Source organism: Lissotriton helveticus, chromosome 9, assembly GCF_964261635.1.
Source record: "Lissotriton helveticus chromosome 9, aLisHel1.1, whole genome shotgun sequence".
Lineage (NCBI taxonomy): Eukaryota > Metazoa > Chordata > Amphibia > Caudata > Salamandridae > Lissotriton > Lissotriton helveticus.
Window position 1 is genome coordinate 897,970,130 of NC_136070.1, and position 72,089 is coordinate 898,042,218.

The 72,089-nt window shown below is 43.6% G+C and overlaps 1 protein-coding gene across 1 annotated transcript; it reads left to right on the forward strand.

Annotated features, from left to right (window-relative positions):
* The first annotated feature begins 2,171 nt into the window (after positions 1-2,171).
* TMEM91 (transmembrane protein 91) lies at positions 2,172-44,706 on the forward strand. The gene is made up of 3 exons (XM_078662219.1): positions 2,172-2,729; positions 29,665-29,808; positions 44,442-44,706. Exons 1-3 carry the CDS (start codon positions 2,283-2,285, stop codon positions 44,598-44,600), a joined length of 750 nt encoding a protein of 249 aa, XP_078518345.1. The 5' UTR covers positions 2,172-2,282; the 3' UTR covers positions 44,601-44,706.
* Positions 44,707-72,089: the final 27,383 nt, after the last annotated feature.

Genomic DNA, 72,089 nt, shown 5'->3' on the forward strand with positions numbered 1-72,089 from the left:
AGGAGGACTCAAAAAGAGCATGTGTTGTCCCTTTTTACCGACACACCAATGACGAAGAGGCTTACAACTAGAGGCACGTAAGCCCGACATTGATAGCAGAGATTTGAAATAAAATGTTCATGCAAGAAGTAGTGATGGAATAAGTTCTAAAGCAGAAGGATCAAGGCTTGGTGGCAGCATACTTTCCAAAGGGGAAGCTGGTGTCAGTCAAAACTGACAGGTTCCTTGATTAGATAAGTGTGATCTTGGATCAAGGAAGAATCATGAGGCAAGGTTACTTGTATTTCAACAAGGGCTTCTGGGCTGTTCCGCACAGGTCCTTACGCAAACAAAGCAACCTCAGTGTGGGTCATAGGGAGGTGAACTTGATGAGTGGTCAGAAAGGTGGAACTTAAGACTTAAGGCAGGTATGTTTAAGGTCTTACCTGTAGTAGGAGTGTCTGGAAGCAGTACAACCTTTGTGAGAGGGGCTAGGAGCCAGCAAATTAGACATGGTTAGGCAAATTGCAAAATGCTTTTCGTTTTGAGTAAACAATCCGTATTAATTAAAATACATTTCTGCATAAAAATTAGAAGCAAGGGCGTGATTCACATGCAAAAATCACATGCAACATCAATCGGAGACTGGTTCAAACAGAAAGTTTCTCACAGTATACATAATTTTCACAGTTCCTGGGAGGCATTTTTGTCTTGGACCAGCTTCCAGCCAGCAAAATGTACACAGAAAAGTGGAACCAAAAGGAAAACAAACATGACACGAAACATTCAAACCCCTTCAACGAGGCCCTATGCAGGATACTGCTTACAAATAAATAGTGTAGGCCATTTAATTTGGTTATTTTATCAAAAGACCTCAATTTCCAAACACTACAATACATCAGTGTCAAAAATCAGGAAAGAAATAGGGCACAGAGGCAGACTTTTTACTATCTTAAAGAAAAAAAGTTATGTTACTGTTGTATACATCATCAGTAAGGCTTCCTCTGGTGCATTGGGCAAATTCTACAGGCCACATTTCCAACTGATTGAAGTACAATATAGATAGACCAAAGTAGGACTAGATAATTATGGCCTGATTACAATTCTGGCAGTCAGAGGACCGCTAGACTCATGGTGGAGCGGTGGTAGTGGTCCAGCCACTGCTGCAATGGCGGTCTGACAGCCCGATTTGGGAACCGCCATTCAGTGGAGGTGGCATGGATGTCAGGAGGCCGCAATATGCTTAGCTCTACCAACGCGGTCTCACCATGCATATTATGAGTTTCTTCTCCTCCATGGTTTTCATGGAAGATCCTCCTCCATGTAAACCTTGAAGGAGAGGAAACAAAGGAGGCCTGACAGGGCCCCATGTGCCGCCCCCACTTGTGCATGCACAAATGTTCCTGCACGGCATGGACTTTCAAATCCATGCCATGCAGGAATCTTGTGAGGCATTCCCATAGCTGTGTCTTTTTAAAAGGCACCAGGGCCTTTGAAAGGGTCACCGTCTTGGGAACACCACGCCACCCGCCCGCCAGACTACAAATAATTTGTAATATGGCGGGTGTCGGTGAGTCTCTGCTTTTCGGGGGTGCGGCGATGGAGTACCGCCGAAACTCGTAATAGGGTAATTTCTGTTCTGAAAATCAGTAGATCGATAAAAGGAGTCAATCCATGTAGTCTCAAGGAAAGATCTGAGTGGAGAAAATGGCAGAAACAGTGAGAAATAAGCATTTTCCTGCAGAAATGTGGCTCAAGAATAATGAATGTAAATAAAAAATGTATTTGGTTTGAGGCTGAAGTGTAAGAGCTGAACTTTCTTTAAGGGAAGGGAGGTAAATGCTTAAAGCTGTCATCCAGTAAAAGTGAGGGTGACAGAAATTGAAACAAAAGATGAAAAGATATAAGAAAAATAATGATGAACGTGTAAGACCAAAAATAGACATGAAGACCAAGTCGAGTTTATAATGTTCCAGAAGAAAGAGAGATGGCCGGTGTGTGGGGGATTGCTGGTGTGCTCTTAAATTCATTGTGTGTATACATCAACGGTTTACTGTATTGATAAACATTATAGTGATAACCTGAATCACAGAAGAAGAAAGATGATGTACCAAAGTGTCTTATTATGGTAAAAATGGTAAAACATGATTCCACACAGTATTAACGTTTGGTTTTTATTTCAATCCACAGATGAGGCGTGTGGTTGTCAACGTTAGAGCAGAGGGCCTCCATTGGCAAGTGGTTGGCACAGTTGATTCTCCGTAAGGCATTTGGCACAGATCTGGTTCTGTCCTGGTCCCGTAATGGAAAGCATCCATGAACTTCAGCACCCCCTGCTGGATAAGAAAAGCAACTCCACAGGGTCGAAGGCCCTGTTGATCCAGGAGAGTGACTCGTTCCCAGACAAGGCAGGCTTTTTGTCAGGGCATGTCTGGAAATACTTCCCGCACACGGCCTACACCGGTGCTGAGCTCAACGGCAAACTGACCCAGCAACTGCTGGACGCAGGTACCTTGCAGAGGACAGTGGAGCCCTACTGCTCTCCTGAACCGGGGCTCTACCCCGATTTAGCACTCTGGAAGTCTGGGGAGCCCCAGAACTGGAAGAAGAAAGACTATATTGAAACCACATTTGTGGACACGGACAGCGGGGTAGTGGAAAACGGGGACCTCTCCAAAAAACTGTTGGCAGATAAGGACATTCACACAGTCTCCTACGACGTGGGGGACACGGACCTCCCGGAATTAGAGGTAGGTGATCTGAGGCGGGCATTGGTTCACATGGGGGGAGAAGTGTTGTATTTGTAATTGCATTCATATAGCGCTTACTACCCCTGACGAGGAGCGCTTTTTCAGTGAGTAGCAGGCTACTCCGGAACCCAAAAAGGATTACTGGTGAATTAGTGTAGTGAAATAAAAAACTAATTTGAGCGGTAGACATGTCAGTCTGTTATTTGAATTGAAAAGGATAGTGGAGGGATAGAAGAGGGAAGAGTTTGCATTTATATACCGTGAATCAAGCGGGCTTTTAAAGACAGTTGGTAAGTGGCGTCCGAACTTTGAGTTCAATCACTGTGAATCTTGGTTAACACCGTAGTTAATTGAACATTACACATAATGTAGATTTGTTTTAAAAAAACACTTCATTTACTGTGTATCGTAAGACATTTACTTAAAAAATCAACTTCTGTACAGGGTATATAGGCACCTAATTGATTTTGGTGAGCAGTCAGCTATCTCACTGGTTGTGCTGCAAGGTGTTACAGTGCTAAAAGCTACTCGAAACAGTTAGATGTCTATCCTGTTGTTTCATGTCTGGGTGTCTGTCTACTACTTCCAGGGCAGGACTGGCTATTCCATCATTTCGCATTTTCCCAGAAGGCTGCAAGCTAGGAATCTGCTTTCACAGCAGGTGTGCTTACTGTAAGCAACCATGCCCCTTTGCTCCCTTTTAGTTATGACAACCTGCAGAGTGGGGCAGGTTTAAACATTTTGCCAGGGATGATTTTACTTCCAAATCTGGCCCTGAATTTGTTAAGCGACAGCAGCAACCCATCAGAGATGAGATACTACCAACACGCTTGCTCTGCAATAGTACACCGAGGTATCTGGAAGTCCGAATATTGTACAAGGTACTGACTGAAAGGGTCCAATATTTATCCTCCTTTGGTGACCAAGGTGGGAAACCAGAGCCCCCAAAAAATTAGACACTTTTCAAATTCTCAAAAGCTCCCCCAACTAAGAAGTTTGCATTGTCTTCTTGGTGTCGAGCACTCCTAACCTTTGGAGCCAGGAGTCGTAAGCCACATCAGTTTGAACCAGTTAAGTTGATGGGTGTTCTTAGTAGAGCCTACCCCAGGTCACCATTGCTAGAGCGACAACAGTGGCTAGGGGAGATGATCAGGTGCACAACTTTCACTCCATTCCACTGCTTCCTGATATTTTCGGTCCAAATCTTGCAGCAACAAAAACTCCTGAAATACTGAGGTTGATAACGAGCCAAGAATCAGTAATATTCATCAGAAACTATTGAGGTAACAATGCTTTTCCCAATCATTCCCTATTTCTCAGGGCCCATCTTGTAATGGCATCTAATTATGTATCACAGAGTTACTCATGACTCGATATTGATAATTCCAGGTGTAAAATTACCACATCAGTAAACCTGACACTTTTATACCCAGGGCTTCAGTTTTGCATTTTCATTAAATACTAGAGGTGAGGAGAACAGAGCCAGAATTACAAAGACTTACATGGGTTTAATTTGGTAATGGTGGTGGGTGCAAATTTGGTAAAGGTGAGGCTGGATAGCTACATGCAAGTTGGCCTGGAGCCAATGAGTGCTCTTTTGAAAAAATGTAGGACTCTTCTTCAGCCCCAATGTTTTTAGGGCTCACCTGGGGATCAACATAGTTGGTGTCCTGGTGATCCCAAGTGAACAGTGGCCACCAGATAGATTTAAAACAGAGGAACTCAAATGGAAAAGGTGAAACCGCTGCAACATACAATTGTGATTTATGTCAAAACAGCCTGGAAATGGGAGGTGTTGTCACTAAACTTCAAAAGAAATACTTCTGAATATAGAATTTCTCTATTCATAGGTGTAGAAACAAATGCTTTGGAAAAGGAACACTTCCTAGAGTTTGTGTTCAATTAATTAAAGGTATTTGGGTTATGGGTGGGTTTTTTAGGTTTATGGGTGTGTGGTTTAATGTATAGGGTTAAGGGTTTGAGGAATAGAGGTTAAGGGCTATGAGTTAAGAGTTAATTGCGGGGATATTGAGTTAAGGGTAAAGGGTGTAAATATATGAGGTTAATGGATAAGGATTTAAGGTTAAAGGTATAGAGTAAGAGATTTGGGCTATAGGTTTAAGGTTTTGAGGTACAGGATCAATAGTATAATATATAGGGGTTGAGTATAGGGGCTTGGGATTTAGAGGTATGGGAGTCATAAGTATTGAGTTAGTTGCAAAGGGTATAAGATTAAGAGTTTGGAATATAAGGTTAGAACTTTGCAAGTAGGATTTGTGGGTTTAGGAAACAGGGTTAACAGTATGCACTGTAGGAATTAGGGGTTTAAGGGTTATGAGTATAAAGTGAAGGGTATGGGGTAGAACTTGCGGTTAAGGGTACACTTTTAAGGACTTGGAGAATGAGGTTTAAGAGCATATAGGATAAGTATAGAGGGATAAAGAAAACAGTTAAGAGTACAGAGTTAAGGGTATGTGGTAAAGGGCTAAAGATATAGTGATAAAGGGTTTGGGTTGTACTGTGATATGGTTTGATTGTTGAGGTTAGTATATTGGGATAAGGGGTTGGAGTATAGAGTTAACAGTACAGGGCTAACCCATATTAAATTTGTTTACTGTCACATTTTTAAATGTGTTTAATTTAAGGTGTATTAAGGAGTATTAGAATTATTTTTATGTGATATGAGAAAAAATCAAAGTGTTGCTTTGCACAGTAAAACTACACTTAGTTCCTTTCAAGGGAGCACACTTCAGTTACCAAGTGATGACATTTTTAAGTTTGATGTTCATTTGCTGTGAAAAAATAGAATTAACAAAGTACAACCAAATGGGAGAAATCAAGTGCCACATTCTGCCTTCCTGCTTTATAAAATATATAAGATAAAGCAACAGCCCACCCATTTTCCTGGTTACCTGGTGATCATAAGGATGGGGGGTCTATTGCATAGCCTTTTGGCCTAATCACTGGCTTTACTGACTTTGATGGAGAAGTAGTTAGCAACCTTTAGGATTTAAATGATGGTCAAATTTGCCCCCACTGTACTCAACACTTTCTCAACTTTATTGCTTCTGGATATTATCCAACTGAAAGTCTTGATTTTTAAATGTTTAATTTGAGCGTTATCAATAATTGACCAATTGACTTGATTACATATCTTGAAAAAGCAGCATTCTGTGCTACGAAACACATGTCAACTATTAGTAAACATGCTGGCTGTTTGACATAACACCTTGTGAATTTTTATATGTATTGATGAGATATATTGGATGAGTCTTTTGTAAATTATTGATGATGAACCTATATAATCTTTATAAAAAGGAACGCTGAATTTAGAAGAAAGCCTCCATCTTTGGACTACATCCCCTAGCAGTCTATAGTGCTGGGCCATTTTTACCTGGATTACCCAAGTTCTGTATTTTACTTTATAAAAATAGGATATTGAGTGTTTTGAAGACTACAACAAGACGACCACACGTTGTCGAAAAAGAAATTGAAGGATTATCAATAGAAATGTAGATGTTAAGGTAGTTTTGGGGCTCAGACAGAGCTCAAGGGAATTTGAATAATGAAATAATATATCCTAGATCACTTCTAGGTGCTTCCATGCAGAACAGAGCCTCAGCTTTTACAGTGCTTAGAATGTTTCTTTACTCTCTGCCTGAGCGTTGCTCTTGTACATTTGGGACTAATAAAACAGGTTTCTAAGTTAATAGTCAGCAGAGACCATACTATAGACCGATCAACACTGCGCGGATGCCGGACCCAAGGCAGCACTTGTGAGAGCAGGTGAAGTGTCAGGACCGAGTTACTCTTGGAACCATACACCATCACCCTATGTAGACTCTAGTCTGCACAGGATACGATACTCATTTTTTATCTTTTACTTTTTGTACATAGCGCTAACTTGGTTCAGGGGCATTTGAGAGCTTTACATGAGCCCCAGATAGCATTAAATAAGGTCAGAATCACTTTTTTTTAAATAATTGTAGGCACAAGGGGATTAAGGGGCATATATTCATTAAAGAGTTGTGCTGCCCTTGCGCAACACAATGGGGCAGAGGAGCAAGGTAAATCTTAAGTTAAATTAAACAAGCCACACAAGGCCACCTTGCGTGAGCCTGCGTGGCTAGATAAATCTAGAGTAACACAATACAGCGCAAATTGTTACGTTACTCTGCCCCAGGGTGGTGTTTCATGGGAGGAGCATGTTTCATGGGAGGAGCATGGGTGTTCCCATGCAACCACCCATGGATTTTGCAGCATTTCTAGATTTATAATTACTGGTGGACCTGGGAATGCGTCAAAATGCTACGCCTCCCTAGGGGAGGTGTAACGATTAGGAATATCTTTATTTCTCCTAGTTACTTCCTCTTTCGATGTAAGCTGTATTCAGCAGCATACATAGAAAGAGAAAAATGACTCATGAGATTGTGTGCAGCGAGGTATCCCTTCCGGCTTAAACGAACGTACTCTTGCACCACAATGCAAGGGTGCCTGAATTGGCACTAGGCAGCACATTGTGTCCCAGTGCTGGGAAAAGACATAAAGGCACCAAGTAATGTTAGATATGGTGCATTCCTGCCCTTTCCCTATCACGCAGCACAGCAAGGTGAGTTGCTGTGTGATTTTTTAATAAATATGCCCCTAGGTGATTTGCTCAGAGTCACAGAATGCTGAGTCGACGTCGGTACTCGAATCTGGTCCCCAAGTTCCAAAGCCGGCAGCTGTGGGCGTTATGCCACATTATAATAATTCATGCTATTTATACAAATACTGAGAATTCAGAAGACTTGTTTGTGAGAACGATACATTTTGTGATTGGCTGCTCTTGCAGTCTGTAATGGGAGCTGCCATTTATTTAATTCACAGTAATGAACAAGGCACTCAAGGCAAACATTAATTTGCAAACAAGATGAACATTGTGCCATGCTCGCCCAAACATTCACAAGGATGTGGACGCACTCTTTAATCAGCAGACAAAAACGTTCAGCATGCTGTACATGCTTCCCCTAACACCTGCTTTTGTAACAGCAATGCTGTCCCTAGAGAAAATAAATGTGTCTCTACAAAACAATACCTATGCGATCCTTTCAGACAAGCATGTGGGAGGAGCCACGGGGCATATTACCAACGTTAAGCGATATTTATCGCTAACGATGCTTAGCAACGACTTTTTTAACGCTAAGCATCGTCAGAAATTATTGCAGATAAACCTTGCTATTATCAAGGTTTATCGCAAATGCGATAAAAAACGGCCGCAATGCATGAATATCGCTGAAAAGTCAGTGATATTCATGCATTACCGAGCTAATGCTCTTAGCCATGTTATCCACCTCCCATTGGATAACATGGCTAAGAACTGCTCAGGGCAGGTGTTAGTTTTTGGAGATATTCGCGCTTAGCGCGAATATCTCCAAAAGTTGGTAATAGGAGATAGCGATGTTAGCGACTGTTTCCAGTCGCTAACATCTTGGCACACCCACTTTGCATGTCATTAGTGATAAATATCACTGACATGCAAAGTGGGGCCCAAGATGGTCGCTATCTCCTACTAGCTGTCGCTAACTGGTGTTAGCGACAGCTAGGTAATAGGGAGATAATTTTATCTCCGCTTTCTTGGCTTTTAAAGCCAAAAAAGCAGAGATAAACCCCCTTGATAATATGCCCCCACATGCCTTAACAACCTTGGTCATAAGAGTTCCTGCACTGTGTGGTATCATGGGTGGAGCCACTAAAATGATGTGGTAAGGAGCACCAAATTATATTAAAAACGCCTTTATATAGCGCCTACTATCCCAGACAAGGCGTTGACGTGTAGTACAGTGAATAGCACGTTGCCCGGGAGCCCAAAGTTAGTAGTCAATCCATTAGTTATTGGGGTTACTTTTGCATGCTCATTCATGCACTCCTCCAGTTTCTTTGTCATACATTATCAACATAGATAAGATCATTAGAGGGAGCTAAGTGAGAAGCAATTGCTTGCTGGAAATTATAGTTATTGTTATGGTTTCCAAAAAGAGCTTAAAATGGATAGCCGTGAGATTTAGAGGTATTTATATACAGAAGTAGTAGGCAGAAGGTAGAAGAAGAGGTGTATTTAAAAAATAAAGAGTTTAAGTAAGTTTCACTGAAGGTCAGTTTTTCATGAACAATGAGATTTTTCACATGCAATTTATGGATGTAAACCTGTTGAAAGAAACTTTCGAATTATGCTCCTAATGGATGTAGCTTAAACAATACTTTTAGAGGCACATAAGAGATGATACAGATACTTCACACAGTGAAAAAAGAAGCCCAGTGCTTGTCGACCCCTTTGCTATCAAGCAGTGTGACACATAAGCACATTCCACTACCCACAATTACATAATTTGCGAACACCCCGCAGAGACCCCACCTATATACCTACTACAGCAGTGTATTCAGAACTATAAAGTATTGTTAGTTTATGCAAATGATATGCACCATACATTAACTATACGATTAATAAACACATTGCAGCAATCATTAGCATATTAGTAAATTACGTGGCAGGGTTGACTAAATTATGTGGAAAGAAAAGTCAAATTATGCAGCATAATACGGCACATACTTGAGAGGCGTGGTTTGTCGCCGACCGGGATGGCAGCATGAGCGATCGGCTCCGCGCCAGATCCCGCTATTACTCCTGAGATACACGCGATCGGTGCTCCCTGAGGCGCGGCTCCCCGCACGAAGCACAGCGGAAGCGGAAGTGAGCAGCTGGGTGCCTCCTGGGTACCGAGAGCTGCGCTGAGGACGGAACCCAGATATCGGACGGGCTGGACTGGCACAAAGGAAGATGGCGGCGCCAGGGAGATAAGGGGCCGGCTGGTGATATGAGGAGAAGCCCGATCGGAGCCGGACTGCGGAGGTCTACTGCACACGGCGAGTAAAGCAGGGGCTCAACGGGAGGACTTTCAGCGCACGGCGGGAGATGCGAGCGTTTATCACCGCCCGAGGGAAGAACGAGCGCGGTGCCCATCCCCCCCGCCCTCCTACAATGGTGGCCGAAAGCGGAGCAGTGTGACCTAGGACCCGACGCCTCCATCGGGCGGCGGACGGGGCCGTTGCAGACGCGACCGGAGACCTCCTTAGGGAAAACGGAGCGAGAATAAGGATCCAGCAGCTAGCGTAGGGAACGCTGGACAATAGCCCTGGTCCCACATGCAACTGTAGACACGGACCCGGATTGAGAGCAGGCCCGGGCTCTATCTGCTGACAGACAATGGCTGCTGCCGTATGTAGGGAGGAACCCTGCTAATCCAACGTAAAATACAGGCAGTGGCTGTGGGGAGATGGTTTTGGGCGGCGAGTTCGGATGCACTGCTGGCCTCTCTATATGGTGGTAACGCCGATTGCATATGTACGGCGCAATACACGCGGGCGGGCAGCCCAACCGACCAGAGAAGACACTCCTCTACATTGTTGAGAGCACATAGTTGGTTGCCTATATATCAGCTGAACGCCTGCTGGAACTTGGTGGAAGGGTATGATATATCCACACTGTAGACGGCCAGACACTATGGGGAACCCCTGAATCAGAAGCGCTCAGAGGACGCATGAGAAGGGATGAAGCCCGATAGACGATCTTTGGCATCGCAAGCGGAACCTTGAGCTGACCGCGACGGGGCCCCGCCGAGAGCAATCAGCAAGCAGTGTTCCTGCACCGGGAGACCAGCATACCCCCTTTGAGGCTACCCTGGGGCGGCGCTTGAGGGATCCATAATGGCCGCTATTGGTGGCGAATCCGGTATGTCACGAGGCCGTGAAGAAGCGACCACCCTGATTCAAGATGGCGGGGCTCATATCCCTTCGGACACATCAACACAGGAGCAGAGGCTGAATCAGCGACTAGATAGCATATTGGAAGCGATAACTGCGGCGAAGGACTCGCTGCACCAGGACATAGCGCAGGTCGCTACAGGGCTGGGTCTCCTAAAGGCGGACCATGCCAAGCTCTCAGACAGAGTAAAGGATAACGAGCAACTACTGCGGGAGCTGAAGCCGGCGGTGGTCACCGCAGAACATAAACTGACCGATATCCTGGGCCGTTTGGTTACACTAGAGAGACGTGCGGAGGATGCCGAAAGTCACAATCGGAGGAATAACGTGAGAGTAGTGGGCCTTCAGGAGAAAATTGAAGGAGAAGACGCTGTGGCCTACATGGAGAACTGGTTTAAAACGGTTGTAGCACCGGAGGACCTCTCCCCCTTCTTCTCCCTAGAACGAGCGCATAGGGTCCCGGCCCATCCACCCCAATTGGGTCGACCACCTAGACCAATGGTGATAAGACTGTTGCACTATAAAGATCGCGACCTCCTGATTCAGAGGGCACGCTCCCAAGGCCCATTCCAGGTGGACAATAATAAGGTTACGATCTTCCCAGATTATACACAGGAGGTCCAGAGAAATAGGGCGTCCTTCCTGGCCGTGAAAAAGGAACTGAGGGAAGAAGGAATTCAATACTCGTTGCTCTTCCCATCCAGGCTAAGAGTGATCATGGACGGGACAACGCAATTCTTCCAAACTCCGGATGAAGCTTGGTCATGGCTCGAGCTTTACCGTGCTGGTACGGACCGCGTTGACAAACGCGGAAGAGACACGCAGAAACCGCCCCAGATCAGAAAATCACAGCGCATCCGTAAACGGGATAAACTCAAGAAAGCGATGAGGGAAGCACAAATGGCAGCGGACAGGAAGGGCGCACTAGCAGCAACGGCGATCATCACGGGATCACAACAAGAGAAGACTCCAGAAGGATCGGACTCTGACGAAGAGGGATTGAAAACGGGAGGGGACGAGTCGGAAGCTGAGAGCTCGAAGGGACCAGCGGTAACCCCACAGACTTCGGATGGACTATTTAACGAATGATCTCTTAGAGACATGACCACCTCTGACGTTTGTAATGGGGCAGTCTCTCCAGATGCTGAACGTGCAGTCAGGTATGGGGCTGCGGCTGCTGTATGGGATCGAGGGCGCAGGGTGGGAGCTCTGCTGACCCTGGATCGGCGCTAATTCACCCTCTTGTGGCCCTTAAGGCCTTCTGTGGTAGATACCACAGATTAGTGTAATGTGTGTTGTGTTACGAGTTTGGAACGGGGCTGAAGCTGGGTTATTAAGTCCTGTCCTGGGGAGAGGGGTTTGGGGAGTTTTCTGGGGAGTTCGGGAGGGAATACACAACTGCTGCGATGTGAGGGGTGATGGGTTGTTGCTGATACTATACGGAGACGACTTCTATGGGGACGTTACCTAATTTGAAATGCATCTCATGGAATGTCCGTGGACTTCGAACGATGGTAAGACATCACAAAGTGCATGCCCACTTGGTGAGGCGGGGCATTCAGATTGCAATGCTACAAGAAACTCATTTGACCGATAAGGAATGCACTGCGCTACAGAACAGGTGGCGTGGGCAGGTGTTTGGTACCACATATTCAGCGTTTGCCAGAGGGGTGTTGATCTGGATAAGGGCGGGGCTACCGTTTCAGGTCGTGAACCAGCGGGTAGACCCTGAGGGTAGATACGTGGTGATAGAGGGGAGGCTGTACGGTCGAGAGGTAACATTATGTAGTGTGTATGCCCCCAACACTGATCAGGCCCTTTTTTTTGATAAACTAACGAGCTCGCTGGCCCACTTCCTGGCAGGCCCCATCATTCTGGGAGGAGACTTTAATTCGATAACTAATGTGGAACTTGATAGGTCACACCCACCATAGGCCGACTCCACGGTGTGCAGATTGGCCACGCAGAGGAAAGACTGCCAGGAGAGGTGGGGATTAATAGATGTGTGGAGAGAACAACATCCTGAAATGAGGGATTACTCCTTTTTCTCAGCATTACACGCATTGCACGTCAGAATAGACTCGATCCTCTGCAGTGGCCCTTTAGCTGCCATGGTACTTCACACGGAATATTTGACTAGAACAATATCAGATCATAATCCTTTATTGGCATCAGTGCAGTGGCAACAGGTGAGATCAGCGGTCCCCACATGGAGGCTACAGCCTTACACACTAGAGGATCCGGTGTTTAGTGACGCGGTCCAGCTGGGCATTGAACAATATTTTGGGGAAAATGAGGGCTCAGCGGCTACGAGATCGGTAGAATGGGATGCGATGAAAGTGGTGGTGAGAGGCGTATGTATGGGCAGGTTCTCAAATGTAAGGACATCGCTCTTGAATGATCTGGTAAAGGCTGAAGATGTGCTGAGGGGATTAGAGCAGCGTAGACCTGAACGGCCAGAGCTACAGGAGCAGTTGCTTGAGGCTAAAGAAATAGTGGCGAGGGAAACTGAGCGGCTGCGATGTTATGATTATAAGTTGTACACTATCAAGGTACATGTGGAAAGGGATAAAGTGGGTACTCTCCTTGCCAAGCTCGCCAACCCAGAACCTAGGGGGTGCCCGATCATGAGTATAAGGACAGATACAGGAGACATAGTTTACTCGCAATTAGCGGTCCTGACGCGCTTTACGTCTTACTACACGGATCTCTATGAATGCCAGTTGGAGGTGGAGGCTTCTGAGATAGGTGATTATTTGGAATCTGTCCCTTTGCCGGTACTGGACGTCAAAGATGCAGAGGATATAGGGGGTCCCATAACGCTGTCAGAAATTAAAATGGCCATTAAACAGATGGCCAGAAATAAAACGCCGGGGGTGGATGGCCTGCCTATTGAATTTTATGTAAAATGTATCGATATATTGGCACCCAGGCTGTTGGTAGTGTATTCGGAAGCGGGACAGAAGGGATATTTGCCCGAAACAATGAGGGAAGCGCTGGTGGTCCCACTGCTGAAACCGGGCAGAGAGGCATTGGACGTGACATCCTATCGACCCCTGTCCATGCTGACGGTGGATTATAAGATCTTGAGCCGTATCCTGGCCACCAGACTCCTACCGTATATGACAAGATTAGTTCATAGGGACCAAGCAGGGTTTATCCCTACCAGGAACACATCCATGAATATACGCCGCCTGATCCAGATTCTAGACAGTGCCAGGGACTCGCCTCATGACCCGGTGGTGTTGTCAGTTGACATCGAAAAGGCTTTTGATAGCCTGGAGTGGCAATACCTGGATGAGGTGCTGCTGAAATTCGGCATAGGTGAAGGTTTCAGGAAGTGGACAAGGGTTCTATACTCCTCTGCTACAGCGAGGGTACGACTGGGGCAGATAATATCTTCAGCTTACTCTGTACGTAGAGGGACGAGGCAGGGGTGCTCGCTCTCACCCTTGTTGTTTGCACTGTCGATGGAACCTTTGGCAGCACTGGCAAGATCGGGCGCAATGTATCATGGGGTGACGCAGGGAGCGACGTCGCATTACATATCGCTGTATGCGGATTACCTGTTACTGTACTTAGCCGACTCCGGTCGAGCTCTGGAGGGTGCAGTGGACATGCTATCTAGATTTGGTAAGATGTCGGGCCTCAGGGTAAACTGGTCCAAGACTTGTGTTTTTCCATTGCAGGAGGGCACAACATGCCCCCCCCCCCCCCTCGCGCTAGAAGTGGTCTGGGAGCCCTCCTGTTTTACTTACTTGGGCGTCCGCATATATCACGAAACCGCGAACCTATTAGAAGGTAATGTGGGGCGGTGCATGCGCGCGCTAAGGGGCTGCATGACGTTTTGGGCATCCCTCCCCTTGTCTGTGCTGGGCCGAATAGCGCTATTGAAAATGGTGGCACTTCCGAGGCTACTTTACTATTTTAGGACATTGCCGGTATGGATCCCGCAGCGCGTTTTCAAAGACCTACAGGTGATGGTGACTAGCTTCCTGTGGGGCCACGGACGGCGCAGGGTAGCGTTGAGAACCCTGACTAGACCCAAGCTCGAAGGGGGGATGGCAGTCCCCGACTTCGAATTATACTATCTGCCAGCTCAACTGCAGATATTGACGCAGCATGTGGCCAGGGAATTCAGGGGTCCGGACCTCGACCGAGGGATCGGTATCCAGCGCCATGTCTTGGCCTACATAATCATGCAACAGAAAATAGATATGAGGGACCTTACGATGGAGGAAAGGACACTCAGACTTTGCTGGATCAGGAGCCTGAAGAGAGCGAACAGAACCCGTTCATATGCACCAGAGATCCCAATAGGGATGCTGACTGCACTGCCGCATGGGGGCGATTAGTCCCCATTATCAGAGTGGGAGGAACTGGGGCTACAGATGGTGGGAGACCTATACCTTGAGGGAACACTGGCCCCCTTCCAGACGTTGCAGGAACAGTTTGGCCTACCGGACGGGAACTTTCTGCTGCACGCAGCTGTGATTACAGCGATGCAAAAGCACTGGAAGGAAGGGCTGGCGGAACCTGAGACGACTATGGCGTGCCAGTACGTGGTCATGGCTGCGGGCACCACCAAGGCGGTGACCTGCCTCCATACTAGAATGCTACACGAGGGACTGAAACCGCTAGTGGCGCTGAAGGCAAGATGGGAGGATAGTATAGGCAAGCCCATACCGGACATGACATGGGGACATATTTTGAGACGAACATGGAAGGGTACAAGGAATGCCAGATTCCAGCAAGTACACTTCTTCATTATACATAGAGCTTACCTGACCCCGGAGAGGATTATGTGGTACTTTCGGGTCCAGGATGCCATGTGCCCGAGGTGTCTGGCACCGGAGGTGGACTTGGACCACTTGTTGTGGGGATGCCCGCGGCTGGAGACGTACTGGCCTGAAGTAGGGGAACTCCTGAACATGGTTACGGACAGGGAGATAGACTTTGATATGGCGGCGTGTCTGCTGCTCTGGTTCCCTCACACAAAAACGACGAAAATTACAAGCAAATTTATCGATTTGGGACTTATGTTGGCTCAGAGAGAGATTACCTGGCATTGGAAATCTAAAGAAGGCCCCTCAGTGAGGAGATGGATGAATGAGCTGTTGAAATGGGCCGGCGGTGAAAGTATTCTTAGGATGCGACAGGCTGGCAAGACTGATAATGATAAGAGCTTAGACATGGCGAGAGCATGGGAAAGGGTAGTTCAAGCATTGCGTGATTACATGGTAGAGGATGGGGATGAAGCGCAATAACTGACAAGGGCTCCATGAGGCATACATGAACAGTAGCTATTCCCGATTAGTAGCGTAATCAGGTTCTGCTGCATCTCAAATACACCCGCATCAGCAGCAGATGGGGAGGGGGGAGGGGGGAGGGCAGGGTTAATTAGGGGTAGTTAGCCACACCGACACGGTTGCGGAGGGAACCGGGAGATGGGATCTGGAGAGAGATCACAGTGCAAGGGCCCCGGAGGTCTCAGGCAGAACCCGTGGGACGAATATAGTGTAACTCCAGGCTGACCACTACTAGAAGAAATGGTGGGACCACACTGCAATAGGGACTACTCACTGAAACAGACTCCGCAAGCTGTTTGGTTGTGATTGATGTTGTAAGGAAAGTTGGATTGGGGGGGTAAAAAGCGGAAACTGAATAGTGTTGGTAACCAACCACCCACGCTGGGTGAGCACTGTGACATCTTCTTATAAATATAACCTGACACGCCGCCCGACCTCCGGGATGTGGGCTGAATGGCTGTGTACGATTTCCCTGTCAACTATATGTTTGGTGACGTCATAAGTGTACTGGTGGACCTGGTCTGAGGTCTTGTTTCTAATTCCGCAATAAAAACGTTTTAAAAAAAATAAAATAAAATAATACGGCACATACTTTTGTAGCATTAGTTCATTTTTTTTGCTATTTTTATGCATAGTACTATTGTCTGGGTAAATGGCACCTCATTCGTACCAGTTCAAAAGCAAATATAGAAATAAGCAACCGAAAGAAGACCAGTTAACCTAGGCAAACATCCTTCCAGTGCACATGAACACATGCCTTTGTAGCAACTTATGATCTGTATTAGGTAGAACACATTTTTTGTTACATTCTGCGGATTATGTGGCAAATGAGGCAACCCCATAATTATGCGTAAAAAACAAGGCTGCAGAATCACATAATTCCAGTGGCCATAATTATAGGGTCCTGGTGTTGGTTTCACTCCATCTCTGTTTCTCCAAGATGTGACTGCATACAGAACAATTTTGGTCATAATAGAGGTTTTGAGTGCTCCTTTTTAAGTCTGACTTGACAGCACAGCCAATTCTTTAAATTATACACAGAATTGGCTTTGGCTCAGAAAAGGGGAGTATTTCTTTTACGCCTCATGCTATTCTGCCTCATCTGGAGTGCTTGGATTGAAATGCACCAGGGACTATTAAACATCTCAAAAGTTCACTCAGAGTTCTTTATCTAATAGAAATGTTATGTACATAAGAAGTTATTTTTGTTGTTTCTCTTTTTACTCACAAAGATATTTTCTATTGTTTTAGTCAGTAGTCAAAACACACCCCAGGCGTACTGGCTTTGCCATTGCTTGTTTTGTCAAGTGATACTGCAGTGAGTTGGTGCTTGTCAAGTTTTGAACTTCATTTGATTTGCTTTTTTTGTCTTAAACAATATTTGTAGTGTGTGTTTGGGGAGTGTAGAGTTATTTTGTTGAAAGTGAAGTTGTACAGTAGTTCTATCTTGGGTCAATTTGAAGTGTTGGGGTAACATTCTGTCTTGCAGGGAATTGTTGGTTACAGTCATGTGGAATTTTAAGAAGTTCCCACAAGAGAGGACATTTTGCAGTGAGCTACAGGGTGTTGTTTTGTGGCCTTAGGACGCTGTTGGTGGTTGCTTCTGTTTCATGGTCGATTGTCTAAATGAGGTTCTTTCTTTTGTCTACATTTGAAATGAAGATTTACCTTTTTCTGGGGCATGCTATTCAATTGGAACATGGTGCCGCTGTGGGAGGCTGCTTGTTTTGACCACGTGGACTTGTGTTCCCTAACAGGGCTTAAGACGAGCATAACCATACACTGAGTGTTCGACCTGGCACCTTGGCGTTGGTCTCCCTTCCACTTTTTACTTTTGCCTCATGTGTTTTTGCTGGTTATAGATGCTTTAGGCACTGTGCCACTGCTGTCCAGTGCCACAGTGCAAGTGCTCCCTATGATAAATTGATGTATGGGTTAGTGACTCCATGATTGGCTGGTTTAGTTTACTTGTCAGACCCTATTACAGTGCACTGAGTGTGCCCAGGGCTTGTAAACCAAATGCTGCTGGTTGGCTTGCAGCACTGGTTGTGCCACCCACAGAATCAGCCTGTAAAAGTGTGTCTCAGGTCTGCCATTGCAGAGCCTGTGGGCAGCCTGGTACTGCCATGCTGACTGGGCAAGTGCACCCACTTGCCGATCTCCTAACCTTCCCTTGTCTACATATTAGTCACCCCTATGGTAGACCCAAGGGCAGGGTGCATTGTAGGTAAAAGGAAGGGCATGCCCCGATGTCTGCGGCATTTCTTAATAGTGAATTAGAGCCATTTTCGTTTTTCACTATAGCAAGGCTACCTGTTCCCCATAGGCCAGAATGGACAGTTTGAATATTACATCTTATAAACCTAACTGACTCAGGGAACTAGGTAAAATCTCAAGTTTAGTATGCCTGAACCCAGAATGATAAAAAAACATCTTTTAGTGTAGTTGGTTTTAACATTCTGTGTTTGAAAATACCACTTTTAGAAAGTAGGTCTTTTCTTGTCTAACCATCCAAGCCTGCCTCTGCTAGGTTGTGTATTCCTTGTCTGGAGTGTGAGTGACAGGGGCTGGGAGATTCCAGGAGACAGGATGAGTTAGAACAGGGCTGAATAGAGAGATCTGCATGCAGATGGGAGGGAGGAGTTGCACCTGAGGCCTGAATATGACTGTGCCTTCCCTCCACAATGCTTGCTCCACCTCCTATGGTGCGTCTGAGGTCCCTGGCCCATGCTGTGAAAGGAAAAAAGGAGTCTTGTCAACAAAGTGCTCCAGGACTGACCAGAACTGGTTTGGACTAGGTAACGGCCTCTCTGCCTTCAGAGAACAAAGAGAAAATTAGTATAAAAGTGGGGACCTAGACCCCAGAACTTTAGATCACTTTTGGGAAACAAGAAGAAACCTTTGCTGAGGAGAGGAACCAGAGAAACTGAGGAGAGACTATCCCTAAGCGTGAGGGATTGGCCTGCAGTGGTTGCCTGACTGCCAAAGAGAGGAGAAAGGACTTTGTGCTATTTTCATTCAACTTGTGAAGTATCTCCGAGGGCTTGAGATAGAGCTTGCCTCCTGCTGAAGTCTCAGGGACAACAGGCTTCACCCACCAGCTCCCCAAAAGTTCTTTGTAAGTGCCTGCAGTTGTATTGGGCTTTCTGAGGGACTGCATGTCACAAGGAGCTGGAAGCACGACTCACAAAGAAGAAGCATGTCACCGCCGCTGCCGCTTTCGCTTCACAACGCAAAAGCACCCCGCATCACTGGAAAAGAGGATCGACGTCGCAGCAGACACCGCCACATCATCGGAGAAGCGTATCGCTGCTGCAGCCGCCATTTTTTCATCGCTAGGAAAGCGTGCCGCCGCTGTTGCCTCATTGAGGAAGCACATCGCATCACCGGAGGAGAGGATCAACGTCGCATCAGAAGCCGCCGCATCACCGGGAAGCATGTTGCAGGGCCTGTCGTGGCTCAGAAGAATTGCTGAGTCGCCGTAAGGCCATCGTGCGTGCACACATCATGTCGCATCAAGGAGAAGATGCCATTTTTGTTTCATTGCACCAGATCTTCATCGCATCACGGCGTTGCAGGCCGCATCGCCACGGAAGCGCAGTAAGAAACCGACGCATCACTTCCCCACGCCGAGAAGAACCGACGCATCCCCTACACATCAGTAGGGACCCGACACATCACCGTTCTTGCGTGTAAGGAACCAACGCATCATCTTCCCTGCAACACTTTTGTTATATAGCATTACGCATCCAAAGGTACATTGAAATTAAAGTGTCGCATTTTACATCTAAAGAGAACTAAGCTAATTCCACCATTTTTAAAGTACAGTATTGTGGATTTTTGTCGTTTGTAGTGTTGTGTTAAGTCTATATAAAAGTAGTTACTTTTATACTACAACTTGTGTGGTGTCCATCTGTAGTGTTGTCACTGGGTTACTGTATGTGTTCACAAATGCTTTACACACTGCCTCTGAGATAAGCCTGTCTGCTCGTGCCAAGCTACCAAGAGGGTGAGCAGGGGTTATTTTAGGAGTGTACCCCCTTACCCTGACTAGACGCAAGGGTCCCTATTTGGTCAAAGGTACCTACCTCTGCCAACTAAAGACCCCCAAATCTAACACTGAGGTTAACTGAAAGGAGACAATTGGTAAATGAGGGCCTAATTAGTAAAAAAGTTAATTTGTTCATGTTGCTAGTTTGTACAGGGAACCGCTTTTGAACACTTTTAACATTGTCAGACAGTCTTTTACCTTTTTATTGTGATCTCCTCATTACTCATAGCCCGCACTCCGGTCCACCACAGCCCTTCCTTGGGCCGACTGAGTGGAGAGATTCTGGCTTGCCTTCCTTGGGCCGACTGAGTGGGGAGATTCTGGCTTGGTGGAGGCTGGCTGGGACGTCGGCGGCCGTCATCTTGAGTGGTTGACGTTCTAGTCCTCCCCCACTACTCGTGTTACCAGACTCTGGCATAGCAATTTAAGCCAGGGCCTGAGGCGAACGGGCAGCCTTACAGGGTTTTAGACGAGCATAACCATACACTCAGGTTAGCTGAATTGAGCCAATTGGTAAATTAAAGCCGAGTTAGTAAAATGTAAGTTAATTTGTTCATGTTGCTAGTTTGTACGGGGACCGGTTTTAAACACTTTTAACATTGTCAGCCAGTCTTTTATCTTTTTATTGTGATCTCCTCATTACTCGTAGCCCGGTCTCCGGTTCACCACTCTGCAAGCTCTGGGGTTTATCCAGAAACCATGATCTCCTTTTCACTAAGCAAGCTACTTGAGCTATTTAATATTAGCTTGTGCTGTTCTGGTCCTGTTCTTAATTGTAACAGCGCTGGGACACAGAGTTGCCCCGTTTGTGAACTTATGCTTATAGATGTGAACATAATATTTATCGTCAAAACTTGGGCAGATGACTCCTCTGGCCCCGACCTGATGGTGGCCATCCCGTCAGGTTTTTCCGTTGTTAGGAAAGATTGTATAGAAAAAAAAGGGGGAGGACTAGCCATAGTCTATCGGGACTATCTGAAAGCATTATTTAGAGGGATCTCTAAAGGTTTTGACTGTGAAGTACTATCCTTCAAGATTGCTATTAATCACACCTATTCCTTCAATGGTCTTCTTGTTTATCGGCCTCCCAGTCCAAGGACTAATTTTATACATACTATGGGGCAGCTACTTGAACATAAAGTAAACTCTCAGGACTACACCATTCTCAATTATCTTAATTTTCACCTTGAGAATTATCAAAACAAAGATTCTAGCGCCCTTGTGGATCTGTTGACCAGTGTAGGTTTAGAACAGATTACTGGAGGCCCCACTCATAGAGCTACTCTTCATATACACTGGTCGGACCATTCAGCAGTTACGCTAACTCTTACAATGCCTTTTATTGCTGGCAATAGCATTTTTCCAGTAAAAAGGCAGAGGCTTCATCAATGGCATCGCTTAGATAGAACTTTGTTCAATACCCAACTGGTCAATAGCAGGCCCCCTTTTATCTCAAGACCCAGAGACAGCATCACCAGATTATCACACCTGAATTGTGTCATCGGTACAAGCAACAATCCCCCAGAAAGCATGGAAAATCAGCAGAACATCTCCTACAGAGCCATGGCTCTTGGGGAGCTAAGGCTTTTTGAAAGGCGATGTTGTAGACAAGAGAGGCGTTGGAGGCATCCTATGATACCATGGAGAAATACATATATATGTAATTACTAACACAATACAAAGAAATGATTAATAAAACTAAAATCGACTATTTCTCTGAGAAAAATAAAGCAGCTAAGAACAATACTAAAGAACTGTTTGTTATGGTCCAGAAACTTAGCTGTACCCGGGAGTCTTGGAATACTGCAGTAGACCAAGCATTTTTTAACACCCTAGCATCTTCCTTCTGTGGAAAGGTATCCAGCATTTATGATGCGTTTGCTCTGCGGCCCCTATAGGATGTAAGCACTCCCCTTATACAAAGTGAGGTAGAGATAGCAGAACCAAAAGCTTCCAACATTCTCCCAGTTTCCGATCTTCCCCAATTATCAGACTTCCCACCTATGTGTTGGCAACCGTTTATGTGTAAACTTGTTCTGATTACTGTGTCAGAAAAAATTAGACGCTCAGTAGACAATATAGGTATGGCCGCCTTGATTCTTTTGGATCTCTTGGTGGTGTTCGGTACTGTAGATCACAGCCTCCGGATAAATCGCCTCCAAGAAATAGGCATAGCAGGTGTAGCTCTCTCACTTTTCAAATCTTTTCTGACAGATCGAGAGCAAGTAGTGGAATTGGATGGCTCTGTGTCACACACCAACCAGCTCCTATTCGCGGTCCCACAGGTCCCTTCTTTGAGTCCCACCCTTTTTAACGTGTATGTTAGCTCCCTGGCCAGACTGAATAAATCATACAGCTTTGCTATGGTATCATATGCCGATGATACACAGATCATTGTCTCCATTTCAAATAATATCTAGGACACTGCCCATAACTTTCAAGCTTGCATGCATCCAATGAGCAGATGGATGCTAGAGAACTGCCTCAAGTTAAACCCAAATAGAACTGAAGTTTTACTTTTTGGCAGAGATACGTCCTTTTGGGTCTCTGATTGGTGGCCTCAGGAATTAGGTCCCCTTCCCACTCCAGCCACTAAGGCAAAAGAATTGGGAGTCATTTTTGATACAACTCTGTCTTTTTCCCATGATGTGAAGGTGATCACATCATCTACGTTTTCCACACTGAAAATTTTGAGACAATGGTGGTTTAGGCACTTGTTTTGTCCAGGTTGGACTATTGTAACATCCTTCTGGTCGGTATACATAAGGGACTCCTTGCCAAGCTGCAGGTTCTTCAAAATTCTGCAGCTCGTCTGCTTTTTGGCATTCTTAAATTTTCTTCAGCTAAGCAGGCCCTTTAGGATTTGCACTGCCTACCTGTGGAAAAACGTATCAATTTCAAGACACTATGCATTGCCTTCAAAGCCCTTCATAAACATGTGCCATACTAACTAATTAATCGATTTTGCTGGTATGTCCCTTCCAGAAATCTTCAGTCTTCATCACACAAGCTTGTGGAGGTGTTCAACCCCCGACTCTCAAACTGGGGTGTTAAAAGCTTTGTAAACATCACAGCCAGATTGTGTAACCGGTTTCCTGTTAAGCTTAAAAATTCGCCAGGTCTGCTTTCTTTTTAGGAAAGGTCTAAATACTTGGTTATTTACCTTATAGCTTCTCTTATTTCAGGTCTTAAGTTTCCCAGTGTTATCTCAGTGTTATCATGTGGTTTGATGCCAAGCGCCTAGACGTCCTAGGGAATTAGTTGCGCTATACAAATAAAAAATAAAAAATGGCGTGAATACAATGGCAGGCAGGTAGGAGTGTGTAGAAACACTGAACATAGTCCGACATGTAAGGGTGTGCAATATTTTCCCTAGACAAAGCTGGGGTCTCTATAAAAAAGAATTGAGTGCTTCAATTAATCTTAGCCACTGGCCATCACTGAGGCTGCATTTTAGTTCACCGTTTTTCACTCACAGTACCACAGAGTCAAGCCATTTGCAAATCAGTTTTAGTCCTGCTTCTTTAAAGATCCTGTAGGGCCAGACAATATTCAGATGATCCAGGAATAAGAAGACCACCTATTTTTTGAGTTCTACCTGGAGACAGACCACCAGCTCTTGCTCAAAGAGACTGCATATCAGAAGGAGCTGTAGTGAATAAATCAAACGTGATTTCCTAGGAGCTTCACTCAAATAAATGAAATAAGTAGTACAGTTTTATCAACAGGTATATAACAATATCTGATTTTCTTTCAAGTGTAGCATCTAATCCTTGCAAACTGTGAATTTGTTGGGAGATGTGCGTCACTTGTGAGGCTATGACATGGCTACCGGCCAAGTAAAATATGACATTGGCTGATATCCTGATGAGAACATACAGATGCTGGTGCAGCAGTGATACCTAGTGGTACTTGCTGAAATCCTCAAGGGGGCCTTGGGCAAGGTTCCAGCAGTGACACCTTGTGGAAAGTCAAAGTATGGCATTGTCTGAGGTTATGTTTCAATGTCTCCTGCAATATCACAGAATGGTGATTGCATAGTCAGCTGCAAGGTGGAAGTTTGACATGTAGTCAGCACAGAGTGACAGCTTTCTGTAAATATCATGGACCTAATTCTAAACTAAAAAATAAATCATACCTGGCAGTTATGACCTCCCAAGGGTCTATTGACTCATCTTGACCATTTTCTAAGATTTCCAAGATTACACCTGGAAACCTGCTGCCTGGTTTCAAGGATATATTACTGTATACAAATTGTGAATTTGCAATTCCAACTACACATAGGAATTTCCCATATGCACAGTTGTACACAGTGCCTAAATGTATGTGGGGAAAATCAGTCGTGCTATGTCATGTTTGCTTCATGTGCAAAATGTTTTTCCCTGGGAGGAAGCGCCTTCACCTACCTGCCCAACAACTTTTTGAGTGTTCCCTCCACTCCCTTCTGGAAAGTGATTTACTCCTGGCACAGGCAGGTGTGAATCTCTGACCCCCACCTCCTTCAGCAACCATCACATTTTCTCATATAGGCTTCTCACTTCAACTCCATATGAGTCCACGGCAGAGAAAAGTTTGAGAATACCATACTTGCTAACTCACACGGTGCCACCATGTGTCACACAATTTCGGCTCCCTTCACACAGTCACCCGGTGAGGAGCTGAAATCACATGATGGCAGGCAAGGTAAGCTGGAACCACTGCTGAGAGTGGATTTCTAGTTCGTGTTTTGAGGCTGCAAGCAGGCAATGTCTATGCAAAACACCCCAGGACAGCCCCAGGAGCCTCAACAACCTTTTGATCTTGTTGTTTTTGGTGGAAGGATGAGGTGGATGGGGGCAGGGGACAGAGGCAAAAAGCCCTCTGAAGAAGTTAGGGCATAAAGCCCCGCCCCTTCAAAGCCACGCCCCCTCATCACACAGCTAATTTTGTTCTCAAGTTGGCAGGTCTGGACTACCCTGGGTATATGGGAATACACAAACTTTCAAAGGAAACCCAGCCATGGAATGCTCATAATCCCTCATTCCCCCTGGAGCCTTAAATGCGATTTACTCACTTACAGTATTACACCATCGTGACATAATATTCTTCATAAGCAAACAAATTATATTGAGTTCTTTGCATATATAGGTTGGGCGGACCCACCAAAATGGCTTTTTGTGGGTTAGGGCTCGTATCCTGAACCCACAATATATGCCAGAGTGCCCAGCTGGTGCTAATTGTGTACGAGGCTGCAGGGGTTGGACACGGTACCCTAGGAGCCTGCGGAAGGATACAAAAAAATGTAGAAAAATATGAGCAACAAGATCTATTCCATCACTTTCTCAAAAACGTGCGGAAGACACGTTTCGGCAATCAGCAACCATTTCAGCATCTTCAATATCCCATTGAACGTCAATCCCACAAAGTGCTCTGCACCTGCTGCTATTGCAGCACGTGCAGAATCAAAAGCCGTCTGTAATGCTGGGGAAAACGAGCCCAGAATATAAAGTCTCCTTGGGAATGGCACAGGAAGGAAAGTAACTGCACTGAAGTGTGGAGGAGGCGAAAACCATAACAACAATGCATCTGCGAGACACACCCGCAGGTGAGCAGGATCACCACATCAGTGTTTTTTAATTTTTAAAATAAGTGCAGCAGCCCAAAGTACTTCTTAAGAGCCCACCTCCAGTGCTGACAAATACTAGAGTTGCCTAATACTAGGGATGCATATTTTTTTTTCTCTAGCTCCTGGCCATTTTGATCCACCACCCTACATTTCCTATCTCTTTATTCCAGATTTGAAGGATCTTTTTATCTCTTATTTCTTTCTTTGTCACTGTTTTCCTATCCATCTAACCCTCCTTCTTACTCCCCTTTCTTCCTTCGTTTCTTTGACTGGAAGTCTAATGATGAAAAATAAGTGCCATTCCCCCAAAACGAGGGCTGGCTCCTGCCACTTGCAACCACTGGCATAAATGAAGCACTGGGTGGCTGAGTGGGCTAAAGAATGGTGATGGATTAAACCCAGATCAGTTGACTGGGGATGAGTGTTTGATTTGCTCAAACGCTCCGTCCATCATCCCCTTTTGTATCACTTTGTTCGCCCTAAGTGTGGCAGGGTATGCTCAGACGTGAGTCCCTTGCTCACTTGGCCACTGGATTCAAGATAGCCTGGCTGATGAGGATTATGAATCCGAAACCAGTCCCAGGATGCTTGTTTCCGGTCCAGGGAAGACATGGCTTGGCAGTTCGGGCTGGACTGTTTCCATGAGGCACAGGGTCAGACTGATTTGCATATGGCCATGTCTGAACTGGGGTGGCTGAGTGGGCTAAAGAATGGTGATGGATTAAACCCAGATCAGTTGACTGGGGGTGAGTGTTTGATTTGCTCAAACGCTCCGTCCATCATCCCCTTTTGTATCGCCCTAAATGAAGCACTGCCCACAGAGCCCCCAACTATTTCAGCAGGTTGATGAGATGACACCGGGTGACATGGAGCAGCAAGCCATTTAATAACAAAATGTGTTCTGGGACGTGAAGTCTTTTTAAACTTCTGTAGACCAACATGGACCAAGAATGTCCATTGATGGTCCCACAATAACTGGCCAGGACATTTCATACACCAAAATCAGCATAAGTCTCACCTAGATGGACCCCACTTGCTCCCAATGACTTATTTACATACAATGGTTCGAGATGAAAATCAATGAAATAGTCAGAGGCGATTTTAAAGATCTGATATGATCCAGACCTCGTGGACTGCCTTCAACTAAAGCGCAAGATTGTAAATGGAAGACCAGGCCCATGAAGTGATTTGGTAATCATATTACCATAAGGCTGGCCACAATGTCACAGCTCCTGCTCTCAATATCAGACAGCTAACCACAATGCAACGACTTGACAAGCCTTTGCTAACCAGAAAACTGCACCTCCTACGTGCAAAAACGCGACTCTAACTGTAGCACCAGCGTTCTACTACCAACTTTGGAAATGGGGAACAAGGTTCGAGTCCCGGCGTTGGCTGAATATCCTGCGATTTTGGGCAAATCACTTAATCACCCCATGCTGAAAAATAAATTAACCTGACCTGGTGCAGTGTAACTGGTACTCACGTAAAGTGCTGTAATGCACTTTGTCCGGCTTCATGCTTTATAAAAACTGCAAAAAACAAAAGCAGAACTACCACCAACGATGATAGGACTGCTACATATACTGCCACCTCTGTGGTGCAGAATAAAATAACCCGCCTTCACCCTAAGACGAAACCCTTAATCACAATGCAACACCATCTACCCATAGGCCAATTCCATCAGACAAAGTGGACACCTGTTACCCACAATGGCACACCAATCACCAGTGCTCTCACAAATTGTACCCACAAGCAGCCCAGCCCGTTCAGATCGGAGCAGTGGGGTGATGAGACGGGGTGGGGGGTATTTCAACAGATGACGGGGAGGGAAAATTAATTATTTTCCTTCATGGTCCTCTGCCGAGTCGTCCCCCCCCCCCATCACGGCCCCACCGCTCTTAACTGCACATGCTGCTCCTGCCCACAAGGCTTTACTTCGTCCAGCAATGATCTGTATACTACCCACAAGATTACTCCTGCAATCTACAATGCTGTACCATCCACCCACAGTTTGTACCTTCTGCTGAGAATACCTTGCCTGCTACCCATGACAACTGATACCTACCGTAATGGCCCACCTACTGACACACCTGCTGCTCACAATGCAACTCTTGATGTCCACAATGCCACATCTGATACCCCCAATACCACCACTGCTGCTAGCAATTGTGTACCCGTTATCCACAATGGAACACTGACTGCCCAGAATGCCACACTGTGTCCTATGTATCAAATGTTAAATCAGCCGAAGCAATAGAACCAGCTCTCTCCATTGATAATGCCTTACTTACCTGGATATTGTTATGAAAACAAACTGTTTCTAAGAGAATAAGTTTGTGTGTGTGTGTAAGTATACTGTGGAAATACATACTTATTTTGCCTTATATTTGAGCTGTAGAAGCTGACAAAGTTTTCAGAAGACGCCCAGTCAGCGGCGGCTCCTCCGCTATGGCAGACGAGCTACGCCCCCTGCCAGCAGCTTCAAAAGTTGAAAAATGAAACAATAATAAAACAAGTTTATTATTGTTTTATTTTTCAACTTCTACATGCTTTATCCTGGAGGGCAGGCCATCGTGGGGCAGTCAGGAGAGGGAGTGGTGGGCAGCACTGCTATCAGTGCTCATGTGGGTTTGGCCGGCCGTCTCAGGCTCACCAAACACACATGCGCACTGAGCTGGCTCCAACTCAGCTGCATTGCTGGGTTGGAGACAACAGGCAGAGGCTCCCGGTCTCACTGGGAGCGCAAATCATCGACGCTCAGGCCAATCCTGAAGCTGCTCTCATGCATGAAAGCAGCTTTAGGATTGGCCGCAAGGAGGCTGCTATCCTCTGCCTGCAGTGGAGCCATTAGAGGAGCAGAAAACTGGTGATGCAGAGGGCTGCAGTCGGCAGGCAAGTTCTTTTTTTCTCTTCTTTCTTTCTAGCCCCCACCCCTGCTCTCAACCCGCCCGCCACTCATCCCTAAAACGCCCACTACTGCGAAGAGCCAGCTTGAAATGATCCTCCCAGAGAAAAAGTCTAGTCATTTGCATCAAAGCAATGTTGGCCAACCCCCTTAAGATATTTCCTTGGGTACCACACTGTAAGTACTGGTACAATCAGAGACAAATCAGCGTGACTGAATATTCCCAGGTAATAATTAGATATGCCTAACACAGCTGGAAGTTATTAGCTACAAGAAATTCGGTTTACCCTCTCAAAGTCCGAATCAGCTGGTGTAATGTAGAACATGTTGTATATGTTAGGCAATCACCCATGTAACGAAGAATTGCAGAGCCAAGCCTGGGCGATAGAGATTACTAAAACTCGCCAGAGGGAAATAGCATAAAGGTATTCCTGTTATCTAGATCTGAGGTATATTGAGATAAAATACTTCTTGCTGCTCTGAGCCATCGTAAGACTAGGAGGTGTATGAGCTCCTCCTAAATAATAGATTCCAAATCCTCATGTCAGCTGGCACATTTTCCAAATGAGGTAGGGTATTTCTCTTAAAGGATCCGTCCAGTACAGGGAAAAATATCAATTTCTTTGCTTAGTCCTGCATCACTAGCAGTCACCAACAGTAGTTGTTCTAAAATGTTCAGTTCTTGGATGTTGTAAGCTAGGATTTTGAGATCTTTTGTGACACCATTCACCAGATGACCCTTTAAATCCAGTAGAGCACCATAGCAGAGACTGATAACTTTACATGGAACATTCAAACGTGGTACGGGGTGGTGAATAAGGATGCGTACTTTGCTGATTTGCCCTTGTACTCCTGACTTTTAGTTTGTTGCTGTAAATGGGCACATCACTATCACTTCTACAAAATCCGAGAAAAGCAATTGGAAAGGAGAAATGCTGAAAGTAAGCAAAGTTGTGTTTGATGTGTACCTTTAGGAGAGCCCCCAGAAAAGTCAGAAAGTAGTAATTGTTAAATATGGAATTGTAAAGCATGCCAGAAAACAGGCTACCTTTAAATATGTGTTTCCGCGTTTATACCCAGAAATGTACACGTTTTGTATAGAGAACAGTTGGATCAGCCATTCTCTGTTTGAAAACCGAGTTTTTGTTCTGAATAAAAAGAGGAGCTCCTTAGTGTCATGAAAGAACATTGTTATGATACGTTATTGAATAACTTGTGCCTTTTTCCCTTTTTCTATGGTTCCTCGTGCCTCCGCATCCCAGAACGACTCATCGAGCGAGAGTGACACCGACAGCGAGAGCAATTTTTCTATGATAATCCCTCAGGATTACCTGGGATTGTCTGTCTTCTCCATGCTCTGCTGCTTCTGGCCCTTAGGAATTGCTGCATTTTACCTTTCCCAGAAGGTAAGTAACAATGAAATAAAAAATAATCGAGGCAATCACAGGGGTGGAGATGACTTTGAGAGAGTCCTGTTGTATCATCTTTCTGTATCCCTACAAGCGGAACCTAGGCCGGGCTCAGTGCAAGGGGTGGAAAGAGCTGTTAGGCAGGTGCCAACGAAGAATTGATCTACTTTTGTGTTGTGTTAAAACTCCTTCATCAAAGGCAGTCTCTGAGGAAGCAACACTTTCTTGAAATTGAAACGTCATCATTCAGCTTGGAGTAAGCAGTTGGATGCATCAATCGCGTCCACATCATTCCCCCAACCTATCCGCGATGTAGATGCAGCCTTAAATGGACTATCAATAGAATTAAGGGGGAAGGAAATTGGACAGTGAGAAGATTATTTACTGGCCTGTTGTGGGATTTTGACTGCAGAACATCTGTGTGACTGATAAAACTTGCATGAATGATGAATTTTTCACAACTGCTGTTGAGGCATTTACGACAATATTTGAGCAGAAGTTGCAGGACACATTGTTATTATTGTTTACAATATTTACCATTTTAGAAAACTTTCTGATGTTACCACTTTGCAGAAAGCTTTGCAGCAGGTGTCACTAGCAATTCCAACCATTTTGCCTTTTAGCACACATTATGAAACCTTTGCAAGTCCACAAAATTACTGTTTTCAATTTTACAGACTATTCCCTATAGGAACAAATTGGCTAATCTCTGCGGATAATGGGACAACCAATTTACGTCCTTTTTGCTCCCATTGTAGGATCTAAGGCCTGCAGGAGGAAATATTGTTAAACCTGGGCAGGAATAGAGATTAAACTGTGATAAATACAACAGAAAGAAACGTGAGGTGTTCAATTAATTAACACTGAACATAGAAAAAAGATGTTCACTGATGTGGACTGACCAGTAGATTCCCTCAAAAGACGGTTACTTAGGAAAACCAAGTATGTGAGGCAAGGTCACTCACATAGCGTAGGTATACTAAAAATAAACATATAGGGGCATATTACCAAGGCAGCCGAAATGAAATTATCGCCGCTTTTGCGTCCGTTTTCGGCCGCATATCGGCGATAATTTCATCGCCCTATTAGCAAGCTGTCGCTAACATCAGTTAGCGACAGCTTTTAGGTGATAGTGAGCGGTTTGGGGCCCGCTTTGAATGTCAGCGATATTTATTGCTAAAGACATGCAAAGTGGGCGTACCCAACCTGTTAGCGACTGAAAGCAGTCGCTAACATCGCTATCGTCTATTATCAACGAAGGCGTAGCGCTTACAAAATTTGCGCTAAGCGCGAATATCGCTGAAAACTAACGCCTGCTCAGACCACTTCTTAACCTGTATATCCAATGGGAGTTGGATATTCAGGTTAAGACCCAATTGGCGTTAATGCCTGAATATCGCTGGATTCCCAGCGATATTCACGCATTTCGCCGCTATCGCCGGATATTTTATCGCATTGGAGATAAACGTTGCTAATAGCACGTTATCTCTGCGATAAAATCTGGCGATGCGCGGCGATAAAAAAAAGTCGCTAAGCTTATTTAGCGATAAATATCACTAGTTGTTGATAATATTATCCCCCTTAGCTTTTAACACTCCCCCTTTCCTTTAAAGGAGTGTTATCCAGCAAGTGATATACAGAGGTTGAAAGTATGCAGATGGTCGCTGAAGAAGAGAGATTTTTGAGCTCCAATGATTTCTAGAAAAGGCTCAGATCAGCGTTATTTTAGAGAGAAAATATCTCTTTGAATGTAACTCTGCAAGACAGTCACTTTTTAAAATTGTGTCTATCAAATGGAATTGGTGAATTCCTCCTAGTACCCACGCGCTGCACACACACACACACAAATATTATTTTTAACTCAAAAAGTGCAGAGGCCCAAATATTTTCGCAGGAGCTCACAGTCGACGAATGCCAGAGTTGTGAAATACCAAGGATGACTATCTGTGATTCCAACTCATTCTTCTTTGTTCTACCACAATCCACACTTCCTGTCGAATGTTCACACTTGTGGAGTTGTTTTTTACCCCTGTTTGGCATTTCTTTCATTTACTCTGGATCAAAGTCTGTTGATGAAAAATAACTCTCTATCCATAAAAGAGTACCAGTGACCTACACACATTAAAACACACCATCACCAAACATATATGCTTAATGACTCTGCACCCAAACTACTGATGATGCTGCTCAACACAGAAAATAGATTCAGCTTTGTCATGAAATCCTTGAGCTTTGTGAAGGTACTTGAGCCCAAAAGAGCTGTGAGGCCTTACTAATGGTAATGCAGCACCATTCAAGTCTCTGTTGATAAAACATAACATGATATATTTTTTTTATTTTTTTTGTGGTTTTATGAAGTGTTAACTCGACCTAAAGGTATTGGAGCCCTTTACATGAGCATCAGTTACGTTACACAAGGACACGTTCATTTTTGGTAGATTAAGTGATTTGCCCAGAATAACAGAATGTTGTGCCAACTCCGAGGCTCGAACCTGGTTCCCCAGCTCCAAAGTCAGCAGCTCTGGCAAACTATCACAATGGATCGGTGGTTTATTTGTCTGCTAATAATATCTCGCATATTCTGAAGGTCATGTGTTTCAAGCAAGATCAGCAGCCTATCACCTTCTGAGGTCAATGAACTGTGTACCATTACATTTTCTCAAAAATTTACCTCGTATTTAACTCGTTGCGTGCTGCCTTCGGCCGTTGGCCATCGCGACCACTACCATCGTAGTGCTGCACACGTCCAATGGCCGACGCGGCCCCGCCCGCGCAAGGAAACGCCCGCACCGCGGCAGAATTACCGCCGCGGTTAACGGGTTAAAGTATTAAAAAAAAATACAAACATGACAGCACTGAGAGCCATGTAAAAAGAACAAGTTAATATTAACTGCAGATCTAGTCAACAATGTTGACTTGGATTTGAGATCAATTATATGTCATTATTTTATTTCATGTATTAACTGTTTAAGAGAGCCCAGTCTGGAGAAAAAGTTTAAGGAAGAGAAAGGTGGGGAGTTTACGTCATTGCCTCATTTATTCATACTAGACTCTGGCCTAAATTTACTAACACTTTGCACCAGGTTTGTGTTTCTTTAGTATCGCAAATCCAACACAAGGGACCAGGTGTACCCCTTTCTCACTCAGAGCCGTGCAGCAGCCCCAAATGCTGCACTGCATGAAAAGGAGAGAGGAGGAGAGCACCAAATTTACTGAAATGTGGCACTCTCATCCCCTTTCCTTAGCGCCGGCGCTGAAATCAGCTGCCGTGCACTACGGAGATGCCTTTGCGCCATGGTGCAAGTGTGTCTCCGTGACACGAGCATAGCTTTTGTACTGGAAGGGTACTTAAACCATTTTCCCTCTCTGTATGTGTGCTGTTCAGTGCAGCAAAAGTACAAAGTCAAAAAGGAAGGAGAAATTAAAGCATTTCTTCTTCCTTGCGCCTACTTCAAAAGGGCGCAGTTTTCTGACGCTAAACCCGGTCTACTTTATTTAGTAAATTGGGTTTTGCATCGGAAACCTTGGGTGGTTGCATGGGAACACCCATGCTCCACCCATGGTAAGCACTAAGTAATGCAAAGCAATGCTATATGCTGATTTTCATTACTTTCACATTATTTCCAGTGCTAAACAAGTTTAGTGCTGGAAAGTTAATTGAAAAAAGAAGATTTTGTACCAATCTGCATCACTTTTGTGGTGCAAACACGGTGTAAAATCTTAGTAAATCCCCCCAAAAGTGTTTTGCTGGGATTTACCATCTCAAACAGTTACCAAGGTAACACAAAGTTGTGCTATACTCAGCTTTGCATTACTAAAAACGTTGCTCTTTTAGTCTATGATTGGTGTGCATTTTTCTTTTTCTGAAGCTAGCGCCGGGACACTTTTGAGTAGCTGTGCGCTGTATAAATTAAATATAACATAACATAACTTTTCATCATGGGGATGTTCCATGGTTCACATATGGACGTTCCTATGCAACCACTTATGGGTTTTAATGCCAAAACCCTATCTACAAACAATCATAGATAGGGATTTGCCCCAAAACCATATGCCTCCTCAAGACAGTTATAAAGAGAAGAAATGTTTTTGTTTTTCCTTCTTTTTCCTACTTTTAATGTGTGCTGCATTGTACAGCACACGTACAAAGCAGAAAAAGGTTAACCCCTCCCCTGCTGGTGACGGAACCACTCCGTCATCAGCTGCGGTCGCGCTGTGCTGATGACGGAGCGGTTCCGTCACGGCCCGCTCGGCACGCCTGCGCGGCGCGGATTCCGCGTCTGCGCTGAGCGTTCCATTGAGCGGGCGGGGCCGTGACTGAACCGCTCCGTCATCAGCACAGCGCAACTGCGGCTGGTGACGGAGCAGTTCTGTCACCAGCATGTGCCCGCCGCGCGGCCGCCCCGCCCCCTTAACACTGCGGCGGAATAGCCGCCGCAGTGAAGGGGTTAAAGGATAGTTTTAATACTGGAAGGGCTCTCTTCCAGTACAAAATCTGTTCCTTACAGAATGCACGCACCCTTGCACTATGGTGCGAAGGTCTGTGCATTGTCACATGGCCATCTAAAGTGCACCAGGCAGGGAGAGAGAAAAATAGCACCACATTTAGCAGACAAGATACTGTTCTGCTCTCTTCCTTTCAAACAAAGCAGCACAGCTACTTTAGTTGCTGCACTCTGCTGCGTGAATTTTTCGACATCTAAGTCTGAATTTACATTATTTATTTTTGTGCAATGTTAGAGAGATTTGGCATAGTTGTGAATAATTGAAGACCAAAACGAATCAGGGAGATTTCTATGCAAACACGGAGATGTAATAAAAATAATACAAAGCATACTTGTGTATAGCGCTTCATGCTCCGTTTCTAAACACTCTAGATAATGCCTGTCATAATTGCCCAATTTAACGATTGTCATTTGGACACTATAGATTTTGGTGAAATATTTCATTACTAAGTGAACGGCGGCCTTTCCCCAAGGGGGGGCACTCACACATGTCTATGACCTGTCCTTTCTCCAGAGGCATGCCACGGACATGTGAAAGACATGCCCAGTCAGAAATGACAGCCATGTGCTACTTGGAAAAGAGCATCGTTGGCCATAAATAGAGGCTAACTGGTGACAACAATAAAAATAACTTCATAATAATAATGACTCGCTTTTATAGGGCACTTCTTACCGCACTTTTGCAGTCTCCAACCTCAGTAATTAACGTGTCAATATTACTCAGTTTAACGTATCATACAAGCATCAGTGATGCAAAAATACAACGGGTTTGCACTAATTGCAAATCACATTTGGTAATAGACTATTTCCCATGCTTCCCATGTGTGTTTTGACAACACTATACGATCTATCTTCAGGAGTCTAGCTATCAATGGCGCAGAAGGTGCAGTGGCACCGGGTCCAGAGCTTGAAAGGTCCACTGAACTGATTATTACAGTATTTAGCTGCCAACCAGTGACCGCCCTGTGCTCCACAGAAGCAGCCGCTCCTCACGCTGCTCCCTGCCCTGCCCCGATAGTGGTATCGTTGCGCTTTTTTACACTGCTCCTGCATTTATCTATGCGCCTGAATGCAATTGTATCGTAGCGCTTTTCCTGAATGCAATTGTATCGTAGCGCTTTACCATTGAGCTGCGCTTTCATCGTTTACTCGATTGTACTTTGCTGCCATACCTGCGCGTGTAATTTGTGCCTGTGTGCTTAATTATTGCCTCTGCATAGCGTTTTGGGGTCACAGTATAGCCGTGTTTGGCTGTTGACTCGCTGCCATTTTGTTGTTGATGATTGTGCCTCCCAGCCCGGCCCTCCACCTAGATCCCGCCTCCCAGCTGCCCCTCCCTCGCCCCACCCCCCTCCACTATCCACTTATGACAGATGCATTTGCGCGCAGCGTTCACGGGCAGCGGTCGCGCCCGATGCGCGCCAAAGGTAAGCCCGTCTACGCCCGTCCGCGCCTGGACTGCACCCAGCGCCGGACCCCCTGGCCCCCGCAAACCGCACTACTCCCACATAACGTATGACGCCGCCACCCTCCTAGCCCTTAACCCCGGACGCACACCACAATGCTACAAAGCTGTCCCAGGACGTACCCACGGTGCCTTCGCCTTCGCCTGCCACTCCTGCAAGCTCGCCTGCATCAAGACCCACACCAAATCCACTAACTCCAAACACAGCTCCGACTCTAACCACCTGAAGTGCATCCTGCTGAACACCCGATCGGTCCACAAACACGCCACTGATCTCCGGGACCTACTCGACACTGCTTCACCGGACATCGCCTTCCTTACAGAAACCTGGATGAACGCATCATCAGCACCCGACATCGCCATTGCCATCCCGGACGCTTACAAGATCATCCGAAAATACCGCACCAACCAAACAGGAGGAGGCATCGCCATCATCCATAAGAACACCATCAGAATCACGACCAGCTTCGACGATAACCTTACAACCGCCGAACACCTCCACTTCCAGATCCACACCGACCCCAGGACCACACTTAGAGGCACCCTCATCTATAGACCACCAGGAACCCGCACACAATTCAGCGAAGACATCACTGACTTCATCAGCCCACACGCCATCACCTCCGAGAACTACATTCTACTGGGAGACCTCAACTTCCACCTGGAAAAGAAAAACGACATCAACACCACCACCCTTCTGGACAACCTGGCCAATCTCGGACTCAAACAACTCGTTGACACCCCCACCCATGTAGCCGGACATACGCTCGACCCAATCTTCACCTCCAGCAAGCACATCTCCTTCGATCACACCACAGCTCTCCATTGGATGGACCACAGCTGTGTTCACTTCAGCTACAAAACTACCTCAACCCACAACCCCCCACAACCTATTCCGCAAAGAAACTGGAACAAAATCACCACTGACCAACTCCTCACATCGCTCAAACAAAACCCTCCCACCCTCTCATCGGACCCAAACCAAGCTGCCACCAAACTCAAACAATGGATCACTCTCAGCGTTGACGAATTAGCACCCTTGAAAAACCACCAAACCAAACAGGGTAGCAAAAAGGCCCCCTGGTTCAACGATGACCTTAAGAAATTCAAGAAACTATGCCGTACTCTCGAGAAAACATGGAGAAAAAACCCAACCACTGACAACCTGACCACCTTCAAGACAGCCACCCGCAAACACCACCAATTGATCCGATCCACCAAGAAATCAGCATTCAAGGATCGACTCGACAACAACGCCCATAACAGCAAGGAACTATTCAACATCGTCAAAGAATTTACCAACCCCACCGCAGCCTCAAATGACATTACTCCCTCCCAAGACCTCTGCGATTCATTATCCTCCTTCTTCTACAACAAAATAGCCGACATACATAACAGCTTTGAGAACATTTCCAATGAACAGCCCACTCCTCCCACCTCCGAACCTAAACCGCCCTGTAACAACCTTAGCACCTGGAACCCAATCACCACTGAAGACACCATCCGCCTAATGAACTCCATCCATTCAGGTTCGCCAACCGACCCCTGTCCCCACCACATCTTCAACAAAGCAGACTCCATCATCGCACCCCATCTTCGTGATGTCATCAACTGCTCCTTCAACTCCGCTACCTTCCCAGAAAGCTGGAAACACGCCGAACTCAGCGCCCTCCAGAAGAAACCCACAGCAGACCCCTCTGAACTTAAGAACTACCGCCCCATCTCCCTCCTCCCATTCCCTGCCAAAGTCATTGAGAAAGCCGTCAATAGCCAGCTCGCCGCCTTCCTTGAATCCAACAACTCCCTCGACACCTCACAATCCGGCTTCCGAGCCAAACACAGCACCGAAACCGCCCTCATTGCAGCAACAGACGACATCCGAATGCTTCTGGACAACGGAGAAACAGTTGCCCTCATCCTACTCGACCTCTCCGCCGCCTTCGACACAGTCTGCCATAGCACCCTCATACAACGCCTCAGCAACATCGGCATACAAGGAAAAGCCTTGGACTGGATCATCTCGTTCCTCGCCGGAAGAACCCAGAGAGTCCGACTCCCCCCATTCAGATCAGCGGCCACCGAAGTCATCTGCGGAGTACCACAAGGATCATCTCTCAGTCCCACCCTCTTCAACTTTTACATGAGTCCCCTCGCATCCATCGCACGACAACACAACCTTAACATCATCTCTTACGCTGACGACACCCAGCTGATCCTCTCCCTCACCAAAGACCCTAACACCGCCAAAACCAATCTTCACGAAGGCATGAAAGAAGTAGCCCAATGGATGAAAAACAGCCGCCTAAAACTCAACTCAGACAAAACGGAAGTCCTCATCCTAGGATCATCCCCCTCTGCCTGGGACGACTCATGGTGGCCATCGGCCCTGGGCACGGCACCCATACCCACAGACCACGCACGTAACCTAGGCTTCATCCTAGACTCCTCCCTCTCGATGACCAGACAAGCCAACGCCGTCTCATCCTCTTGCTTCAACATACTTCGTATGCTCAAGAAAATCTTTCGTTGGATCCCCACCGAAACAAGAAAGACTGTCACCCACGCACTGGTCACTAGTCGACTGGACTATGGAAACACCCTCTACGCCGGAACCACAGCCAAATTACAGAAAAAACTCCAACGCATCCAAAACGCATCAGCCAGACTCATATTGGACATCCCTCGCCAAGCTCACATTACCGGTCACCTGAAAGACCTCCACTGGCTTTCCGTCAACAAGAGAATAACGTTCCGTCTCCTCACCCACGCACACAAGGCCCTTTACAAACTAGGACCCGAATGCCTCAACACACGACTGTCCTTCTACACACCCACCCGCCAACTAAGATCTTCCAATCAAGCCCTCGCTGCATTTCCGCGCATCCACAGATCGACCATAGGAGGAAGATCCTTCTCCTACTTGGCGGCCAAGACTTGGAATACTCTCCCCACTCACCTCCGCCTTGTACAGAACCACCTCTCCTTCAGAAAGCAACTTAAAACCTGGCTATTCGATAAATAACGCACCCCCTCCCCCAAGCGCCTTGAGACCCTCTGGGTGAGTAATGCGCTATACAAATTCCTGAACTTGAACTTGAACTTGAACCAGAAATAAGGGGGGCATTTTTTCCTTTTTTGCACAAGGACCCAGGGCCCCCTTGCTATATCGATGCCAGTGTTTGCAGCAGCCAGGATTTAATGCTGCTCAGTACTTAATTTGAGCCTGTGATTTCCGTTGCTCACCACTGGCACTTTTAATGAGCAGTTAAGGACACATTTATGGTAGGAGATGAAGTAATTTGCCCAGAAAGACAGGATGTTGAGCCAACGCCGAGACTCAAACCTGGTTCCCCAGATTCAAAGCCATCAGCTCTGGCCATTAATTAACATCCTCTCCCAACTTTCATGGGTTTACGGACACATTGCTATAATGTCTTCCAAGCTCCTTTTCTACTATACTATAAGTTTTGGTCATTCTTTTATAATACGTCATTCAGCCCTCAAATCTTTTGTTATCACCATAATACCCTCTGGCCACAAGTCAAACTTACAAGCCACGTGAACTATGGGATCCGTCTACCCTGATCACAAAATTTGGCCAGGCCTGCCCTACCCTTAAAGCCTGCTGTTTAGCAGCAAAATCTCCAAACACCAAATGCATGAGTGCATTTTGGCATTAAAATAACATCTTGTTTGGACAATCAGACAAAAACATTGGCCCAGGTTTAAAGCAAAATTAGCAACTGCTTGCAATTGGAAACTGCTTTGTTATCAGAGTAGGTTGTCATAAAGTAGCGTTCAGAAATGGGGCTAATTATTAACTTTATCCAACTCCCAACTTACCTAACAGGGTCCAAAGTTTGTTTAAATTGTCTGTAATTCAACTATTGTGTTAAGTATGTCAATATTAAACTGTAAAATTATAACAAAAATGGTTGGGGAAGCAGACAGAGAGGGGGGTACATTCTCAGACTGTGTTGTGCTACAGAACCGGTTTGGTTCACTTCTCTGTAAAGTGATGTGCTCAGGCTCCCATCTAGACACAGCCTTTTTGCAAAGTGATGCTTTTTACAGCAGGAAGCACTGGGTCTGGCTTCAAAAAGAGTGCCCACAACAAGGGCACTATGAAGTGTAAGAAATATGTGCCTGGTTGTCATTCAGCCTTACTGAAGAGGAAATTAGGGACAAATAAAAGGACAAGCCTCACCTAAAGACTTCTTCATGTTCCTCACTAGTCTGACGCCTCGCCCCTCACCCCACGATCAACCAAAATGGCAGTGGTCGGGTAGAACTAATCAGCAGCCATTTGCTAACAAAAGTTCTTGTGAAACTTCTAAAGGTAGCCTTGTCTCCATTCTCTTCACTTCAGTGTCTGGGTCTCCATCCTTCAGCCACAAGAATGGATTCAATGTACTTCTACTGTCTGGGGTTAATATCCTCACCTCTATCCTTTGTTATGCTTGATCAGATGCATCATAAATCGACCCTTATTTGCTTTTGTAATTGATGCTGTGACTTAGAACGTAAGGATGAACATCAGAAGCCACACACCCCAGCATCTACAGAGTCTCAATTACTTGTTTGCATTATTTACCTGGCATACCCTCTCACATTCTTATGATCTTGATGTTACTGATGTTTGTTTTAGTACAGTCTAAAGCACTCAATATTTCCCTATACACTTCCAACCCCTGAGCTGGTCATTTGTCCTTGCTGAAGTGGTGATCTAGCAGTAGCATTAGAAAGCCTAATATTGCACTATATATTTTCTACAGTTTTATATCCTCACATTGCTTATGGGTTCAAAAAGCCTCTTCTATGTTCCCAAATACAGCACGAAAAATTGCCCTTGACCTAAATCTTCAGATTGTTGGCTCTCCTTTTTTATTTTGAATTACCCTCTCCTTACATTCCATCCTCTGTATGCCTCCTTTCCCGGAGTATAGTCTAGTCGAACATACGTGTAGCTCTGCCTTAATTTCTATCATTGCATTTCTGCAAATGTCTCATCATTTCAACTATTACAACCTCTCCTTCTTAGAAAGCCAAATCCCTGCATCCTAACAATACCATATCTCATTTAGCTCATCGACTAATCCCGCCAGTCATCTGCATGAACTCACATAACCCTTCCCACTTACAGGTACATGCATGGAATAGATCCCTTGAGAGAAAAAGGCTAGTCCCGATAACCAACAGTTACCAAATAGTACTATATGAACCACTAACCTTGGTTTCTGAAGCAGAGTGCTTCCCAGCTTGAAATGCTTCACTGCCTTGTCTGGGAGTAGTAAGCCCCATAAAAATGACACATCTAACTCAGTTTAATTGTATCTACCACAAAGAAGTTGGAATGGTTTTCTTGAGAGCACAATGCTAATATCATTCAACAATAATAACCACTAACCTAGTGTTCCTGAGCTGCGTGCTGCCTGCCATAAAGCATTTCAATGCCTTGTCAGGGGTAGTAAGTGCTATATAAATGCAATTACCATACAATAAAATGCATACTTATACACCTATGTTGCATTGCCGCTTGCTTTACTATTTACAGTGGTCATATACATGCAGCCCCATTGTCATGCCAGACTGCTCATCCTATGCTTGTTAGGAATCCCTAAAAAGGGGTTGAGGAGTGAGGGGTGTTGCAAGCATAAATTCCCCATTTAGATCAGACCCTACATTTTCACGTCAAAGAGTCCTCAATATTGCACTTTTAGGGGTTAATGGAGTTGTGAGTAATCCAGACAAAAAAAATAGTTTTTTTTCTGGAGCAAGGGCTAAATGCATTGAGAATCTGATGGTGGGATTTCCTTCACTCTAGGGATAGGCATAGCGCTATGATGCAGCTCACACAATCAATCCGCGATACACAGAGGGGTAATGGACAAGTCCCATAGCAAGTGCTTGTGTTTAACTTTCAATGAGAGCTTGGTCACCAATGAAGGTCAGTGGAGAGCTGTGGAGTGTTGCAGTGGTTCTGCCTGAGCTGGCAACCTCAGAGATATGCCAACCACGCCACTTGAAAGTGTCATCTTGTGCAGCAGAGCTCCTCCAAAGCCCTGGGCCCAGCTTATTAAATTCCAGTAATGTTCTTGAACGAGCACCTTGGCACATGCTGAGAGGAATACTGATTAGAGGTGCTAAAAGCCTTTTGATGTTTAACACTGGGAAAGCAGGCAGAGGGCACGATGAGGAGATAGTGAGGGGGAAGCGAAGGCAGGCAGGAGATTGTTGGGACAAAGAAAAAATGGGGCGAGAGGGGTGAAGATTGGAAGGGCAGTGAGAAGGTAGGCAGGCAAGGGTGAAAGAAGAAAGGCAGGAGAAGATAGGGATGATAGGAAAAGGACCCGGAGAAAATGGACAGGGACGATGATGAAAAAGGAATGTTGCTGCAAAAATAATGACAACTCAAATATCATGGTTGTACATTTATATTATTAAGTATCATTTTTCTATTCGTACATTTCATCTTCATCCTTGTAGATATACATGTACGTCATCAAGGTACATACATGTGGAGTCAAGTGCAGTAAACATTTATGCACTTATCTATACTTTCCTTGATGATATTTTGGTTGTTGATAATTATTTTGGTGATAAATACTTTCCATATAAAAAGTTTTGTAACACAATATAGAAAATTCAACATTATATTCCAATACAATACCTGACACTGTAATATAGGAGGTAAACATCCTTTACAACGCAACTTTTACCATGCAGTGCCTTTACGACGCAACTTTTACAACGCAAACTATTACAACGCATAGCGCTGGGGGGCGCTCTAGGATAGGGAATAGGTTTAATGTACTATCCAACACCTTCCCTACTATCCACGGGGACTGGAGTTGGAATAGTAAATTAAACTATTCACTATCCAGCGCCTAAAAGCACTATGCGTTGTAAAGGTGTGCGTTGTAAAACTTGCGAAGTAAAGGTAGGCGTTGTAAAAGTATGCGTGGTAACGTCATACATCCATATAGGAAGGTTGAAAGAGGATACTTGGGGCCTCATTTAAAGTTTGGCATACTCTGTCACAAAACATACTTGATAGCCCCTCCACTTATTGCAAGTGCAGTATAGTGTATGGTGCTTTCAATGCAGTAGATGGGGTATCCATCACAGTTGCGACGGAGTATCCCATCGGCCAAACTCTAAATCAAGCCCTAAGTGCGAAGAGAGCAAGGCGATTGATAATGGATAGGATATGCGGGATAGGCGCACACCTAGTCCAAGAAAATTACAGGAAAAGAAGCAAGAATATGCAGTGGGAACAAAGAGAGAGGAGATGGTCAGCCAGAGAGACCGCTCATTAACTGCATAAAGACAACAGAGGGCATGAGAAGCAAGCAAACTCAATATTAACGAAGGCATTTTGTGGTAAATCTCTTCGTATAAACTATCACGATCAAAAATGAAAATGGTATTCAATAACATATACTATAATCAATTCCCAGGTCAGATGTTGATCAGTTTTGAAATTAGCAATTTTAAATCTTATAGCAAAAGGCAATTAACAGCATTAGACAGCCTTTGCAATATGACAGGCATATCTATTGAGAGGTGTCCTCTGTGGGCTCATATAGTTTTTCTCCAAAGCTTGTTACCCACATTAAAGCACTGCCCTATCCCATTGTGTAGTTTTCTTTGTAAGCAGATGTTCCATGTGTTCAGTTGTCATGCAGTTCGGTCGTCTCAGTATGCCCGAATATGAACCCTCCTCCCCCTGGGCAGCCGCACCCTTTAAGTGGCTATAGGATATCTTCAGGGTGTATGCCCAATCTTGGGATTTTTTGCCTGGTATAACTTCTTGTAGGTAAAATATAAATTGAGGAAATGTAGTATGGATATTCAGGGAAAAGTCAGTTTTGGTGCCTCCGGTGGGCATGCATGCGATGTGGATAGAATGCTTCTGTACTGCAGCTCGACTCTGGGGAGGGTTTTGCTCGTATGCGGAATTTAATTGTGAATGGTTTTTATTAACTGAAATAAATTTACTTTAGTTACTTACTTTACCCTTTAAGTGTCCATTCAAAGGACGCCACCTCAATGAGCAGTGATCTCCATTAAACAGCAGAACTACCTAATCGATAATGTCCATTAAATAGCTGTAAAAATTGGTTAATTGTCTCCAATAAGCAGATGTACCACTATGGGAGTCATCTCCCAAATAAACGCCATTTTCACTTTCCATGGCAGGCATTTCCACTCAACAGTCATTTCCCCAAGTTTTAGTTGGCCCCTAGAAATGCCATTCCCATTGAGTAGCCTTCGTGAGTTAGCAGTTGCCCCCGTTAGCATTCATGCCTATGAAATGGCTATTTGTTGATTTATCAGCCCAATGTCCTCCCCAGGCATTTCCATTGAGAAGCTATCAGAAGTTTTTTAAAGGTTTTTTTAAAATTATTAAGGTGAACTGAGGAGTTAATCTGGATGATTGTTTGTTAGAGATGTTTAATAAGTATTGTAATTTTATGTGAAGCTGGATATCTTCCAACTGTATTGCATGCATAAAAGTATATTTCAGAAAATTAAAAATTAAAAAAAGCTATTTTCATTAGTTCTGAATCACCCTTAGCAGTCATCCCCTTAGTTGTTTCCAGACTTCAGAAGTTTTCCCCCCTTAATCTTCTTTTTATCCTGTTTTCTTTCCACAGACCAACAAGGCATCAGCAAAGGGTGACTACCATGGTGCCAGCACAGCATCACGCCAGACTTTCTTCATGGCTGTCCTATCCATTGTCTTGGGCACCTGCACATACATTGGCGCTATTGTGGCACTCATCGCTTACCTGTCCAATAAGGTGCCCACCTAACAGAGATTGGCAAGGAGAAGAACACTTGTTAGGACATGTGTGCTGCAACTGCAGAGGCCTCGCCCTCCAGGCGTGCTTTTTGCTTTCTCAAGAGACCGGCATTGAGCATGGGACTCGTGGCGCTCGCTCACAGAGGGGGTGAAAGCTAAAAACTTGAGACGAAGGGGGAAGCAGCCAGTGCAATGCAGAAAGTTTCAATGGTACTGGTTGGTCACTTCAGAGCGATGAAGCGCAGTCACAGGAAGTGACATCAGTATGAATCGAGAATGGGTGCTTAGAAGTGCCTGTGGATTCATGACTGAAGAAAACACAGGTGCTTCTGCAAATTTACCCACACATGTTTCCGCATGTGACCCTTCAACGTTCTTTTCAACTCTTTGTAACAAAGTTCTGCCTTCATTCTCTTACTTGCCTACTGCCTCTTGTCCTGCACCATACATGAGCTTTAAAAGCTCAGAACCAGTACAACTGTCCACGAGTGACGACTGCCTGATGCAATTGCACCATCACGCTCCCAGCTGCATCCATGGTCTGGCTTCCTTGTTCTCCTTAAAAGTTCCTCACTGAATGTCTGGCAGGACTGCACCATTATACTCTCCCCAGATGTGCCCCAGGGCAGTTCTGAACTAATTCTGCTGGCAGACCCACCCGCCTACAGCGTCAATACACCTTGCATGGCCAGGACGAGTTTATTCCCCTGCTGTTATCACAGCCAGTGAGATGTTGTGCCTGCTCTGAACAGTGTTTGATCTGAAAAAACATTTGCTCCATTGGTAAAAGGAGATAATCGTTGGCCTGGAATACCACATTTCCAAAGATCTCTTAATAAACCTTTTCCAAAAGGAATTGGGATTTTTAGTGACAAGTTAAACCCTATTCGGAATGTATTGAATGAGATGGGCAGGGGGGCTGAGACAGGAGGACTACCGTTCGCATACCGGTGGCAGCCATCTTGCTCACGGCAATCTATGATCCATAGCAAAAGAAGGGAATGTGTGCTCTAAAGTCTAAATTGTCCATTGTGGAAGAAGAAGGTCTGGGATTTCACCTAACTTGTTATTCAGAATTATGCGGTCAAATTCCCTGGAGCAGTTGTTAGTAGACGGATTCCATGGTCTTCTTCTGCCTCCCGCTCCAAAACTGGGAGCACTCAGAAAAGAGCTAAACATTATAAAGTAACACCACATAAATTACCGGACTTTACCCCAGTGGCCTGGAAGGAGATAAATGAATGAAACAAGTTACATTGAGCTAAATCAATGGGTTTCGCGTGGTTGTAATTTCTTTTTCTCTGAAATGTCTTACATGTTTTCCCAACTTTACATTTTTTGTGAACTTCACAGAGTTTGTGACATTTAAAAAAATAAATAACATGATGCGTCTTCCAATTAAAATATGTTTGTGTGAAGAAAAAAAACAATGAAAAAGTAATTAACTAACGAAATGTCATACAAAAAAGTATATGTGGGAATATTATCTAGAGAAAACTTTTTGAATGTAGAAATATTATGCTGGTGGCATAGGTGGGTGAAGTTGGTGAACACCAGTAGACCTGTGCCAAACTTGAGGTATTCCAAGTTTACTGAACCTGGATGTAAAGTTCAAAATGTAGAGGCATATTATCAAGAACAGCGTTAAAATTATCACCGCTTTAGCTGAAGGAAACTGCTGCTAAATCGGCGATAATGAGCTTGATAATATGACCTTGTGAATTCCCATAGAAGCCCAGGTTTTGGTGTGAACCTAGGCTTCTATGGGAATTCACAAGGGCATGTTATCAAGCCCATTATCGCCGCTTAAGCGGCAGTTTCCTGCTGCTAAAACAGCGATAATTTTAATGCCATTCTTGATAATATGCCCTTAAGTTATTTCACTAGGAGTGGAATTTATGTAGTAATCTTTCCTTAGTTCTACTATTACCGTAGGCAGTTTGGGTCCAATTTCTAATGCCTTGCTATATAAAGGGAAGGGATAAAAGTCAAAAAATATTCTCCCATGAAGGCATTCAGTTGATAAATAAATGGTGCTGCATAAGTCCCTCCTCAAACTGACGTTCTCTTTTTCTCTGCATAAACATCAGCAGAGCAGTCTAGAAAGATTATTCAAACGCTGCATTGAAACCATTTTCATGTCACTTTCCATATTGTGCAGAAGAAGAAAAAAATATGTGTACAATAATACAAAAAAATGTGCGGACCAAAAAATAAAGAATTTCACTGTACGTCAAATTATAAACTGTGCCATGCAACAGTGTAGGAAATTTCGAAATTCTTTCAACTTAATCCTGATTAATTACAAACTGGGGGACTTTTTACTAGTGTGTATTGCCACTGCGCTAATGATTACAAGTCATATTCTTTTGAAAGTGTGATAGTGAAGAGGATGGAGTTGGGATTAATGAAAATGTATAGAACGGAGAGCTCAATTTATAGTGCATTTTAGATACTTAGAGAAGTTTTGTATACATTTTATTGGTCTAACCAAGAATTGAATGCTAAACTGTTATGAAGCATTAACTTTAAGTGTCTCCAACATTTGCCAGAGCCATTACAAAGCAAAGTTGAAAAACATTTTTTCACAAACACAAAACCCTTGCATTTGCCCCAAGAGCCATGAAAAGGCAAAGACGTACACCTGCATAAAAGAGAAGGCACTGGGACTATAGAAGTGGAGTAGAGCTGGATACTGACATTGGCAGATACAGGTCTTACTGTAGCCATGAGCTCCATCCTCCCCCCACCACTGCTCAGCCTTTCGGAATTCCATCAAATGTGGAATTTTGTATCTCCCTGTACAGTAAATCCAAGACTTTCTTTATAAACATATTAGTCCCTCATCCTCCTACCGGGACTAGGCTCCATGATTAAATTGTGTGCACTTTTTGTACCGGAGCTTGGCTTCAGCACCAGGACTCAGCTGGTTCTGTTTGTACAGAATGTCTGACAGATGGATTTCTTGGAAGTGGACTGGAACTCCAAACCCAGAATAAATCATGGAATGCACTCTAAGCCTTGGTCTATTTTCATTCTCTACCTGGCAAGGTACATATGACACATATGTGTGTTTTAAGGGCTATGAGTGTTTGAGTCATTCTGCATGTTTATATCACGTGTGTGTAATTTTCCTGTGTGTTTGGATTTGGTTGCGTGTACATGCATTCGTGTGTAGCTGCAATATATTTGCCTACATTTTATACATACATTTGCCATTGTGTGCACCGTACACTGACATCAGTTCTGCTCAATTATGTGTGCCAGAATCAAAATTGCTTCGTATGAGCGATTTTGCTACCTTTGAAGTTGACAAATATTTCCGCAACTTGCAGCATTAACTTACCTTTTATACCCCTCGCTAAGAGTTCTAACGATGAAGGAGGTAGGAAAAGGTCCCAAGATCAATGTCTCCAGATTTGTAGACTTTTTTTTAGTTTTAAGATAAACTTTGTTGAAGAAAAGATTGTAACATACATAGAACAAAAATTTCATGTAAGAAAACTCACTATGAAAAAATAATAGTATATGTTATAAAACAGATTACAATCCATGACTGATATATGGGAAGGGAGAGGAGGGAAAAGGGGAAGGGGGGAGGGAATATCATAAAATAACAATACAAGTAAGAATACTACCTGAAACTTAATAGTAATTTATGAAGAAGAACAACAATAAATATACCATAAAATATATAAATTCTGAACAAATAATAGTTGAAAAGGAAAAAGGAGTTATTTCAAACAATAAATATCTGAAATAAAAAGTTAAAAAGACAACAGATGATTCATGGGGGTTTCCTAACTTCATCTGGAGTATTAACTGTAGTAGTAGAGACGGAAGCTATGTCCATGAGATAAGAGGATAAAGGAAGCCATAAAAGATCTCTTTTAATGGAGAAAGAGAAAGGGGTGACATTGTTCGTGTCTATTCTGTGGTGAAAACAAACCGCATTCCACCAAGCTCTGAAAGTAACTTTATCAGCTTGCTTCCAATTTGAAGTAATCAAATGCAGGGCTATCGCTAATAAAAAGTCAATTAATGAGGGGTTAGGAGGAGAAAGAGGCCAGGATGGTGATAAGGAGCCTAAAAAGATGTTGGTAATGGAAAAAGGGATTTGGGTGTTAAACTTTTTATTGACTTGAGACCAAACTAAAAGCCAAAAACAGGAGAGAGAGGGGAAATCAAAAAGCATGTGTCTTAAGTCAGCTGAAGTGTTTTTGCATGACCAACAGGCTGAGGAGAAATCTGTGGAAAAAGAGGCTAATATTGTAGGGGTAAAGAGAAGGGGTTTGTAAATAAAATAAAGAGTCTGGGATATGTTAGCTGCTCTTGATGTTTTTATGTATTTTTAACCATAATTTGTCCCAAAAAGGGACAGGCGAACATTCTGCGAGATCCTTTTCCCAGGCCAATTCAAATTTCCCCTTGGTCCTATCAGAAGCAGTAGGGTGAGCGGAGGCCGCCGCTGCTTGCACAAACGATACCGACCGAAGGGCGGTTTGAGGAACCCACCAACGGTCAAAGGGGTTCATTCATTGCAAATGTCTTCTACGGGAGCCTGGTAGGCTTGATCACACAAGGCGACCTGGTACAATAAAGGGAGAAAGAAAAAAGACGTGCAGGAATCACGCTGACCCAATATAAACCTGATGAAATCACCGGTAAAGTAATCCATGGCGATGAAACATGTTGGTTGTTTTTAATTAGAACGGCCATACAGCACAGAATAAAGTTGGAGTTGCTAGTAGAGCTTAGTTCTTTTTAAGGTGGTGGGGACCAGACCTCATACATAGGAGGATAGGTCCACGATCACGGGATCATTCACATAAACACATAGAGTTTTCTTTTTTGCACAGCTTTTATCCCCTTTATTTTCCAGGTTGGCAGTTGCTGATGATGAGAAAGTGAGGAGTCAGGCGAGTGCCAGTCTGTCAGATCCTCCCCCGGGTGTTGCTCCCGTGAGGCACTGCCAACCTTCCCTCCCCTTTTTTCATTAGAGAAGGGTAGAGGTAGGCACAAGATTAACACATGGAGAATGGGTGCGCACACACACCTTGTCTTTTAAAGCAGTAGCACTTTATACAAAGAGTGACTATAATTACCACAAGTAGACAGGAGGCTGTAAATATACCCACTGTCTAATGAAATAGATGTTTTGAATGATTTGGGGGTGTTAACCCACAGAACATATAAGGACAGGCACATTGCAATGTTGGTTATGGTGAGTGGGGGGCTGCCTGTATAAATCCTTGTCCTATCTCCCTGTGGCTCCTTTGTGTTTAGAGCCCATCAGAAGAGAAAACCAAATTCCTATATAGAGAAGAAGCCAATGAATTAATAGATAATAAAGGAAAAAGAGTGGAACATCTGGTAGGAATGTCAGGGTCAGTTGGTAAAGAAAGAAGGTATTGTAATAGAGGAGGAAGGAGAGAATCATACTGGGATTTAGAGGAAGAAGGTAAAGAAAATTTTAATTAAAGTTCTGAAAAAGATAAAGGAGAATTATGAAATACCAATTGAGAGATCCAGATTAAACCCCTAAGTCTCCAAGTTTTCCAATAAAGGGTACGACCTTTGATACGTAACAAGTGATTATGCCAAATAGGTTGTTGGTCTAATGAGGTAGAAGAAGGATAAGAAGATGGAAGAAGAGGCGGTAATATTTTACTTGTAGAGGCGATCACTTGAGTACGAAAGGAAGGAATAGTATCTGTAAAAGCAAGAGATTCATTAAAATGGAAGGGTGCTATAAAATGTTTTTCAATAGTCAACCAAATAGGAGGATGAACACATTGATCAGGAGAAAGCCAGAGAGAGGATTGTCTCAAAGAAAAAGCCTAATGATATGATTTAAAATCAGGAAATTTGAGACCACCAGAGAATTTGTCAGCTTTGAGAGCATTAAGAGCTATTCGGGGTGATTTGTTTTTCCAAAGAAACTTGGTTAATATAGAAAACATTTTTTTTAAATAAAAACCTGGAATGTGTACTGGGATCATAGATAGAAGATAAAGAATTAGCGGAGAAAGCATCATCTTATTAGAGTCCAAGCAACCCCACCAGGATAGGAAGAGTGGGTGCCAGCGATCAATAGATACAGATAAAGTTTTGGAAAGATTGTCAAAATTTTCTTTTAAGGTTTCTGAAATAGTGGGGGAAAACCATAGACCCAAGTACTTAATTTTAGAGGGTTTCCAAGAGAAGCCAGTAGAAATAAAATCCTGCTTATGACAGAGAACATTTAGAGGATGGATTTCACATTTATCCGAATTAAGTCGGTATCCGGATAACTGAGAGAAGAAATCCACCTGAGAAAGGAAAGCAGGAAGAGAAGTAGAAGGATTTGAACAGTATAGAGGAATGTCATCGGCGTAGACGGACATTTTAACATGGGTAGTATGAAGTTTAAAGCCAGTAATTCTGTCATCTAACCTAATTTTCATTAAAAAGGCTGTAAAGCATTTAGAAATAAAAGAGGAGATAAAGGGCAACCCTGACGAACATCTCTAAAAAGAGGAAAGTAATCAGAGGACTTCCCATTAACAAAAATAGAGGCTTTAGAGTTTGAATATAACAATGAAATAAGAGAAATTAATTTAGCAGGAAGCCCAATCCATTTAAGTGCCTGGAACATAAAGTCCCAACCAATCCGGTCAAATGTTCTTTCAGCATCTAATGCTATTTCAGCAATGGGATAATCAAGAGAAGAAGCCTTACTTAAAATATTAAAGAATACCCTGGAGTTGTCTGAAGATAAGCGTCCTTTGACAAAACCTGATTGTTCCGGGCCAATAATATTTGGTAAAATGGGATCAATAGGAAGAGCAAGAATCTTTGCAACATTTTTATAGTCTCGATTAACTAAGGATATCGGACGATAATTTTTACAAAAAGAGGGATCTTTATTCTCTTTGGGGATTAAACAAATCACGGCTTCTTGAAAAGATCCTGAAGAGGAACCATCCTTAACAAAGGACTGATAAAGTAATAGGAGATGGAGAAGTTTTAAGGATGCAAAATGAGCATAAAATTCAATAGTAAAACCGTCAGGGCCGGGAGCTTTACCCCTTTTCAATTTTAATACTGCATGTTTAATTTCAGATAAAGTAATATCTAATTCTAATGAGGCAAAATCAGTGTCGTAAGCAGGGGGAGATTGTATTGAATGAATGAAAGAGGAGAGTGCATCAGAGGAAGGTTGTTGCTCCGGCGTGTATACATTTTTATAAAAAAGAACAAATTCATTTAGAATATCATTATCTTTAAATAGCGAATCACCAACATTGTTATGTATAGATTCGATTTTAGTTTGTTCCCTACGCATCTTTAAATAATTTGCAAGTAGTTTACCCATTTTATTCTGGCCTACGTAATAATGGGCGCTACTTTTGAAGAGATAAGAGGAGGCAGCTTCTGTAGATGATTTATTAAAAGAGATTTTGGCCTCGAGAAGATTTTTGAGTGATGCCTCAGAATTAGAACGGTAATAACAATATTCAAGTTGCTTCATTTTGGCTAATAACTGAGCATTCTTGGCTTCAAAAAATTTATTTTTCCGTGAAACAAAATCTATGATAAAACCTCTAGCTGCCGCCTTAAAGGAGTCTCATAACATTACTGGAGAAGTGTCTGGAGTAGAATTAATAGAAAAGAATTCAGAAGCAAAAGAGGAGAATTGGCCTGTGAAATTGGGATCTGATAATAACGAATTATTAAAAAGCCGTCTACCAGCAGGGGGAGAAAAAAGGTAGCAAATCAAAATCTATGAAAACTGGAGCATGGTCTGATATTAGGATGGAGCCAATCTCGGCATGGGAAAGAAGTTGAGACAAGGGCTTACTGAAGAAGAGGTAATCTATTCTAGATTGTGAATTGTGGGGGGGGAGTAGAAAGTATATTCCTGTAGATCTGGATTACAAAGTCTCCAAGTGTCAATTAAAGCTATGCGACGTATGGCAGAGGTGAATTGTGAATGCATCTTGGTATTGGAGAATTTTACAGAGGAACGCCTATCTAAAATGGGGTCTAGAATTTGATTACAGTGACCTCCAAAAATAACATAGTCATCATCAAACATAAGAAGCTTATCAGAAATCTGATTCCAAAACATATTATCAATATTAACAGGAGCATAAACATTAAACAGTATTAAGGGTATTTGATCAATAAGCAGCTTAACAATCATCCAACGACCATCAAGATCATGTTCCTGATGTACCACTGAAAGCTGATGTTTTTTATGACACAATATAGACAAGCCATTTTTCTTTCCTAAGGCTGGGGAAGAAGAAACATGTCCGACCCACCCTCTTTTCAAAGTTTGGCTGCTTCAGCTTCTGATAAGTGAGTTTCCTGAATTAAAGCAATATCAGTATTTAATCTAGGTAAATGGGTTAACACACATTGTCTCTTTATAGGTTTGTTAACTCCTTTAACATTCCAGGTTACAACTCTAAATAAGAACCCTTAAAGCAAACATGCACAATTAATATAAAGGCATTAAAAAAGCATCTACCAAAAAGAGCATCAAAAATCATTATGCAAACAACAGAAGAAATCAGGTAGCGAGTACTTAGAGGAAGAAAAATAGGGAAGAAAAGATTACAAGATTACAAGAAAAATTCAGAAATAGAAAGATTGGAAAGGTAGACAGAAGAGGAGTACTGTAAAGTACAGAGATAGATAAAGAGAAAAAGAAGGAATAGAGAGGAGAGAGGAAATAGTTGAGAAAAAGAGGAAACAAAAAACAAGAAAACAAAACTAACAATTGATAATAAAAAAAGATGTCAAAAAGACATACCACAAACCAACAATAAGACTGGGGGTGGTGGAACCACATAAGGAAGATAGCACACCGGACCGGAGACTCCATGAGAACGCGGCGAAGGGATACAGACTTCCGGGTAGAACATAAAGGACACATAAAATCAAGGGCTCACAAAACTGCATCTAAAAAGAATTCAAAAAGAGATAATATTAACAACATAAGTTACAACAAAAACAAAGCACAAAATACATAGTACATCAGGGAAGATAAAAGAACAAACAATCATCTTAATAGAACAGCGTTTTAATATGTAGAACAATAACGCCCAATATTTATGAATGAGGGACGTCCATAGAATCTTGTCTGCAGGAATCTAAAAATTGTTGAAGTAACGCCGGGTCTTCATAATTCCTTGTCCTGTTGTTGTAAGTGACTTTGAAGAGGCAAGGAAGGAACAAGCCATATCGAGCATTCAAGGAACGTAGAGCAGGTCTCATCTCCAAAAACTTCTTGCAGCGATCTGCAGTGACTTTAGCGTAATCTTGAGCAAAGAAAAGGTTAGAACCGTTCCCGGTGATTTTCCCTTTCTGCTTGGCAGCATGAAGGATTTTAAGGAGATCAGTGTATTCCAGAAAGTACATGATAAATCCTCTAGGTTTTACTGAAGAAGATGATGAGGCAGATGAGCGAGAGATGGAGCCTAAACGATGTGCTCGTTGAATATTTAAGGAGGAGATGTAGGGAGACCAAGAAGGGTAGGCAGGAATGATTGGAAAAAAGAGATGGGATTCGATCCCTCAAGGCCTTCCGCAAGTCCATAAACGCGTAAATTATTATGTCTATTTTGATTTTCCACGTTTTCAACTTGCTGTTTAAGATTTTCAATATCTCTATGAACGCAGGGAACTTGATCAATGACTGCTTGAGCTGAAGCAATTTTTCTTTCAAGAGTATCTACCCTTTGCTCAGTGTTAGACCAGTTGACTTCAAGGTTCTGGAGGCAGGAGTTTGTTTCAGTCATGTAAGGCTTGAGCGTGCACATTTCCTCCAATAACAATTCCATAGAGATGAAGGATGACGTGTTGGTAGGAGAAGGAGGATTTGTTTTGACTCTCTTTCCTGGTGTAGGAACAGAAGAAGAAGGAGCTTTGGTAGAGGGCTTTGAGGCTGAACGAGAAGAATGAGGAGAAATGCATTTTGCATTTGGCATGTCACTTGGCGCGTCATCCATGGTGTCTTGTAGAACACTAAAAGGGTTGACGCCTTCCAAAGGCAGGTTGGTTCCTGTACGTTGCTGAGAGGCATTCCGATTAGTGCGTGACAACGCCACAGCGAATTTGGAAAAGCAGAAGGATATGATGCAACTTGATACGTTGAAAAGTTCTAACTATCAAAGTAGCAGGCAGAGATGAGAAGAAAACGATAACTCATTTGTGTGTAGATTGCTTTAGAAAGGCAATGTTTCAGTTAAACACTACATAAGGTTGAAAGTCTACAGAAATGGAGAAAAGCCTTCTACCTCAATTGTGAAAGAAAACACGCTGCCAATATTGAGAACATTTGAGGAAAAAATATGCTATTCCATAATATAGCAGACAAAGGATGCAGCATGAAATTTGAGGGTAGCAAATGTTTCAAAAAAGTGACCTCCTCTCATACATTATCTGTCAGAACAAAGCGTTGCTTTAAATGAAGAAAGGCGACACGATGGCACAGAGCTGAAGAGATTCAAAAATGGCAGTTACCTCAGAGACCCAATGCGTGTGCTCCTCCAACCTGCATTGCCACATAAAACTTCTTATCCAGCTTGCCAAGCCAATCAAATTGTCAATGCTGAAATGCGCCTACACTTTAAAGTATCTTGACGGGAGGTGAAAGAAAGCGCACAACAATAGGAGGGCAGCAGAGGTTTCACAGGCTTCAAAATGGCGGACGCGCCTCAGACGCGATCCGCTGAAGCAAAAATGAAGAAACACCACGTGCGTGGCTCACCCTGCGGCTCCATAAAGGGATTTCCCAAAGCCGCCAATGTTCCGCCACCTGAATCCGTGGATGTGAGGACCGGACATTCACCAAGAGACCCAGAGCGTTTCCCGTCACATCACGGTCCGACGGAGCTCACCGGATCTGCGGCCATCTTCCCCGGTGCCGTAGCCACACCCCGTCCAGATTTGTAGACTTTTTAACTTGAAACAAATTGGTGAAACTTACGGTGTTGCAGAGTTAAAGCATGTGAAAATAGTAGTCCATAACTCAAATGCTAATGTAGTGTTGAACAGTGTGATTACATAAATACTGGTTTGTTTCTAACGTTTGTTGCCCAATTTGCACTTTGTGAGTTTTGGAAGTTTTGATTTATAAGCTGACTGTTATTGTGAAACTACCTTGGTGGTCCAACGCTCCACAGACTCGCCAAAGGCCAGAGATAACTTGTTGGTCTGCGGTTCTTCGCTTACCCTTATTTTCAGCAGCTGTTTTAATTTCATGGCTAAATGTATGTTGCCTTTGGTATATTGTTTCAACTCCTCAGATATTGCATTTTGTATCTGTCCTTCAGCCTGTCCACACTGCCCCTTAATGGCATTCACATGTGTTTCTACATCTAAGAATTAGATTTCCCATTTCATATTTAGGGCAATGAAGAATTGATATCCGACGCTGATTTCCGTTCACCTGACTGGTCAATTGCCTCAGCAGCAGTCAGAACTTAGCATGTTTGTCGGACTGAAGAGGACCTGGAAGTGTAGAAAAGTGGGTGTGGGTCAGTGAAACTAGGTAAATGGTGTGAAGGTGTGCTGCTAGTGTTGCTGCTGGTGCCAGCAGTGCCACTACGGCCTGCTGACTCCAGCTCACCTATCCTCCATGTGGTTATCATCTCGTCTCTGCTTGGGGTTCTTTGCCTCCATCCCTGGAGGTCGAAGGATTTGAACCATTCTCAAGGATAGAAGCGGTAAAAAGGCATCTTGGTGTGCAGGAGAGGTGCAGATGCAAGTGTTGTTGCAGCAGAAATGGAAAAACAAAGGCGGTAAGAGGTCTGTGGAGATGTTTTGATGATTTGTAGAGGCTAAGGAATGGCTTCAACTTTTGGGGATTTGCACTGCATGGTCCGAAGTGTGCAGAACGGAGCAATGACATGGACTGGATTTAATTGGCTCAACTTGACACCAATCACCAAATCACAGAGCCATCGCTGGTGACATGCACAGCATGATAAATGGGAAAGTGTGTTAAGCTCTTTATTCCTGTATTGCAGTTCTACTGTTATTTACTCCCTCAACAAAATATTTTCGTGTTTTGCTACTCCACAGGGAAATTATATGCATTAAGCACAGATTAAAGAAAGTAAAATGTGTTTCAGTACTTGAAGAAAATACCTGAAGTAGAAACTACTGGTTACAACCCAAAACACCTTCCCTACTATTGGGCTTGTCAAATATCTAGTCTGTCTCAGGAGACATCGTTTACATTGAGTGCACTACAACGCATTCCATTACAACGCGGTCGTTACAACAACCGCGTTGTTACAACACAAACCATTACATTGGAAGTCATTTCAATGACTTGCTGTAGGGGGCAGGCTGGTGTTGGATTTACAATCCAACACCTTCCCTGCGGTTGCACAAACTGGGGTAGGAATAGTAAATTAAACTATTCCTAAGTCCAGTGCGACCCTACAGCAAGTCGTTGCAACAACTTGCGATGTAATGGTTCGTGTTGTGACAACGCAGTCGTTTTAATGACCGCGTTTGTAATGGAATGCATTATAGTGCATTCGTTGTAAATAGATATATTCGTCTGTCTCAGCTTCAAAGTCTATAAGGTGACAAACAGAGAAGCATGGATAAGTGAAAAGAAAAGGGCTTCAACAGATAACCTAAGAATAGGTACAGTAAATAATCCTTTCCACAGGATACAGCTAGGACTAGTGAGAATATACAACATATACAGCATACAATAAAAAGAAAATCGTGGGTAAGATCTTACTTTGTAAGAAATACAGCTGAGTTCGAATCTAGTATAAAAAATATGTCAAATAGCTAGGAGTTACACCCAAAGTTAAAAGGAAATATCGACTCCAGGGACATAAAAAGAGGAAAACATCTAAACGCAAAGGAAATATTGGTAAGGGAAGATATGAATGCAACTGAGGTTAATGTAGTTACTAATTAAAAGCCTTGTTAAAGTGGAAACATTAAACAATGAGTAGTTCTTAAGAAAATCAGAAACTGTTAACATTTCAAATAGACAACTAATGACGTATGAGATGTAATGCCTGAGCAAATTAATACCGGTGATATACAGGTGTAAGGAGGCCAACATAATATTCCACAGTTAGACCTTTCTGAGAGCTCTATGATGTTTCGCATCAATGTATTAGGCACCTGTTCTAATATTGTGAATAATATGACGGTATTGTGAACTGTCATGGTAGAGATTGAGACTTTGTACCAGAAATCAAACAGGAAAAACTGAATATTTATGATCACACCCTCCCAATCTATGCTAAATATATGCCTCCTAGCTCTGCTTTAAAGACTTCCAAGCTGATTGTTCTGAGAGGAGCTCTGTGAAGCTCAAAATACTAGGGTGTGTGTGTGCATACCTAGAAACTTATCACTCAGCAGGAGATGGTTGGAAGATCTAGTCCTGTTTTTGTCACAGCAATGTTGACAAGATATAAACTCAATCAATGTCTCTGGGATGGATGAACCAGACCAAAGAAGAATTGCAAAATTCCACCAGTGCAACGTGAGACAGTATCGGATAGGATGAAGGGGATTCAACTAATTCTATTATCTTTTCTACCGTTCCCTAAAGTTGGAGACAGAAACCAATGTCCTATGATCAACAGCAATTGTATTTGTTTTTTCATTTACATAACAATACTGAAAGGAAAACATTAAATGAGATGGAAGGGAGCACTCTGAAAGATTTGCATGGTTATATAAACAAAAACAGAAATTCAAAGACATAACCAAAACACCAAAATTGTTCAAAATGTATATAGTATTTATATATTTGAAGTTAATATGTGTTGTTGCGTGCCCAAAAGGACACACTTAGGAATTTAATTTGTTACGTCTCAACTAACAGTGGCATTGTAAACCAATGCTAATGGCCTTGTGTTTTATGACTTGTTGTTACATGTGTATGGTCTGGTCATTTCAGTTTGTGAACCATGTTCCTCTCTGGTATTTATTCATGCTTTTTAGGTGTCACCTACAGACAGATTTAGCAGTCTGTTGTCAAAGTGCCATTTCTTTTTTTTAGAAATTCTAACATATTAACATGGTGGATAGCCGATTGCTCTTGATTGGATGGCTTTTTCGTCCTTTTCATTTCCCTTCTTCTTACTTGATGGCTTTCCTCCTTATTCTACCGTTGTCTCGTCTCTGGAGCATAATTTCTGTACTATGGTTTGATTGGATGACTTTTGTTCTTCCTCCTAACATTCAGGAAACTATTTCTTTATTTTCTTTTAGCACTCCAAGGCAGTGGATATGTGTTGTTACTCTCCCCCTTGTGCTGCTTCCTCCTTCACACCCCTGTCCCTGAGCTCTCCATATTGTACACCCACTCCAATTCTTGTTGCTTCCTCATCATTCCTCATCCTGCTCTGCATTATGTTAATATCCCCTAAACCACACTTCCTTCTGTTGCTCCCACACTGATCACAGTTTACCAAAACCATTATTCCTCTAATCACTCCTCCACCCTCCATCCCTGTTTGACTAGAATTTGTAAAACATTTTGAAAGAGCCATCAGGTTAAATTCCCTGCTGGATCGCCCCTTTCTAAGAAAGCTCTTTTGCAGTCCTATTCAGAATAAAAAACACAATGGCTGCTGTGTCATCACTTATGCTCACACATGCATCTAGATACCTACCTGCTCATATGTCATCACACTGGGCAGCTAAGGTTATCACGCATTTGCATTAGTAATAAAAAAGAGATTTAATTTGTCAATGCTGAACAATGTAAGCAAAAAGTATTCTCAAAGCAAATAGATCTGTATTGGCAAAGCCAAAAAACAAGACAGATTGGCTTTGCAAATGCTTGTTGTTGAAGTGGTCACCATCCAATGTTTATATGGGGAGAATGCAAACCCAGGTCACAGTTACCTAAAAGCGTGTGTCGTTTGAACTAAAATAAAATAAAATACAACGAGGATGAAATTCTACATGGCTTTTGGACGACGGTTGTGAACTGGTAGGGGTAGGACCTTCTCCTCTGCATGATCGAAAGGTCTGAGGCACTAAACTTGGAGTGAAATCAACAACACAGCATTGTCAGTAGGAGAAATCTAGAATCTCCATGTTTCACAGCGTGTATTTAAAATGACCTTTAACAATTGTCAAAGGTTCTTGGCTAGAAGACAAAAACTCACTGGCAAAGGGATCTCATGGTTGTATGCTAGAGACATGCATGGCTAAACCATGCATGCCTCTACAACGCTGCCCTAACCACAAATTCATCTTAACAATGCATGCTTATTACCATGCAGGACTTTACCACTCATGCCTTTACCATGCAATTTTATCCTAAAGGACTGACTGGTAAAGGGTTTTGTGTGGTAAAGTTCACATCTGAAACCGCCCCCTGAGCCCTAAAAACTACTCTGCCACCAAGACCTAAAACATTACCCGACCCCCTAGAGCCCTAAAAACTACCCCAACCCCCACAGAGCCCTAACAAGTACTCCGACCCCCCCAAGCCCTAAAAATGTTCTTGCGCCGAGCCCTAAAAATAACCTGACCCTCGAGCCCTAAAATCTTCCCCGAGCCCTGACCCCATACTAACTCTAAAAACTACCCTGCCCCCCCCCCCCACCGAGACCTAAAGAACTGGACTCTCCGGAGGCCTAAAAAGTACCCCGATCCTCCCTGAGCCCTCAAAAGTACCCTGAACCACCCTAAAAACTACCCTGACCCCCCTAGCCGTAAAAGCTACCCTACCCCTTAAAACCTTCCCCCCACAACGTGGCCAGAGCCCCACTTACCTCACCAAGTCCTCTCCTGATCCTTCCTCTTCCTGGGTTCACCAATTCCAGCATCTAGACCGCTCACATGCTTTAACAACACATATGCGTGATTAAGGCATATGCATGGTTAAGGCAAGCGTGGTTGCGCTTTCAGGGAAATGGCACGCATGGCTTAGCCCATGTTGTAAAGGTTGTTTCTCCGATCTCATACCTGGATGGTAATCAATTCCAATGGGGATCAAAAATGATTGGCCTATCTAGAAAGCAATGGTTCCGTCATGAGCATGGAAGGGGTTAAGAAGAACAAGATCAATGCACTGAGGTTCAGGGACTTTCCAACACAAGAAAATATCCCCAAGTGGCTGGGAACGAGTGAAGGAAGTACCTGAAGATGTTGCAGAAGTGGAAGCGACTCAGTAATTCACATTGTCTGCATTTACCATACAGAAGGTAAGAAAGGCCCTGCTGTGAGACAATTTAACAATTCAGAAAGCTGGTCTGGCGACTCGCTGGTATTGAGATCCTGAAACCTAAGAACACCACACTGAATGTTCAATTGGTTACATTTTTAGGCAAAGCATCAATAAATTAAGGTGTACCTATTATAGACTTCAGAGTCTCTCCATTGGTCACAAATACCATCACACCAGGGCCCCCACAACCCTCAAGCTACGCAAGTAGCTGGCCCACTGTGCTCAGACAACCGATCAGCGAAAGGATACACTGACTGAAACTATATGAACTTTACAGAAAACCCTGAAAAGGGTAGCAGTGATGAAAGAGTGCCTGGCAGCATCTAGGTTAATCTACCAGGCAATGACTTATCCTGTGTGTAGGAAATTGGGTTGGTGGCTGACTGGGATATGATCCCTGGTCAAGCAGCAACGACAATCCTTGTCAGGGTGAGGCACAAACCAACCCTAAATTAACCCGTCATCAACCCACTGGTAATTTGCCACAGAGCAGTCCATTTTAACTTAGAGAAAATATGCAAAGTATTTGTGCTATACTTCCAACAGTAATAAAGGGAAGAACACAACACAAAAAGGAACCCACCCCAAGTTAGAGAACTACAATGATGTTAAATAAATAAAACAAGACCAAAATGACAAAAATGCAACCAGTAATTTTATTGAAAATAGCACCTAAAAGCACAAAACGCCAACTGTGAATATATGGCTGTACTGAACCTGAACAAAATCACAATATCAGGTAAACCACGATGGAACGTGGGTCTTCTACTAAGACCCAATTAGGTCTTCAGAACCTAGTACCTTTTATGGAGCATTGTGAGGGTCCACGTCAAAGATGCGTTATGCAGCCAGCCAATGTGATACATTGGTTCTGAGATGTGGCGAGGCTGAAATGCGAGATTCTGCTTCGCCGCCGATCATCCTTTCGACCAGGGCTTGCGATGCGAAGTCCGGCATCAAGGATGTGCCGCGCAGTAAGGGTGATGTGTCAGTTCCGACGAGCTGCTATGTGGAGTTCTACATCATTGGAAATAACTGCTTATTGAGTGTAATAAGGTAACTCCACTGTTATCCTATTGATGAGGTAGGCTTTGCAGTCGTGAAAATTGAAATTGAGAGCTTTTCGCTACAAGGACATCTAAACTTAAATGTATACGTCCAACTTTTTAAATACACTGCACTCTGTTCTTTGAGCTGTCCATGTCCTCCCGAGGGGTTAATTATATGTATTACAAAAAAATAGAGGTTTGGGCATGGCAAAAGGTTTATTTGCCAGGTCGAAATGGTATTTTCAAACTACACACACAGGCTGCAATGGCATGCCTGAGACATGTTTAACGTGGTTCACTGGCACAACATTGATGTAATAAATTGTTGGATAGCAGATGGGTAAAAATTACTATTCTAAGTCCAGTGAGTGCAACAGTAGGGAAAGTGTTGGATAGCGGAGGGGTAACATTTTCTATTCCCATTCCAGTGAGTGCAACAGTAGGGAAAGTGTTGGATAGTGGGGGGGGGGGTCATATACTATTCCCACTCCGGTGGGTGCAACAGTAGGGAAAGTGTTGGATAGCAGAGGGGAAAAACGTATTATTCCCACTTCAGTAAGTGCAACAGTAGGTAAAGTGTTGGATAGCAGAGGGCTAGAAATGACTATTCCCTCTCCAGTGAGTGCAACAGTAAGGAAAGTGTTGGATAGCAGAGAGGCAGAAATTACTATTCACACTCCAATAGATAAAAAAAATATAGAACGTATTAAAAAGAATTCTAAAAATAAATAAACATTAAAACTTAAAAAATAAAATATATTATGTATATAAATATATACAAAGAAAGCATATTATAATATTAATTACATATAACAAATGCCTACATTTCAAATTAAATGTACTTCTATAATTAACATAATCAATCATCAATTAAAAAATATTAATAAAAAAACGTATAAACATTAATTAACTACACACCCTTTAAAACTATAATGTCCACAACACATGCCTAAATTAAACTATAAAATCATAAAAAACAATTGAAACTTATTTCTCAATTAAAAACTATTACTATTTATTAAAATCTAATTTTGAAGTAATTAAAATATATTTAATACCCACTCTTTACCCCTTTAAAAGTAAAAACCACACAAAAAAATAAACAATTATCCAAAATAAATATCAACTAATTAGCATTACTTAACTATATATTAATTAATTAAACACATATTACTTCCCAGCCATTACCCATATAAACACCACAACACACACCTAAAATTAATTGCACAATTGCCATAATAAATGTTTAACTAATTGATATCAATTAACAAATAATTATTATTAAACAATCAATGAACTACTTAACCTCATTTATCTCTACGAACCCCAAAACAGACACCTAAAATTAATTACACCATTATCATAATTGGCAATTATTTAATTATAATTAATTACCAACCAACTATTAATTCATCAATTAAACATAAGTTATTTCCAACCCTTTACACCTATAAATACCAAAGCACACACCTAAAATTAATTAAATAATTACCATAATTCATTACCAATTATTTAATAAAAATTAACACCCAACACCTATGAGATCCCCACTGGCTCCCCTTCGAGTAGAGACTAACCTTCAACCCTCGGCACCCCACCACCCTAACTGACCACACCAAGAAACTCAGCATCGTACTAAACTCCACACTCTCCATGAATTGACAGGTCAACGCCGTCACCTCGATCTGCTTCAACACCCTCTGCATCCTCCGTAAGACCTTCAAATGGATTCCCCCAGGCAAGAAAAACAGTCACCGACACACTGATCACCAGCAGGCTGGACTGTAGAAACGCCCTCTAAGGTGGCATTAACAAGTCTCTACTCCGCAAACTCCAGACAATACAGAACACCGCCGCCAGACTTATCCTCAGGGTCCCTCAACACAAACACATCAGCTAATACCTATGCATGCTCCACAGGCTCCCCATCGAGAAAAGAGTCACTTTCAAGATACTCACCTACGCCTACAAATGCCTTCACAACACCAGACCCCAATACCACAACAACAGAATCACCTTCCATGTTTCCAAACGTAACCTCTGCTCCACCAACCTCCTCCTCGCCAAAACCCCACGCATCTACAGAGCCAGAGCAGGGGGAAGATCCTTCTCCTACATTGCTGTCAAGACGTGGAATGAGCTCCCCACTGACATCAGACATGCCCCCTCCTTGAACACCTTCAGGAAGGCTCTGAAGACCTGGCTCTTTGACTGATACAGAACTGCTGCCCCCGTGCCTTGAGACCTTCACGGGTGAGTGGTGCACTTATAAAACTCCTGATTGATTGATTGATTGAAGCTACTCACCCACGCCTACAAATCCCTCCACAACACCGGACCACAATACCTCAATGAAAGAGTCTCCTTCCACGTACCCAAAAGAAACCTCTGCTCCATCAAATTTTTCCAGGCAGAAACCCAACACATCCGCAGAACCAGAACCGGTGGAAGAGCTTTCTCCTACATCGCGGCCAAAACCTGGAACGAGCTCCCAGTCAACATCAGATATTCCCTACTCTACACACCTTCAGGAAGAGTCTCCACACCTGGCTCTTAGCTGACTGCAGCTGCACCTCCCCCCACCCCACAGCACCTTACGACCCTCACGGGTGAGTAGTGGACTTTAAACCCCCTGATTGATTGATTGAATTAACAACCAATTATTAATTCATCAATTAAAAATAAACTACTTCCCACCCTTTACACCTATAAACACCAAAACACACACCTAAAATGAATGACACAATTACCATAATTATTTACAAATTAAAAAATTAATATGAATTAACAACACATTTAACACTATAACATCTCAATTAAACAAATATTAATAAATACAAAATCATCAATTAATTTAATATTATTTAATTACTTCCCATCTTATTCTCCTTTAAACCCACAACCCGCTACAGAACTAAAAATGCAAAAGGTAAATAAAAATAATTTGTAACCACTAAAAATGTAACACATAAATCAAAAATACAAGCTATTCTTATCCAAAAAAACATACATCACATACATTTAAAACATATAGTAAAATACTTCATTAAAAAATCGATATTTTTAACAACTATATTTTTGCAAACGATATTAAACACTTTGATAATCGCTATTACTTACCTTAAGTCGATATTCTAGACAACGATATTCTTGCTGTCGATATTTCTGAGCCCCAATATTGCTGACCCGATATTTGTGCAACTCAATATTTTAAAATCAATATTCTGTCTGCACACCATTTAAAGTGCTACTTAGGGGCCGATTCCGATCTCGGTCGGAGGGGCTCCGAATCGGTTCGGTATTAGCGGGTCGGATTCGGAGGCTGAATTTCCGTCCGGTTCGTACACGGGTCCGGACGACGAAGTACAATGCGAACAAGCGTGAAATCTCCGGCCGAATCGTTTCCGGGTCCGAACCACTCCATACGTTTCGGCCGTAAGCTAACCGTGGCGCGCAATGGAGGCGAATTCCGACCGAGCCAGTACGATGCGCGGTTTGGACAGCCAGATCGAGTCGGAGCTTCCGACTCACAATAGCTCCCAGAGCTGGTCTTTGGGGGTCGGCATCGGACATCCTGTTACCCACAGCCTTACGGCTCGGACACAACACCGGCATGTACGGTGCGGATGGCACTGACGCGTACACACTGTAGGGGGGCACTTGTCCGGAACGTACCCATTCAATCAATGGGAGCCCATGTACGTGTTGTACGATTGGCTCCCATTGACTTCAATGAAAGTCCGACGAAACGTGTCCGACAGCATACGACCGCATCGTACTTGCTCTGTCAGACCCGGATCCGGCTTGGTCGGAGTGATTTCAGACCCAGATCGGAATCGGCCCCTTACTAGGGGCTTACAAGTAAATCAAATATGCCGATTAAGTATAAGCCAATCTTAGCATGTTTTAAGGAGAGAGCACAAGCACTTTAGCACTGGTTAGCAGTTGTTAAGTGGTCAGTGTCCTAAGGCCAGCAAAACAGGGGGTCTGAAGGCAAAAAGTTAGGGGGCAAACCTTGCCAAGGAGGACTGGACTAACACTGTTTGTTTGAATGTTGCAGTCTTGATGAGAAGTGGGTGCCTGTGCTGTTTGGCACAAAGATGTTAGATGTGTTTATAATGGTTCTCATGCTTACTGATCTTTTTGTTGTTATCTTTTAGCCCGGTAGTATTGGTGTATGGCAGTAAAACTATGCTTTAACTCATTACGTCGAGTCCATTTTATTAGTGTTTGTAGTGCTTTTTTAAACTCATAGCATGTTTATACTTTTTAGACCAGTAGTAGCGTTTAAAAAAAATTATGAACTGAAATTAATAAGTGTTGTTTACCTTTTACTTATATCTGTATGAATTACTATCACGTGTAACGGTTTTAATCAATCACGCAAGATAAGTAAACTTAAAAAGTGTAATAAAGTTTCTCAAGTCACTTTCACAACATCATTAACGGGAAACAGTCTTGTCAGGTACTTCTCTGCCAAATATACATAGACTTTCCTCAATGTTTAAACTGGGCATTGTTGGTGCGATGATAAAGTATTTCCGAGGTCACATGCAGGTACTATTGAGTAACTTTTAGATAGGTGAATGAACTCCACTTAATACGTTAGGCGATAGTTGAAATCCTAATCTCGGGGCTAGCCAAGTATGATGTTCTATCGGGTGCTGAAGTAATTATTTCAGATGGTGCTCTGAGATAGGAAAAATGTGAAATAAATACCTAGCTGAATAAAATGACAATTGAAGGTAAACCGCATGTCATTGATCTCTGAAGGTTTTGCATTTCTGAGGATGAATATCAACTGAATTATTTTTTTTAAACACTTTTTATTGGGTTTTTCAGTTTATAAACCAAAACAACAACAGTTATCACCAATATTTCTGCATTATCTAACATTAATATACCTTCCCATCAGGAGAATGTAGCTAGGACTTCCCACCTCTTCCCTACTCCAGATAGGGACAATGTATAAGCAAGAGTCAGGCAGCCTTTAAATGCTGCTCTATAAGCCGTGGTAGGCCCTCCATGCCTACCATATTTTTTCCCATGTCTTGGGGTAGCCTCTCCACTATTTGACCACCTTTTCCACCATCATGCACGAGTCCATGTCCTGCTCCCATTCCGTTATGGACAGCACGCATTCCTACCCCCCATCGCTAGAAATGGTCTGCTTCACCACTACCAAACCCAGCGGCAGCCACAGCTTCAAGTATTTTGGCACCGCCTCTTCTCCCCATATGTTGAGCACGGACAATTTGACTTTTCGTTGCATCCGCAGTCTCGTCACTTGTGCCATGCCTTCCTCTAGTGACCTCCAATAGGTCTGTATCTTTGGGCAGTCCCAAAGCATGTGGAAGAAGGTGTTCTCAAGGCCACAGACCCTTACACACATTTGTGAAGTGCTTTTCTCTATTTTATATAGGTGTGATCTCGAATAGTATGACTTATGTAGGACACAGAATTGCACCAAATGAAATCCCATTTTAATGGTGATTTGACATGGCCCTCAAAGTACCTCCTCCCATTACTCCTTCTCAAATTCACCAAGGTCTTTTTGCCAATCTGCTTTTAGCTTTTGGAGGACATCTGCAGAGTTATTAAGTAGTTTATTTTATAAACTAGATACACAGTTCTCTGGGTTAGGGGGACATCAACAGCCTGTCTTCTAGGGGAACGGATTACGCCAGCTGCATACCTTGTGGGATGTGCGAGTGCCGGACATGTCTAATCTGTGGGTATCTGCAATGTTCTGTGGCTGCTCGTTGGTAGCCACCACTTAGGGTCTCGTAGGAGATCATCTCTCTCTCCATGTGTCCTTAGGTCACCTAGATTTGAAATTCCCATTGTGTCCCATTTCACAAAGCCATCAAGGTTTTCCACCACCTTCAGGGTATCAATGTCTCAAAGTGGGGTTTATTCAATGAGGGTTTCTTTCCGTCCAATATATGCTGTTGCTTCTCTCCATAGCACCTGAAAATCTATCTTCACAGACTATCCAGATTACCTGAAAATTAACCCAAATCGTATTTTGATGAAGTCCATCGATTTACCCTCCCCTTTAAAAAATATGTGCACTGTAATTTATACCTTCATTGTCACAGATTATCTTTATTTAAATGTATAAAAGGGGAAACTCGGGAGAGCTATGTGCAGTACCTTCAGGGACTGGGGTCCTTGGTGAAGGGACAAGAAGGTTGCAATCGACTGGAACACCAATCACTTGTAGGCTGTGTGGCTACAGACTAACGTTCACCCAGGTACATTTTAAGGATTTTGGGAGCCCTGGGTCAAACGTATTTTGGGGGCCCCTGTTAAGTACAGCTTTGAATTTATGATCCAATTTCAGCTCTGTCATCCCTCTTTGTCCAAGTCACTGACATTGCACAGGCTCACTGGTCCAAATTCTAAATGTGTTTACATCTAATATTCATTGATAGGACATGTTTTAAAATATTGTAACACAGCAGCAGTTCACAAATATTACTGCAGGTAATCTCTGTGATACCCTCCCATTTCTCATATGTGACATGGTTTGAGCTAACGGAAACATCTTTATGGATGTTACATGAAACATAAACACAACGGGCCTCATTTATGAGGCCCCTTGCGCTGTTGGAACGTCACTTTTTGTGACGTTCCACGGCGCAGAAGCCTGCGTGATATTTATCAGGCAGAACTAAGCCACTTTTTTTGGCTTACTGCTGCCTATAAATACCAGTCCCTTGTGTTCTGCGTTATAGGGGCATGCAATGGGTGTTGCTGCGGGCGTGCCCAGCAACATCCATAGCCTTTTGACACTGCCCCAGATTTACAAGAAATCGTAAATCTGAGGCAGTGCCAAAAGATTATGCCTCCCCTCGTTTTTCCTTTTTCTATGTGTGCTGCATATTGCAACACACATATAAAGAGGAAAAGCCTCTTGTGATTATTTTTGTACAGAAAGGTTTCCCTTCCCGTGCAAAAATAATCATCCCTGCAACGCAGGCACCCTTACACCATGGTGCAAAGGTACCTGCATTGGCGCACAGCAGCCCTTTGTGCGCCAGCGCAGGGGAAAAGGACAGGAATGCGCTGTATCTTATAGATACGGCACATTCCTGCACTTTTCTTTTGCCATAGGGAAGCGCAGCAGGAAGGCCTGCTGCGCTGCCCTACGGCAAAACCTGATAAATGAGGCCCAACATTTCTCAGCAAAATTTCTGTAAAGACTATCAAACATCACCCACATTAAAAATAAATTTAAGGAAAATTAGATTTAAAACAATCTGCTTAATAAGTATTCACAGTTATCAGGCAGGCCCGGACTGGCCGTTGTAGGCACCGGGTAATCCCCCGGTCGGCCGCATGGGTGGGGGCCGGTTTTGGGCCCCAGGGGGCCGTCTTTGTTACAGGGCCGTTTTTTGCAGCATAGCTGCAAAAGCGGCCCTGTAACAAAATTGGCCGAAAACCGGCCCTGGCAAAGAGTGCGGTTGCACCCCCAGGGTAGAGGGGGGGCCGGCTGAGCACTTTGCCAGGGCCGATTTCGGTTCCCAGTCCGGCCCTGTTATCAGGACAAGACTCTCTGCAAAACAGAGCTGGCTCTATATGGAGGCTACCCAGAAAAGCTGGGACCCTGGGCCAGAGCCCAATTAGCCCATTCCTTAAAATGTTTCTGTGTTCGCCTCTTCCCATGATTAAAAGCAATTAGCCTAATCGATGGAATTTAGCTGATGTGGAAATTCTGTTCCTCAATATGCACACATTTGATGAAACTACTAATTGGTAAAGCCTAGGCATGCAAAGGTTTTACATGTTAGTTTTGCACTGGTTTTATACATAGGAGTAGCAATAACATAGCCAGAGACTCTTAATGGTCCTGAGGAAGGCCGCAGACTCACATGGTAAAATAAATGACAGCTGAAACATATTGACCACATCAAAAGGCTGGGGAATAATAGCCCATGTCCGTCGCCCAACACCCTCAGCATTTTTCGTTTAATCCAGTCACGATATCCCAGAAAGAATACTTTGAAATGATTGTCCTTGAGTGTTTGAACTTCACAAATCCTCTGGCACAAGAAGAAAAGCTTCTTATCCCCCAACAATTTGGTGCTACCCATTAGTTGTTGAGCACACCTGGACTCACAGTAGTCATTTGCCCAATTATAAAGATTTTCCCAGAATCACATCTGCCCCCAAATAGGTGGCCGTATGTAATAGGAGCCTTGTGATTATTTTTGTACAGAAAGGTTTCCCTTCCCGTGCAAAAATAATCATCCCTGCAACGCAGGCACCCTTACACCATGGTGCAAAGGTACCTGCATTGGCGCACAGCAGCCCTTTGTGCGCCAGTGCAGGGGAAAAGGACAGGAATGCGCTGTATCTTATAGATACGGCACATTCCTGCACTTTTCTTTTGCCATAGGGAAGCGCAGCAGGAAGGCCTGCTGCGCTGCCCTACGGCAAAACCTGATAAATGAGGCCCAACATTTCTCAGCAAAATTTCTGTAAAGACTATCAAACATCACCCACATTAAAAATAAATTTAAGGAAAATTAGATTTAAAACAATCTGCTTAATAAGTATTCACAGTTATCAGGCAGGCCCGGACTGGCCGTTGTAGGCACCGGGTAATCCCCCGGTCGGCCGCATGGGTGGGGGCCAGTTTTGGGCCCCAGGGGGCCGTCTTTGTTACAGGGCCGTTTTTTGCAGCATAGCTGCAAAAGCGGCCCTGTAACAAAATTGGCCGAAAACCGGCCCTGGCAAAGAGTGCGGTTGCACCCCCAGGGTAGAGGGGGGGCCGGCTGAGCACTTTGCCAGGGCCGATTTCGGTTCCCAGTCCGGCCCTGTTATCAGGACAAGACTCTCTGCAAAACAGAGCTGGCTCTATATGGAGGCTACCCAGAAAAGCTGGGACCCTGGGCCAGAGCCCAATTAGCCCATTCCTTAAAATGTTTCTGTGTTCGCCTCTTCCCATGATTAAAAGCAATTAGCCTAATCGATGGAATTTAGCTGATGTGGAAATTCTGTTCCTCAATATGCACACATTTGATGAAACTACTAATTGGTAAAGCCTAGGCATGCAAAGGTTTTACATGTTAGTTTTGCACTGGTTTTATACATAGGAGTAGCAATAACATAGCCAGAGACTCTTAATGGTCCTGAGGAAGGCCGCAGACTCACATGGTAAAATAAATGACAGCTGAAACATATTGACCACATCAAAAGGCTGGGGAATAATAGCCCATGTCCGTCGCCCAACACCCTCAGCATTTTTCGTTTAATCCAGTCACGATATCCCAGAAAGAATACTTTGAAATGATTGTCCTTGAGTGTTTGAACTTCACAAATCCTCTGGCACAAGAAGAAAAGCTTCTTATCCCCCAACAATTTGGTGCTACCCATTAGTTGTTGAGCACACCTGGACTCACAGTAGTCATTTGCCCAATTATAAAGATTTTCCCAGAATCACATCTGCCCCCAAATAGGTGGCCGTATGTAATAGGAGCCTTACTCTTTCTCATCAGTGTGTTAAATAAACCTGAACCCAGCCACAACATTGCTGCTAACGATCTGTAAATCGCCAGCAGATCCTTGTGTACTGAGTCTAAGCAAAACTAAAGCCAGATAAGAAGCTCATCATTCCAAAATGGATGCCGTGTCATGCAGATCAGAGATGGATGTAACATAATTTTCACAAAATTCAGTGAGGAATAGAGAAGAAAAGATTTTTAAATGGAGAGTAAAAACGGTATTTTAATAAGAGACAAAGGGGCATATTATCAAGGAGATGCGATAAAAATCGCGCTTAGAGCGATTTACTTTATTGCTGGATTACATCGCCGTGTTAGCAACGTATTATCATCGTTTTGCTAACAGGCGATGTAATTCCAGCGATAGAGTCCGATTATCAGGAATAGCGCGGGAAATTGAGCGATGATTTCACAGCGCTAAGGAGAAGCTTGCTGATAGGGGAGTGTGGACCTCACCTGGCAACCCACCTCCAATTATCAGTATGCCTAAGTCAATTTAAAAGCAGACGTTACATTCCTGCAATAACCGGGGTTAGCGCGGTTATTTTTATTTCTTCGCGGGTCTGCTGCATGGCTTGTAAATATCGCAAAGCCGTGTTAGCGAGGATTCCCATGTTTTTGTGCTCAGGAACGCCTACTTTGCATGTCATTAGTGATATTGACCGCTGAAATGCAAAGTCGCAAGAAAACACGCGCTAACGCTTGTTATCGTG

Excerpts from the sequence above, each read along its gene's own strand:
- TMEM91 (XM_078662219.1), top strand. The coding sequence starts at position 2,283 with ATGGAAAGCATCCATGAACTTCAGCACCCCCTGCTGGATAAGAAAAGC. Across the intron at positions 2,730-29,664 it reads CGGACCTCCCGGAATTAGAG|AACGACTCATCGAGCGAGAG; the intron begins GTAGGTGATCTG and ends TCCGCATCCCAG. Across the intron at positions 29,809-44,441 it reads CATTTTACCTTTCCCAGAAG|ACCAACAAGGCATCAGCAAA; the intron begins GTAAGTAACAAT and ends TTCTTTCCACAG.